This window comes from Nicotiana tomentosiformis, chromosome 1, assembly GCF_000390325.3.
Source record: "Nicotiana tomentosiformis chromosome 1, ASM39032v3, whole genome shotgun sequence".
Lineage (NCBI taxonomy): Eukaryota > Viridiplantae > Streptophyta > Magnoliopsida > Solanales > Solanaceae > Nicotiana > Nicotiana tomentosiformis.
The window spans coordinates 88,713,591-88,785,679 of NC_090812.1; the positions used below are offsets into that span (position 1 = coordinate 88,713,591).

At 38.2% G+C, this 72,089-nt stretch overlaps 3 protein-coding genes and 2 long non-coding RNA genes across 6 annotated transcripts; 4 read left to right on the forward strand and 1 right to left on the reverse strand.

Annotated features, from left to right (window-relative positions):
• The first annotated feature begins 15,270 nt into the window (after window positions 1–15,270).
• Window positions 15,271–16,600, forward strand: LOC104097523 (glyoxylase I 4). Its single transcript, XM_009604091.4, has 2 exons — window positions 15,271–15,785; window positions 16,245–16,600. The coding sequence occupies exons 1-2, from the start codon at window positions 15,441–15,443 to the stop codon at window positions 16,506–16,508; spliced, it is 609 nt and encodes a 202-aa protein (XP_009602386.1). The 5' UTR covers window positions 15,271–15,440; the 3' UTR covers window positions 16,509–16,600.
• Window positions 16,601–20,099: 3,499 nt separating this feature from the next.
• LOC104097521 (protein transport protein SEC31 homolog B) lies at window positions 20,100–33,084 on the forward strand. 2 transcript variants are annotated; one of them, XM_033656469.2, is made up of 22 exons: window positions 20,100–20,707; window positions 21,788–21,851; window positions 21,960–22,082; window positions 24,658–24,754; window positions 24,838–24,874; window positions 25,042–25,147; window positions 25,220–25,277; window positions 26,629–26,726; window positions 26,929–27,048; window positions 27,458–27,500; window positions 28,064–28,176; window positions 28,249–28,376; window positions 28,466–29,015; window positions 29,111–29,203; window positions 29,429–29,614; window positions 29,692–29,905; window positions 30,595–30,710; window positions 30,790–30,972; window positions 31,125–31,256; window positions 31,361–31,640; window positions 32,257–32,495; window positions 32,597–33,084. In XM_033656469.2, exons 1-22 carry the CDS (start codon window positions 20,391–20,393, stop codon window positions 32,684–32,686), a joined length of 3,387 nt encoding a protein of 1,128 aa, XP_033512360.1. In that variant the 5' UTR covers window positions 20,100–20,390; the 3' UTR covers window positions 32,687–33,084. The 2 variants fall into 2 exon arrangements, with proteins under 2 accessions (XP_033512360.1, XP_009602385.1); XM_009604090.4 differs by having other exon boundaries at window positions 21,791–21,851.
• Window positions 33,085–34,192: 1,108 nt separating this feature from the next.
• Window positions 34,193–39,901, forward strand: LOC104097520 (uncharacterized). The gene is made up of 3 exons (XM_009604089.4): window positions 34,193–34,689; window positions 34,918–35,024; window positions 39,570–39,901. Exons 1-3 carry the CDS (start codon window positions 34,304–34,306, stop codon window positions 39,767–39,769), a joined length of 693 nt encoding a protein of 230 aa, XP_009602384.1. The 5' UTR covers window positions 34,193–34,303; the 3' UTR covers window positions 39,770–39,901.
• Window positions 39,902–40,608: 707 nt separating this feature from the next.
• Window positions 40,609–50,443, reverse strand: LOC138900435 (uncharacterized). The gene is made up of 2 exons (XR_011411444.1): window positions 50,310–50,443; window positions 40,609–40,800 (listed from the first exon to the last, which is right to left on the reverse strand). It is a non-coding gene; the product is annotated as an uncharacterized lncRNA (long non-coding RNA).
• Window positions 40,673–50,517, forward strand: LOC117277057 (uncharacterized). The gene is made up of 2 exons (XR_004507325.2): window positions 40,673–40,812; window positions 50,334–50,517. It is a non-coding gene; the product is annotated as an uncharacterized lncRNA (long non-coding RNA).
• The last annotated feature ends 21,572 nt before the right edge of the window (window positions 50,518–72,089 follow it).

Consider the following 72,089-nt stretch of genomic DNA (forward strand, 5'->3'; position numbering starts at 1 on the left):
CGGTCCCAGCCCGTTTACCCCACTTAGCCCGCAATCCCGGGCCCGCCCCGCGTTACTTGCCACCCTTACCTTCATATAACAAATAGTCACATTACAATAGTCGCATTAAATGTAATGACCTGGTTGATCGTTTTGAGAATTTAAGTCCCGTTCGGCAGCATAAGACTGTGAGCAACTTCGTATTATGTGTATAGACTTGCGTGTATGGTTGAATTCAATTACCGGATGATTCAGAGTGATTTGGGATACTTAGTCCCTAAAATGAAAGCTTAAGCCTTAGGATTTTGACCATAGTCGAAACTGTGTGAAGGCGACTCTAGAATGGAGTTTCGTCGGTTCCGTTAGCTCCGTTGGGTGATTTTGGACTTAGGGGCGTGTCCGGATTGTGTTTTGAAGGTTTGTAGCTCATTTAGGCTTGAGATGGAGAAAGTCAAATTATTGGAAATTTTGACCGGTAGTGGACTTTTTGATATCGGGGTCGGAATCTGATTTCGGAATTTGGAGTAAGTCTGCAATGTTGAATATGACTTGCCTGCAAAATTTGATGTCATTCCGAGTTGATTTGATAGGTTTCGGCATCGGTTGTAGAAATTTAATGTTTTAAGTTCATTAAGTTTGAATTGGAGAGTGATTCGCGTTTTTAGCATTGTTTGATGTGAGTTGAGGGCTCGACTAAATCCGTATAGTGATTTAGGACTAGTTGGTATGTTTGGATGAGGTCCCGGGGGTCTCGGGTGTATTTAAGATGTTTAACGAATTGAGACTTGGACTTGTGTAGTTGTTGAAGCTTTCAAGCTTCTGGTGTAATCGCACCTGCGGTGGGGTGGCCGCAGGTGCGGACTCGCATATGCAGAAAGAGGAGCATAAGTGCGGTTTGGTCAGGCTTGGTCTGTTGGCGCAGGTGCGACATTGGCCCACAGAAGCGGAGCCGCATCTGCGGAAGATGTAGCGCAGAAGCGAACGGGGCCTGAAGCGTGAGGATCGCAGAAGCGAAAGATATCTGCTGGAGCGGGCGCGCAGGTGCGGTCCCTTGCTCGCAGATGCGGACCAGTCTCCTTAAGTCATTTTCGCACCTGCGAGGGTAATTTCGCATGTGCGGAGTCGCAGGTACGACCAGAGATCTGCAGATGCGGTAATGCGTGGGCAGAACCCTTTTAAGCGAGGCTTCGAGATTTTTGGCCATTTTCTTCATTTTTGAGCCCGAGTTGGCAATTTCTTGAGATCATTTTCGAGGGATTTCGCGAGCTACGTTCCTTGTGCTTATTTTTAATCAATAATTTTGCTTTCCCAATTATTTTTCCACCTAGCCAGTGTGTATTTAAGGTGCAATTTGGGAGTTTGAGGCTAGGGATTTGAATAGTTTAATTTTGGGTTTTGAGTGGTCATTTGAGGTTGGATTTTGATAAATTTGGTATGGTTGGATTCGTGAGTGAATAGGCTTTCGGATTTTATAATTTTTGCCCGATTCTGAGACGTGGGTCCGGGTCGACTTTTTAGGACGGATTTCAGAATTTTTGTTAAAGTCTTGATTTTATTAATTAGATTAGTCTTTTATAGTTGTATTTATGATATGTAACTATTTTTGGCTAGATTTGGGCCATTCAGAGTCGGATATTCATGGAAAGGCATGGTTACCGATTTATTGAGCTTGGTTCGATGTAAGTATCTTGCCTAACTTCGTGTGGGGGAATTACCCCTTAGGATTTGAGTCTTCTATGCTAATTATAGTTCGTGTACACGAGGTGACGAGTACGTGCTCGGACTTATTTGTGGAAAGTTGGCCTTTCAGGGTTCTTAGGTCCTTGTATTCACTAATTAATAATTATGCAGTTGTTATGTTATAAATACGTCTCTTAATTACTAGTTTCACCTGTACCTGCTTTAATTAGAATTAAATTACGTCATGATCTGCCCTTGATGCTTATTTGACTCATTTGTGCCTTAACTAAAATTGTTATCTCTTCTATTGCCATGTTATCTTTCCACTAACTGTTTATCTTTATTTGAAGTTATAATTATCTCTTCTGTAATTGTCCATCCTTAATTGAGACTATGATTATATTTCTGCTGCTTATCCTTAATTGAATTTGTTGCGTCTCTTTCGTAATTGCCCGACCTTAAAAAGAAATTTAGATATCCTATATCTTAGTTGACTTGTCCTTATTTGGAATCATTCGACTTGTGTTAGCTCCCTTGTTGTTGAACTGTACATTGCGGGCCGTTGTTACATATTACTTCCTTTCTTATTGAGTTGTTCTTATTATGACTAGCATTCTCTATTGTGCCCACTCATTGTGAACTTATTTCCTCTGTTCCCTTGAGTTCTGGAATTTCTGAGTTGATTTATTTATCGTACCCTTGTATTAGTGTTATGGTTTTTGTTGTACTTGTTATTCTTGCATATTTACTTTGGGACTACGAGGCGGTACCTCGGGAGATCCCTCTATCTTGCATATTTACTTTGGGACTAAGAGGCGGTACCTCGGGAGATCCCCTTGTCTTGCATATTTACTTTGGGACTACGAGGCGGTACCTCGGGAGATCCCCATGTCTTGCATATTTACTTTGGGACTACGAGGCGGTATCTCGGAAGATCCCCATGTCTTAGACATTTACTTTTGGGACTACGAGACAGTATCTCGGGAGTGCCCTTTGTTTACATCTCTTTGTTATGGGGTTGCACGAGGTTTCTGCCGTGTTATTATTACTATTGATATTTGCACATGCGGCGTGACAATGCGGAATATATATATGTGGGTTGCGCATGTGCGAGACAAGGTGGAAACATTATTATGCACGTGTAACGACAATCCAGATTTTTACTATAATATTGCACACGTGGCGAGACAAGGTGGGTTATGTGAGAGATTGATTTTTGATGATTTTTGATGGCCTCGGGGCATTCTTGTTGTTGATATTTGTGTAGTGGTACACTTACCTGTGTGAACTTTATCTTATGAAAGTTGTGAGAAACATTCTACATGTTGTCCGTTCTTTTCCTTATGCTCACTAGCTGTATGAACTATGTTATGACACTTGCACAAGCATACACGTAGTTAAGCACTCTTATCGGATAAGATGTTTTCTTGATATTGTTGAGTATAAATGCACACCCTTGCTTACTTACCTTCTATGTGAGAATGGCTCTATTTGGCACGCGAGTCATCAGTGTGGTTATGAGGTGTAATGAGGGCACAAGATGCCAAGTGTTAGGGTTCAGGTATTGAGACCTGTGAGTTGTGATTTGTCCGAGGTTCGGTACCTCGTGGAGTTTGTTGACTAAAACCTGATGTGAAAGCGATCGTTGTTGCTGAGTTATTATTTGTTCTTATTGTACCTGTGATTTCGGATTTAGGTTGTATTTAAGTTCACCCGTCTGTGTCATTATTATGGTATTCTGCTGATACTTGTTGTTGTCCTTTCCTATTGCAATTACTGTATTGTTAGTCGTATCGCGTAGTCTTTATGTAGATATTATACTCTGTTATTGCTATACTTATATTTGGTTCGGGTCATTTAGTCCAGTAGGTATCTTGACTGTTCCTTGTCACTACTCCACTGAGGTTAGTATTGATACTTGTTGGGTACCGCTATGGTGTACTCATACTACACCTCTGCACATTTTTGTGCAGATCCAGGTATTTCGAAGTCAGTTGATCATTAGCTAGTTGTGTGGATTATTGTTGTGGAGACTCAAGGTAAACCTGTTGGTGCGTTCACAGGTTTCGGAGTCACCTTCTGATTTGTATTTATACTGTTACTTTATTCTAAACAATTGTATTTAGAAGAATTGTAGCAAACTCTGTAGAGCTTATGACTTGTACTACCAGTTTTGGGAATTGTAAATTTTTATAAAGAATTCCATTTCAAGTTGTTAGATATTATTTTTTATGGTTGTTATTCAGTAAATGTTAGGCTTACTTAGTCCCTAAGACTAGGTGCCATCACGATACCCAACAGAGGGGAAATTGGGTCGTGACAAGTTGGTATCAGAGCTCTTGATTCATAGGTGCTACGAGTCATAAGCGAGTTTAGTAGAGTCTTGCGGATCGGTACAGAGATGTCTGTACTTATCTTCGAGAGCCTACGGAACTATTAGGACAGTTTCACTTCCTTCATTCCTATCGTGCGAGTTCATTGATCTCAAAGTTTGAACTTTTATCATTTCATTCTCTCACATATGGTGAGGACCCGAGCTGCAGTCACTGATGATGTTACCCCCGAAGCAGATGTCGCTAGGGGCAGAGGCTGGCGAGGAGCACGTGCCGCAGCTAGGGCACCTACCAGAGCATCAGTTGAGGAGCCGCCAGTAGTTCCAGTTGGGGGCAGGTACCGGAGGTGCCTGTTATTACCCCCGGACTTCAAGAGACCTTAGAACAGTTCCTGAGCATGTTTGGTACATTGGCTCAGGCGGGGTTGATTCTGGTTACACCAGTTATTTCACAGACCGGGGAAGGAGCTCAGACTCCCGCCGCCCACACTCTAGAGCAGCGAGTTCATGTTGGTCAGGTTCCAAGTGTCATGGTAACACAGCATGTGGTCCCAGTTCGACCCGTGGTTAGGGCAGCAACATCTGAGGAAGAACAACTTAGACTTGAGAGGTACAAGAAGTACCGCCCTCCTACCTTCAGTGGATTGGCGACAGATGATGCCCAGGGTTATCTGGAGGAGTGTCACCGCATTCTCCATACTATGGGTATTGTGGAGACGAGCAAGGTTGATTTTACTACGTTCTAGCTCAGGGGAGCGGCTTATTAGTGGTGGCGGGCGTATGAGTTGGGTAGCCCGGCCGAGTCAGCTTCACTTATGTGGGTTCAATTTTCAGAGATGTTCCTAAGAGAGTTTGTACCTCAGTCCCTTTGAGATGCATGGCACGCGGAGTTTGAGCAGCTGCGTTAGGGCACTATGTCAGTGTCAGAGTATGCCGTTAGATTCAGTGATTTGGCCAGACATGCACCTCCTTTGGTCGCTACAGTTAGAGAGCGTGTTCGTAGATTCATTGAGGGGCTCAGACATGATATTCGATTCAGCATGGCTCGGGAGTTAGAGTTGGATGTTTCGTTCCAGCAGGTAGTAGGGATCGCTCGCCAAGTAGAGGGCATGTGGGATAAGGAGAGAGGATACATACGAGGTCAGGAGAGAGAGGACAGGAAGGCAAGGAGGCCTCGTAGACCGGAGAGATCTATTGGTCCTTATTTTAAAGGCAGGGTACAATGTGGTAGAGGTTTTATCGGTCAGCCAATTCAGTTTGCACTTTAGGCTTCGCACAGTGTTTCAGTTGCTCAAGGGTCTTAGAGTACCCGTACCGCATAATTCCCACAGCCACGTCAGCAAAGGGGTTGCTTTGAGTGTACCAGCCACAGGGTGAGAGATTGTCCTAGACTCCGGACAGGTGTGTCACAATAGAGTATTCAGGCAAGTAGAGGGCGCCCAAGAAGGGAAGCCCCGACCCGTTGATGTGTTTCGTATAGTAGGCTTGAGGCTACTGCGCCAGATGATGTCATACAAGTATCTTTTGATTTGTTACAGAGGGGCACCATTCGTATTTTTGATTCGGTTCTGTTCATCGGGGCGAGTTCCCCCTATTTGTTGTCCCACCTATGGGTGAGTTCATGACCTAGTATTATGTTTATGTGTTTGCCCCTATTGGGAGATTTTATGAGTGATAGTTGTGTCTATCGTTGTCTTAATTCATTATTGAAAGTTACGAGACTAGAAGTGAATTCATGTTGTCTATTATGGCAGGTTTGATGTCATTCTTGAATAATTTGGTTACGATTTGTGATTTGATACTATATCGGGGTGAGAGTTCAGTAAGTGTTGTGACCTTATTGGCAGAATTGAGTTAGTGGAAGATTTCAATTGGTATGATGTGTATTCGTCTTGTGATTCAGAGTTTAGGGTGAGACCCTCGCGATTCCATGTGATTTGATATGTTTGAGCCGATTTGCGTGCCGCGGTGGAAGTTATATCAGGATGAGATCCTTGTAAATTGTTTATGTACTTTATTTTCTCCTTTAAAATTGATTTGTATGATGGTACTCATAGAGAGTTGTGCATGTCAGGCATTGTTTGATATTTCTCTTAGGTGTTTCTCTTTACATATGCAGTCATTTTCGTCTTGTGCTTATTTGAGTTTTAGCTTACGGGGTGTGTGCCCGATGACGTTAGATGTGACTTGTTGATCCGGGTGTATAGTTATGAGATCTTTATGCTTCTTGCATCATTGTCAGCGTTGTGGGGGTTTGAAACGGGTCTCTAACGGATATGAGGCTAATTGTCGGTGCTGGTTTTGATTACGGGCAGTTATTGCGATAAAAATATTATTATGGGCCTATAAGTGGCATGTCATGTTGAGTGGTCGTACCTTGTGGGTGTAGACATGAGTTGTTGCAGCTGGTTGAGACTGATACCGGGTATGGATTTAGAATCAGGTATTTTGAAGATGAATGGAAGGTGAGAATTTTGACTCTAAGGCTTATCAGTGTTGATAGAAAGTATAAATTACAGTTGAGATGGTTTCGCCAGGCTTATGTGGATTGGGGTGACGTGGGGTCACCCACGGGTGTATGTTGGATATATGCTTTCAGTGATTTGAAGACTTCGAGGCGATTCTTGACATGTTCGAGGACGAACGTTTGTTTAAGAGGGGAGGGATGTAATGACCCGGCCGGTTGTTTTGAGAATTTATGTCCCATTCGGCGGCATAAGGCCCTGATCAGCTTCGTATTATATTTATTGACTTGTGTGCGTGGTTGAATTCAATTACCAGATGATTCGGAGTGATTTGGGACACTTAGTCCCTAAAACGGAAGCTTAAGTCTTAGGATTTTGACCATAGTCGGAACTGTATGAAGGCGACTCCGAAATGGAGCTTTGTCAGTTCCATTAGCCCCGTTGGGTGATTTTGGACTTAGGGGCATGTCCGAATTATGTTTTGGAGGTCTGTAGCTCATTTAGGCTTGAGATGGCGAAAGTCGAATTTTTGGAGATTTTGACCGGTAGTGGACTTTTTTATATCGGGGTCGGAATCTGATTTCAGAAGTTGGAGTAGGTCCGTAATGTTGAATATGACTTGCCTGCAAAATTTGACGTCATTCCGGGTTGATTTGATAGTTTTGGCATCGGTTGTAGAAATTTGAAGTTTCAAGTTCATTAAGTTTGAATTGGAGGGTGATTCGCGTTTTTAGCATTGTTTGATGTGAGTGGAGGGCTTGACTAAGTCCGTATAGTGATTTAGGACTAGTTGGTATGTTTGGATGAGGTCCCGGGGGTCTCGGGTGTATTTCGGATGCTTAACGGATTGAGACTTGGACTTGTGTAGTTGTTGAAGCTTTCAAGCTTCTGGTGTAATCACACCTGCGGTGGGGTGGCCGCAGGTGCGGACTCGCACATGCGAAAAGAAGAGCACATGTGCGGTTTGGTAAAGTTCGGTTTGTGGGCACATGTGCAAGATTGACCCGCAAAAGCGGAGCCGCATCTGCGGAAGATGTAGTGTAGAAGCGGACGGGGCCTGGAGCGTGAGGATTGCTGAAGCGGAAGATATCCGCAGGAGCGGGCGCGCAGGTGCGGCCCCTTGCTCGCAGATGCGGACCAGTCTCCTTAAGTCATTTTTGCACCTGCGAGGGTAATTCCGCAGGTGCGACCGGTGGTCCGCAGATGCGGTAATGCCTGGGCAGAACCCTTTTAACGAGGCTTCGAGATTTTTGGCCATTTTCTTCATTTTTGAGCTCGGGTTGGCTATTTCTTGAGAGCATTTTCGAGGGATTTCGTAAGGTAAGTTCCTTGTGCTTATTTTTGATCAATAATCTTGCTTCCCCAATTATTTTTTCACCTAGCTAGTGTGTATTTAAGGTGAAATTTGGGAGTTTGAGGCTAAGGATTTGAAGAGTTTGATTTTGGGTTTTGATTGGTCATTTGAGGTCGAATTTTGATAAATTTGGTATGGTTGGACTCGTGAGTGAATGGGCTTTCGAATTTTGTATTTTTGCCTGATTCCGAGACGTGGTCCCGTGTCGACTTTTTAGGACGAATTTCGAAATTTTTGTTAAAGTCTGGATTTCATTAATTAAATTAGTCTATTATAGTTATATTTATGATATGTAATTGTTTCTGGCTAGATTTGGGCCATTCGGAGTCGGATATTCGTGGAAAGGCATGGTTACCAATTGATTGAGCTTGGTTCGAGGTAAGTATCTTGCCTAACTTCGTGTGGGGGAACTACCCCTTAGGATTTGAGTCTTCTATGCTAATTGTAGTTCGTGTACGTGAGGTGATGAGTACGTGCTCGGACTTATTTGTGGAAAGTTGGCCTTTTAGGGTTCTTAGGTCCTTGTATTCACTGATTATGCAGTTGTTATGCTATGAATACATCTCTCAATTACTAGTTTCACCTCTACCTGCTTTAATTATAATTAAATTGCTTCATGATTCGCCCTTGATGCTTATTTGAGTCATATGTGTCTTAACTGAAATTGTTATCTCGTCTATTGCCATGTTATCTTTCCCCTAATTGCTTATCTTTATTTGAAGTTATAATTTTCTCTTCTGTAATTGTTCATCCTTAATTGAGACTATGATTATCTTTCTGCTGCTTATCCTTAATTGAATTTGTTGTGTCTCTTTCGTAATTGCCCGACCTTAAAAGAAGTTTAAATATCCTATATATTAGTTGACTTGTCCTTGTTTGGAATCATTCTACTTGTGGTAGCTCCCTTATTGTTGAACTGTATATTACGGGCCATTGTTACATATTACTTCCTTTCTTATTGAGTTGTTCTTATTATGACTAGCATTCTCTATTGTGGCCACTCCTTGTGAACTTATTTCCTCCGTTCCCTTGAGTTCTAGAATTTCTGAGTTGATTTATTTATCGTACCCTTGTATTAGTGTTATTGTTGCTGTTGTACTTGTTGTTCTTGCATATTTACTTTGGGACTACGAGGCGGTACCTCGGGAGATCCCCCTTGTCTTGCATATTTACTTTGGGACTACGAGGCAGTACCTCGGGAGATCCCCATATCTTGTATATTTACTTCGGGACTACGAGGCGGTATCTCGGGAGATCCCCATGTCTTGCATATTTACTTTGGGACTACGAGGTGGTACCTCGGGAGATCCCCCTGTCTCGCACATTTACTTTTGGAACTACGAGACTGTATCTCGGGAGTGCCCTTTGTTGACATCTCTTTGTTATGGGTTTGCACGAGGTTTCTATCGTGCTATTGTTACTATTGATATTTGCACATGCGGCGTGACAAGGCGGGATATATATATGTGGGTTGCGCATGTGGCGAGACAAGGTGGGAACATTATTATGCATGTGTGGCGAGACAAGGCGGGTATTTACTTTACTATTGCACACGTGGCGAGACAAGGTGGACTATGTTAGGGATTGATTTGTGATGATTTGTGATGGCCTGGGGGCATTATTGTTGTTGATATTTGTGTAGTAGTGCACTTACCCGTATGAGCTTTATCTTGTGAAAGTTGTGAGAAAACCATCTACGTATTGTTCGTTCTTTTCCTTATGCTCACTAGTTGTATGAACTATATTAGGACACTTGCACAAGCATACACGTAGTTAAGCACTCTTATCAGATAAGTGGTTTTCTTGATATTGTTGAGTATAAATGCATACCCTTGTTTACTTGCCTTTTATATGAGAATGGCTCTATTTGGCACGCGAGTCGTCAGTGCGGTTATGAGGTGTAATGAGGGTACAAGATGCCAAGTGTTAGGGTTCAGGTATTGAAACTCGTGAGTTGTGATTTGTCTGATGTTCGGTACCTCATGGAGTTTGTTGACTAAAACATGATGTGAAAGCGGTCGTTGTTGCTGAGTTATTATTTGTTCTTGTTGTACCTGTAATTTCGGATTTAGGCTGTGTTTACGTTCACCCTTCTGTGTCATTATTATGGTATTCCGTTGATACTTGTTGTTGTCCTTTCCTATTGCAATTACTGTATCGTTAGTCGTATCGCGTAGTTTTTATGTAGATATTATACTCTGTTGTTTCTATACTTATACTTGGTTCAGGTCATTTAGTCCAGTAGGTGTCTTGACTGTTCCTCGTCACTACTCCACTGAGGTTAGTCTTGATACTTGTTAGGTACCGCTGTGGTATACTCATATTACACTTCTACACATTTTTGTGCAGATCCAAATGTTTCGAAGTCAGTTGACCATTAGTTATATGTGAGAATTATTGCTGTGAAGACTCAAGGTAAACCTATTGTTGCGTTCGCAGGCTTCGGAGTCACCTTCTGATTTGTACTCATACTGTTACTTTATTCCAAACAGTTGTATTTAGAAGAATTGTAGCAAACTTTGTAGAGCTTATGACTTGTACTACCGATTTTAGGAATTGTAAATTTTTATAAATAATTTCATTTCAAGTTGTTAGATGTTATTTATTATGGTTGTTATTCAGTAAATGTTAGGCTTACCTAGTCCCTAAGACTAGGTGCCATCACGATATCCAATGGAGGAAAAATTGGGTCGTGACATTAAAGATCTAATGAAACAGTCTAAACACAATTAACTTCACCTTCACTCTGATATTCTAAAGCATCTTCACAATGGGGTGTTGTCTGACTTCAAGAATCCATGAGTTGAATGACTCTGTGAAGTTATTATCCACCATTGAGTCCTTGCATTGTGTGTCTAAATATGCTCTACACCAGCTAGATGGTAGATACTTCAACAAGTCTTTCACACAATCCTCAGATACTTCACCTAGCTGCCTCAACATATCCTTAAATTCTTCTTCATATGTTTTCCAGGTAGACCACCAAAGTAGTTTTTCATCTCATCTGTATGTCAAATCTTACACCAATTTGCTTCAATGTGCCCCGCACAATATCTATGATGAGCTTCTGGACATACTTTCCTAACAGCATCCAAGAGTCCCTGCATGTCAAATAGTTTTAGATTAAACTAGTTCCAAGTTCTACTATTTTCCCTGTCTACCACAACGCAAGCTAATGGATAAAAATATTTAGCAGAATCTTGAGCCACATCCACCAATAACATGTCTTGACATTTTTCTTTTAAAAATGTGCCATCAAGTCCTATAAAAGGTGTCAAACCTGCTTTGAAGCCATTCTTGAAGGCCTGGAAGCACATATACATCCTCAAGAATCTCCTTTTACCTTTTTCCAATGCATCTTGGATATGATAACCATATCAGAACTAGGATTGTTGTCCCTCGATTCTTAGGCATATGTCTTCAACTTGTTGTACTTATCTAAGTAACTACCTTCTAGCTTCTCTAACACCATCCTTTTCACTCTTTTTAACTTTGACTAACTCATATTTAACTTAAATCTCTCATCCAACTCACCCTTCATTTCTTTCACCTTGTACTTGGGATTATTTTGAACATTTCTCTTAAAATAATGAGCTAAGGTAGCAGGAGTAGCTCTTCTATCCTCAAATGCTTTTCCGCATTCATGTTCAGTATGTGAAGTCTTTATCTTGACCCCTTGGTTATTTTCATCCTTAGAAATAAGGCATTTAAAAGGACAACCAGCAATACACTTATATCTAAGTCATTTCCTATCACTCATAACTACCTCTAAAGCCTTCTTATTTGCAACAAAATAAAAATTAATAACCTCTTTCGCTTCAGCAAATTCCTTAAATGTCATACCCTTTACCAAGATTTTGTACCTATCAAGTTGGTTTGTTACCTCAAGTTTCCTTTGCTTCCTAAATACCCCCAACACAACATCACTATCATAATCACTTTGCACAAGTTCATTATCTATAGCCTCTTCCTCACTATCATAATCAGTGCCAACAGTTATATGTTCACTGTTGGTATCAGTACGTTAAGTTATATTAGGACAACTACAATATCATCAAGGAGGTCAGTAGTAAATAAATTAATAACCCTAAAATTTTTATTAATAAGGGACTGAAGTTTTCTAATTCCTTTATCTCCATCCAACAAATAATATCTACCATATGGAGCAATAAAAATCAGTTGTTGTACCTCGACATACCCTTGTACATCAGTGTATTCTTTACACAAATCAATGTAGGACAAATGGCCTGCTTCATGCTCTCTCAATAGGTACACATTTTTTGTATAATAAGATAAATCAAGTTCCAGTTCCCAATCACCATCACGATTAAAGTACAAATCTATTTTATCAACCATTCTTCTGACATATCCACATGCAATAAAAAAAAAATTACAAAAAAGAGGACCACTTTAGGCATACAGTCTAAAAGATATCAAGCAATAAAGAAAATAAAGGATCGCGGTTATGTCGACTAACACCCACCCAACAACACATAAAAATCGAAAAAGACTAACTTTTTCATGTCGAACAAAGACGAATGGAAAACAAAAATTAAAAATAAATGCATAAAGGAGCAAATAATAATATCATATGACATATATTAAATACAAAAAAGAGACAACATTTACCGATTCTCAAATATTCTCAAACCCTAAAAGTTTACCCAAAGCATCAAATACTTACTTTTATCTTCGATTCTCCCGTCAGATAAACCTAAAAATGAAAAATTCTTCAGTTTTAATCCACCAAATTGGAGCATATGGCAATCATAATTAAACCCTAAAGTGCCATTACTGAGAGACCTAATTTGACGGAAAAGAGGTAATAAAATAAAATGGTGGTAAAAGAAATTAGTAGGTAGAAATATAGTATTTGTACTATGGGTTGGACCGAAAAAATGGGACGGGTCGATATTTGGGGCGAGTTATAATTGATATGGACCAGATAGCCACGTGTCTCAATCAAATCGTGACAACACATTAAAAGATGGGACCACAGATGGTTCCGTTAGTGGCAGGGATAATTTCAAACCACAAGATAACGTTAAATGTATTTTCAGACCAATAGGCGGATGGAGAGTGATAGTAAACCATTTAGAATACTATAGGGGTATTTTAGCTCTTTTCCGTTTAATTAGTTGTACTCCCTCCATTTCAAAAAGATTAGTACTATTTTTTTATTAGATTGTTTCAAAAACATTATCACCTTTTTAATAATTTATAGTGGGAAGTAGGGGTGTTCGTGATTCGGTTTGGATCGTTTTTTTCATAAAAAGAAACCAAACTGAGTAAGTCGGTTTTTCAAATATTAGAACCAAACCAAACCAGTTAATTCGGTTTTTGTCGATTTTTTAATTTTTTATCGATTTTTCCTTAAATATGAGACATACACTACCAAACACATATTCCGGCGACTACATTTTCAACGTAACACTATCAAACCAAATATTCTTTGAGAAATCTATCATTTACCAAGATATATTGATGATAATTGAATCGAATAATGGTGAATAATTTAAGGATTCAATTAAAATTAAAATGAATTATTTTTAACATGAAATATATTATTGTACTTAGCAAAAGAAACTACCAATCAAACTAGAATATAAAGGAAAATAATTGGATTATTATAATAGCAAAGCGCTAGACTAAAAATGCAAACAGTTAACATGTACCATAATATTTTGAGAAAATACATGATTCACCCATTAAACATGTCCGAAAAAATTATTTACGACCCTTAACTTTACGGGTGACCTATGACCCCCTTATTTTTGTTTGTGGTGAATTTAATACCACCCTAAATGGTGAAGTGGCAAAGGCAGTAGTTTCACTTTCCCAAACTCGCGCGTATGAGGGAAAGGATTAAAAATAGACACATATTTTTACTGTGTGCGTCCCTTTTTCTTTTACTTCTTCTTTTCTTATTTTTTTCTCTTTTTGTTTTCTCTCTCTACCTTGTCTTCTTCTCGTCACCATTCCTCTTTTCCCGCCCAAGGTACTATAGTATCTCCATTCTTCGCCATACACCATTATATCTGCCACCATCCCCTCTTCTTTTTTTCTTTTTCTTCTTCTTTTTCTTCTTCTTTTTCTCTTATACTTTTTCTTTACCCAAGTAGAAATACTCTCCACCACCTTTCAGCTGTAGCAATACCACGTGTACTTTTCCCACCCATATATAGCCATATTGATGCCATTCACCAACTTCTACTTGCTAAAACAATCTCGTGTTTCTGATTTATTTTTTGTAATATTTCGTTGAACAAAAATGAATAAATGGTGTAATTTGGCCTCTTTAAAATATTGTTGTGGTTTTTTTCTTAAAGGAGTAATAGTGCAGATGTTGAAATCATTAGCTAACTTCTAAATGTTTGCTTGCACCATGATTCTTGAATTTCACTTTATTTGAGTTGAGTTCTTAGATGATACATATTAGTTTACTTAGTGTCAAATTATGAGCTTGATATTTTTGTAAAATATTTCCCACTAAAGGGTCTTTTGAAAGAGGGAAGAGCATAGAATGGCCTAAGGATCAATAGCTCACTTTGAAGCCATTGATAAGTTACCGTTTATTGAAATTTGAAAGTGCTTTTCCATTTGGACATAAATTTTATCGAAGCTTGACGGATTTTAACTGGCTAAAAAATTTGGGATTCGCCGGCATCATTTTTCCAACGAGGAGTTTTCCCCCTACATTTTAAAGCTGAAAATGATGGATCTTCTATGATGGTGTATGTAGTGATAATGATGACACGAAAACAAAAAAAAAAAACTGAGAAAAGGTAACGAAATAAGTGGAGGAAAAAAAAAATAAAGCAGCTTTTGACACGTACCGAACGGTCATAGGTCGCCCGTAAAGTTAAAGTACGATTTTTCCGGACATGGGCAACTTATGTCTTTTTTCTATTTTTTTTTAGAAATTTTATATAAAAATATATATATATGTATAAGTGTAATAATAATTTTAAAATAGTTACTTGTTTCTTCGATTTTTTTCGGTTATTTTTTTTTTAAAATCAAAATCAAACCAAATTTGATTGATTTTTAAAATTCAAAATCAAATAAAAAAAGTACCGATTTTTTCGATCGATTTGGTTTAATTTTCGGTTCGGTTCGATTCGATTCGATTTTTCGGATTTTTATGAACACCCTTAGTAAAAAATATTTATAATCATATAAATATTATGATTAATTTTACGCCACAAGTTTCAAAATATATACAATCATATAAATACTATGACGTTAAGATCACACAATTCACAAGTTTTTTCTTGTTTATTAGAATTTATGGCAAATCGAAAATCTTTTTTAAAACTGAGGATTACAAAGAATGCCTGGGATGGAGTCGAATATATTTTTTGCCCATGTTGCAATCTCTAGACAACAACAATAACGGCGTTAATAAAATCAACCCTGGTTTTAAGTAACCTCGGCCCAGCAAACACACATCACCCCTGCTGCTTCATTTTCTCACACGTACACCGCTCTCATGCAAAAAAACAGCAACGTGTCACCAGCCAAATATTCTCCTACCGCCATTGTTAAGAGCTCCAGTTAGGAGCTTAATTTCAGCCTACATCTTTCCACTAATTTCCTCATTCTCAGTACTTCTCTTCACCCAACCAAAATGCAGAACCAACCAGAGAGGAAAAATGTCCATGCCAAGTACGAAGAGGAAAAAGAACAAGAACAAGAGCAAGAGAAGAAGAGTACTACTGATAAGCAAAATGAAATTCCATTAATGGCGTTGAACCACGTATCGAGACTTTGCAAGAATGTGAAAGAATCAGTAGATTTCTACACTAAAGTTCTTGGGTTTGTATTGATTGAGAGGCCGCAAGCTTTTGATTTTAATGGAGCTTGGTTGTTTAACTATGGCGTTGGGATTCATCTGGTTCAAGCTAAAGATGAAGATAGATTGCCCAGTGATACTGATACCCTCGACCCTATGGACAACCATATTTCTTTTCAGGTTTCACCCTCTTTCCGTTTCAAGATTTTCATTCCCTTTAATTTTGGTAGTCACTACTTTGGTTATAGTGTCACTTTTTGGCAATATCTTAAGTTAGGGTGCGTTTTATTCCCCATTCCCAAAATACATTTTCCATTTGGAGACTCTTCTTTATGATTTTTATATGGCTTTTAAATATTTGAAGTTATAAATATTTGAAGTTATTAATTACTGTGACTTATATTAGCTTTTAAATATATGAATTTTACTTAATAAAATTTAAAGATTCTACATTTGTATTTACAGTCAATTCAAATGTATTATTCTTTTTCGAGTGAGACGGGCAGTCAATTCAAATGTATCATTCTCTCTTGAGTGAGACGAAGAGAGTAACAAAAAGCCATTTTTCAAACACATAACATACATAACATGTACTTTTTTAAAATATAAAAGATCTATGTTGTTGAATTTTACGCGTAGAGCGAAGACATGGAGGGAATGGTGGAAAGGGTGAAGCAGTTGAACGTAAAATATTTAAAGAGAACGGTAGGAGAGGAAGAAGGAGCAGCTATTGATCAACTCTTCTTCAGAGATCCAGATGGACACATGATTGAGATATGCAATTGTGAGAATGTGAAGTTGGTCCCTCAACGTTCCATTGGCCGCATCAAACTTCCTTTTGATCGTCACATCCCTCCTCTTGAGTTGGGAAAAAAAGATGATGCCAATGCTGCCAAAGCTTAAAGGAAGATGCTTACTGTTATGTTTTTTAATTTGATTTTGGATGTAGCTTCTAATTTATTATATTATTCAAGATTTGAGTAATGTCTTCTCAAGTCTCGATTTGGTTCCTATCGTCTAATCTATTGCTTCTCTTAGACGTGGTTGCTATTGCCAGTATTCAGAACATAAATTAGCGGACAGGAGCACATTTTTATTGTCCTTTATATTTAGGTAAAGTTGTTTCCGGGTTCGAGTTGTGGAGTTATTCGAGCTATAATTATTTTTCGGGTTCGAGTTGTGGAGCCATTCGAGCTATGAAAACAGTCATTAATGCTTGCATTAAGATAAACTGTTTAAGTTAAACTTTACGAGATGACTTGTGCATCAGTTTTTTTTATATATATGCTTTTTTTCATTTTTTCCGTCCCTTTGAGCTCGTCCATTCGTTGGGTGGTCCATGGGTCGACGAGTAAAAAGGGACTGCCTGCGATTGAAGAAAACCAGCATCCAGGGACTGCCTGGGATTGAAGGATTGAAGAAAACCAGCATCCAGTAAAGCAGAATAAAATTTTGCAAATCCATTTCGGTACTTAAAAAAATGATGTCCTATTTGTTATCTTCTATTAAGCAAAACATAAATTGGAATATTACATTGTGTAAGTAAAAAAATAAAACGGCAAATGTGAACTTTTTACTCAAATTCTCATTCTCCATGTTGAAATTTTTTCATTAATAAACGGCAAGTACAGGATGTTATACCAAATTTGTGCTTGAATTTGACCACAATTATTGAAATCGAGTTGAAACACAGCTTTCTTTATGATTATATCAACAACAAATAATATTTGTATTTGAATTTGACCTCAATTAAAATCGAGACGAAACAGAGCTTCTTTATAGTTATATCAACAGTTAAAATATTTTTCACAACTAAAACAAAAATACATGTATAAATATATTGTTATCACGCTATCTATACTTTGAACTTATTATATTACTCATAGCATACGTTCCTATTCAATGTTCGATATTTGTAGCTATATTTGAACTAATTCAGATTTTGTTGTAAGGTCCATTAAAATGAGAAGTGCTCCTTATTACAATATTTTACACATAAATTTTTTGGTTGAGTAAATGCATGCTATCATGCATTAGTAGAGTAATGTGAATGATATTAATGACTTCAAAACACAACACATATAAAATTAGGAGTAATTTTCATGGGTGGTCATTCAATTTTGTGTTTATTTTTCAAAAGTCATCTTTTTTTCTTTTGTTACTTAAAAGTCATTCAATTTTGCATTCATTACCCAAAAGTAATTTTTTTTTTCTTTTGTTACACAAACATTATTTTACTATGCTCTAGTTATCACAATAGTCAATCTAACCACATTTTACAAACCTTTCATCTGAAAAATCTATTATGCTCTTGACATTATGCAACACCTTCTATATTATATACTATATAATATACTTTTACTCAAGTATTTTACTTATAATTAAAATAACTTAATATTATTTTATAATATATTCTTACATTTAATTTTTTCTTAAAATTAATTTTCAAGATATATAAGTAGTATTATTAAATTTGTCGGTAATATTACTGTGAACAAATCTCAAGTTCACGTTCTTAACCATGCTTAATAAAATATTTTTATTGAAAATTATAAAATCAAAGTTCACTGATTTATCGACCAAGCCATACCCATTAATTCAATAAATAAAATACTTACATTTAACACAATGACACGTCGGATTAATACTTTCAAATAAATAATATTAACAGATAAAGCTTTAAAAAATTTAGTTAACACAAATATACTTTGAAACTTTTTCTAAATTTCTTATTAACTATAAAAAAAATTATCATTTGTTAAACAAATCTAATTTTATAATTTCAAAAAAATATTAAAAAAAAATATTTTTATATTTTTTATATTTAAAATATGTTCATGTTTGAATATGGTTAAACATATTGAGTGCCATGAAATATATATTATAAAAATAATAAATAAAATAATATAAAGTTATTTTAATTATAAGTAAAATACCTAGGTAAAAATATATTATATAGTATATAGTATATAGAAGTTGCTACATAAATGAGAGGATATATAATGTCAGTGGCATGATAGACTTTTCAAGTAAAAGTATTATAAAATCTAGCCAATGTGACTTTTGTGATAAATAGAGCAAAGTAAAATAATTTTTGTGTAATAAAAAAAAGAAACATGACTTTTGAACAATGAACACAAAGTTGAATGATTTTTACGTAACAAAAAGAAGAAAAATGACTTTTGCATAATAAACACAAAGTTGAATGATCACTCGTGAAAATTACTCATAAAATTAGATATATATTATAATAAATATATAACTTTGGACCATTTCATTTATAAAAATATAAAATTAGGAAAGATGGACAAATAGTTTTGTGGAACTTTATAAACTTATTTTTAGTTTTTTTTTTTACACATGGGAGTTTTGATTTTACACATAAAAAATTTATCTTTTATCCATAAATCTAAAAAAGGACACTTCCTTAATTTTAACATTGTAAATGGCCACCGTAAATGCCCATTACCCCTCAAGAAAAGGTCGAGTCACATGCTAACGTTTGGTTCAATCACATCAATTCCTATTTCTGATGTTTGTTAAAGAACTTTTTCATAAATTGGCACAAACCAAACACAAACAAATTTAAATAAAGAAGAATTAACCCAAATAGCCATACATTGAAGTTCGTTAAAAACAAACAGAAAATGAAGAATTTCTCTAGAAATAAGCCGTCAGTGTTTAAAACGGTAACGAAATCCTTTTGTGCTCTTTAGTTTAGATTATAGTTTTGTTCTTTTTTTTTTCTTTTTGTTAAATTAATTAACTTTCTAGTGATCACTTCTTGTTTGGCTTTATGGGCCAACCCAATTTTGGACAAAAAATTCGTAGAATATTAGTCCAACCCATTTAATTACCTCACCCATTAAGTGTATTTTGACGTCTTTAATTATGAGCAAGGGAGAAAAGCTGTGGATCATTGGATTGCCAACTGCTGGAAGTTGGAATAAGGTTGTGCGATATGAAGGAGGTCAAATATGTAAAGTTACAAGAATTTCATATGTATTGTTAGAGAAAGTACTAATTAATTTAATAATTTTCTCAACGTTAGGTTAATCATTGCTAAGACAACATTAAGTGAGGTTTTTTGATCTGTTTAAACTTTTAATGAGTCAAATTCTTATACATGTGTTCGTTCTCCTGTTTGATTCATAGGAAGAGGGGAAGATTTAGGGAGAGCATGGAGCTATAGATGTTACAAATATTTTTAGGAAAAGGAGAAGATTAGCTAATTTCTGTAATTTTCAGTTACAGTTCCCGACTTTTAGTTAGGTATATGCAGGGCAGTCTTGTCATTTAACAAAACGTCCACCAACGCATTCCACGTGACAACCTATCATTGGTCGTACGACGAAAGTTGGAGCCCAATTTCCGCGTCTGAATTTCCAATATTAGCCCTTACCTTTCATCAAAAACCCCTTCTCCCTTCTTCTCCAAATGAAATTCGACCTTTATATTATAGTACCGAGTATATATTAAGTAGTAACAGAAGAGATAAAGGAACAAAGCAAAATAAGGAAAATATAGGAACTATATATGCAGAAAAATCTAATCTGAAAAATTCCCAAACAAGAAAAAATAAACAGAGAGAGACTCCACACTCTCTCCTCTCTCTTTCTCCCTCTCGATCTATACTTTCTCTCTGAGAAAAGCTTCGATCCCAAATTTCTCAAACCCTAACCCTAGATCTCTTCATTCCAAATCTACGCACAATTTCTTCACATATATCGATTTGATTTCTGGTTCGGTGTGTGTAGATAGTTTCAATTTCGATTTGCTGATCCGATGGCGAGCATAAAGGTGGTGAACAGATCGGCATCGGCGGCGTTCGCGCCGGAGGCACCGTATCTGGCGGCGGGAACGATGGCGGGAGCGGTGGATCTGTCATTCAGCTCCACTGCGAATCTTGACATTTTCGAGGTCGATTTCGTATCGGATGATCGGCAGCTGATTCTCGCCGGTTCGGTTCCGAGTTCGGAGCGGTTCAATCGGCTATCTTGGGGTAAATGTCAATCGAACTCGGAGGAGTTCTCGCATGGAATCATTGCTGGTGGGCTTGTTGATGGCAACATTGGGCTTTGGAATCCGAAGCCTCTGATCTCGTAATTCCAATCTCTGTTTTCCTTAATTGAATAGTTATATTTCGTTTTCTTTTTCGTGGTTAGTTATCGAGTTCACGTTATTGCTCATTGTGATGATGTACTGTTCATTTGCGCATGTATAGGAAGAATTCTTCATGTAGAAGAGATGAACTAAATGCAGACGTTTAGTGTCTTCAAAATTTGTTCTTTTGGTGAAATGGTGGTGCTGTAAATGAACTAGATCAGCTATTTGAGTTCCAGGTTTCCTTGCATATTTGAAGGACAGGATTCCTTTGATTTTGGTACCTTAAGCGCACTTTCTTTGTGCTGAAATATTAATAAAATTATTTATTATTATCATTAATAAATGCACAGGCTTGGTGATTATTGTGGAGTAATTGAACTGGGATGTTTAGAAGTTGGGTTGGCAGTGAGGAGTGAGGAGTGTTTCTGGTTACTCCTTCTAAGTTAAGGAATCAAAGTGATCATGTCTTTTCAAAAGAATTTATTTATGGTTGAACTATGTTTGCTGACATAACTTGGACAGGAGAATTTTCGAACCAATCATCTCTTATCTCCCTAACCTAGTGGGGCATACTTTTGTCGTTTAATTTTTCTAAAGATTTTTAATGTTCATGTTATGTACAGAATGTACGTGGCAATATATTGATGTGACACACAATATGTGTGACCTGTTATGGGCATGTAGCACTGCTGAATCCAAAGTTGCTGTCTGCATTTTACTCTTACATTTTTCAACCAAAAAAAAATGAAAAAAATAAACCCTCCTGATAAAGGTTGTTCCAACTTCCAATTTAACCTCTTTTGAGAGAAGTTCATTGAGACCCTTTTTGTTGTCTTCTTTAAACCTATGCTTGTAGCCTTGTAGGGAAAGAATTCTTTTTGTTCTTGTTTACTTAGTATTGAGAAAGGTGTAAAAAGGTAGCAAGACTAATTTGTTATAATTTACTGGTGAAAGACAGGGGCAGAATATCACTTTTTATGATGCTATTACGAATTTTTGCTTTGAGTAAATACATGATTCTTTTGATCTTGCAACCTCGACCTTATATAATTTTATTGCCGTCCTTTCTTTGGAAGTAGAAAAGGTTCTGAGGCAATTGAAAGTGCTCTTGTCGGAAATCTGTCGAGGCACAGAGGGCCTGTAAGTTTTACCACTTCGCTATTTTTGCATGCTTCTGTTCTTTTTGTGGACATATTTTGATATTTCCTGTGATTATCTAATATATTTTCTCATAAATCTAATTGTTAGGTTCGTGGATTGGAGTTTAATGGGTTTACTCCAAATCTCCTTGCATCTGGAGCTGATGAAGGTGAAATCTGTATATGGGATATTGCGAAACCTTCAGAACCTAGCCATTTCCCTCCCCTTAAAGTAAGTAATATTTGACATTAAATATTTTTATTAGCATTTCTCATGCAATGCTTGTTTATAAATTCTACTATTCTATTACCCTCCTGGACGTCCTCTAAGTCCAACACAGTACAATGGAGATAACCGAGGAAAAATGATATAGCTTCTTGCATTTTTCTGTAGCTGTTCATTCAAGTCAAATGTAAAGCACGACGCCCCAATCCTTAAAATGCTCCCCTGTATCTTGTTGGTTTTTTAAAATGGATTGGTATTCTGGATTCTAATCGAGTAACAGTAGTTGCTCTTGATAAGTGATAGCCACTGTGAAAAGAGAAAGCAAGAAGAGAAAACTTCTCGGTTGAAATTGGTAATTAACATGCAAGATGACGCTTCAGGGCTTGAGCACAACACGTGATGTGTGGTTAGATTCATGTCACAGGTTCGAATCCTGCCGCATGCAAAAGCGTGGTATTTAAGTGTAGATGTATAGAGGAGTGATCCCATTATCCTCCAAGTTACGAACCTCAGCCCAGTGTTGGTAAAAGCATGCGAAGCGAGGGTCTATCGCTTCTTTAGTATGAGGCAGACGAGGTTGAAGAAGCAATTGCTTCAGTCAACGAAGCGCTGAATCGAAAATAGGAGTGCCGAGACGGAGACTGAAAATAGGAGTGCCGTTCCAGTGGCACCATTTCTTCAGGCAATATTGATCCTCTTTCTTATGGAGCAAGTTATAAGGAACTAGCCAAAGGTTGATGCTCCAGCATATGTTTTTAGACCTGATCAACTCCAGTTTGCTGTTTGGGAGATGAATGTTTTTGGGAACACTATTTAACTTTTGAGAAGTTCCTACATGCCCTCATCTTAAGATAATCTCTGAAGGTTTCATCTCTTTTTGTTGCTCGTTAGGCTTGTCTTTATCATTGATATCTGACATAGTCTGGCCTTTGTTGTGTCCTTAGTCATCTCCCATTTGTTGTTTATGCCATCATGTGTTTGTAAACATCTTGATTGCAACCTTGGAATTTTGAAGTCAAGGATCGCATGAACCTCACTAACATTTATAGGAAGAGGGCAGCGCACAACAAGGAGTGGTTGGGAGGTTGTCGAGGAGGGTTTTGACTCGTGGGGTTTACTGTACTGATGACTTTGTAATAAATACTAATGCGACATAGTATGAGAAGGGCTGTTGCTTCGCACAAATGGTCTTTGTGTTTGGTTAAAACCATGTGGTGTGAAGCCACTTTGAGCCCGGATATTGACTGAACACCTCAAAGTTAGAATCCAGCCTGCTTACAAAAACAAGTCAGATTCCAGCCAGTCTGCGTGCCGATGTAGGGCTTTTGGCCCCAAGGGCATGTGTCGTTAACGAAGTTACTTTTTTAATATTGTCCTACACACGCCCTCTGTCGTTAACTAAGTTACTGCGGTGACCGCCTTGCACATTGTAATGGAGCTAACAAACTCACTTTTGTTCTTTCTTTCTTTTGTACTATATGCATCTACTTGATGCCATTAATGCCACTTACTTCATGTAAAAAAAAAGGATTGTAGTCACCGCCTTGAAATGCGATTTCCACTTAATAGTGGTAGAATCTTTGATAAATGACTTAAATATGCAATGTAGTATTGTAAGTGGCTGAGTGACATTGCTGTCATAATCCACTGAGATTTAACCCTTTTGTAGCTCCAGTTCATGTATTCTATTCTCTTGTTAGGGTCTTCACCTTAGGGTTGAAGCTTTAAGAATATTCTACACAGTAGTCTTAATGATTCTCGACATAAAAATAATTATCTAGAAACAACGAATTGGAGTTAAAGGTTTTTCTTTAATTGTTTTAAAGGGAGATGTTTTGGTGAAAATAGATGACGTCCTTTTTTGGGCTCTGGTGCTTCTCTTTTCAGTGATCGGTTCACCAGCGTCGTGCCTTTTCGGTGACAGTTTTGGGTTTCAAACTATCAAACTTAAATGAAATAAATAGAAGTGTTCATTGTCCAGAAGAATAAACTTTCAGATTAAGTATTCAAGCAAGTGAACATAATATGGAAGTAGGGTGAAGTTCTGAGTTCGAGTCTTATTTCCATCCATTAGCAAAAAAAAGGTATTCCCGCATGTTTTGCCCCCTAAATATGAGGGGGGGGGGGGGGGGTCCCTTTTTTTTTGTTTTTTTTGTTGTAACAAGGGTCGTTGTCGCCCCAACTTGCATGCACCTTGCTATTCCGCCAGGCACGTTGCTACAACCCGTAAGTACAGGTGGTGGGTAAACCTGTCCCACTAAGGTCGGAACAGATGGACTCTCACTGAGTTTTGTAGTTATGCTTCCTTATAAGTGGCATGCAAGTAACTAATTATGGAACTGATGGTTTAAGCAGATAAAGTGTGGCTTTAAATCACAGCAGAAATTTTAGTTTAATTGTGTGTTTCAGTTAATGATGGTTTTGATCTGCTGTTGTTTTCTCTTGCTATCCGCTCTTCCTGGCCTATAAACATGCTATAGTTTATAGGCCTATAAAAAAAACATGCTATAGTTTATTGGAAAGTTCTCGATTTTGACAATCTATTTAAGGTATTTACTTAGATTCTAACTCCTTTTTGCAGGGTAGTGGATCATCAACTCAAGGTGAAATTTCCTATGTATCGTGGAATAGCAAGGTTCAGCATATATTGGCTTCCACTTCGCTTAACGGGACAACTGGTAAGCAAGAAGCGGAGGTTGCCCTGTGTTATTCTTCTATTGAGGGTTGCCGTAATATCCTCTTTTTTCTTTTCTTATTTCAGTTGTGTGGGACTTGAAGAAGCAGAAGCCTGTGATAAGGTAAGCAGTTGTCCATAAGATGTATGCTTTAATTGTTATTATATTCAATTTTACCTTCTAAAAAAATTGTTATTATATTCAAGAGTTACTATAAGTGGAAACATTTCTCCTGCAATTTATGAGTAAAGAAATAATGACATTCAAACCTCCATTGGGCTACTATGCAGTTTCGCAGATTCTGTTAAAAGGCGGTGTTCTGTATTGCAGTGGCATCCTGATGTTGCCACACAGCTCATCGTTGCTTCCGATGAAGATGGTTCACCAGCACTTAGGGTAAGAATTCTACTCTTCTATCTTTCTTGGGCTTGTTGTAATTAGTAGCTGACTAATATATTATTCGTTCAGCTGTGGGATATGCGGAATGTAATGTCTCCTGTGAAAGAGTTTGTGGGTCACACTAAAGGTTAGTGCACCTGAAAGCTTGTCTCTTCCATCTTTGCAAGCTTGTCACGAGTCATATAATTCCATGTTTCAACTGTCTTAGAACATGCAAGTTTGAAGAGACAAATGATGGTGGAATTATATCTTACAGATGGCTGAACTCTATTAAGCACTTGCAAAAACTATTGCTGAGCTAGCCCATATAGATGCAATCAATTCATGATTATAATCACTTTGTTAAAAAAAGAAAAAGTAAAAGAAATGCAACTGTTATAGACCGGCACGGCAATGGTAGTGTATTCCAGTGCACGACAAATGATCTGCAAAATTTCATTGTATGCAAGTGGATATATTTTTCTAAAACACATGACTGGACAGCCTGGGTGCGATGGTGTTTCTTAAGGTGAATCAAGTGTAAAAGTCAAGTGATTTGTTTGTTTCCTGTTCCTTTAACTTGTAGCCCTTTCTTCTTTGCTGCTCTCTCAATGTCTTCCTGTCTTTTGCTGATAAGGCATCCGCCTGAAATGCTTCACCATTTTGAGATATGAGGGTTTTGGTACTGAATAGGCTTGGTCCATTTTGAGTGTTAATTATAGGCTTGGTCCATTTTGAGTGTTAATTATACTACTTTCTCTGGGGGCCTTTGGCCAAAGAAAGAAAACTTTTGCAGCATTTTACTGGTTTCTATATGCTAGTTATCCAACATGATGCCAGTGGGTGCAAGCAGAATCTGATTAGCAATTACACTATGAGGAGAGCAACATCATGATTGGCTGGTAGGATTTGGAAGGAAAAGGAAGGAGATATAACTATAGCAATTTTGTGTTTAAATCATCTTCAGTCCTTTATCCCCCATTCCTTTCATTCTTATGAACGCAGCTAGAATCACTTCATCCTGTACCCAGCATGGAATGCTGAGAATTGAGATATGGCATGGTGGAGGAAGAAGAGAGTAAATGGATAAATGGGAAGGGATGTGAGGTAGAGGGAGCACAAACTACCTTTGGAAGATTTAATGAATATCAAATTCATGCCACTTAGTGCAATAGTCTAAGTTTTGAACCTTGCTTTTAATAGAATTTTAAAAACTTTCGGAGTGAGGAAATAATTTGTTTGACTTTCCTAACCTGTAACAAGGAAAACCAGTACTAAATATAAACCAAGGGCTCAATTCCCATTATCTCGCTCTTCAGATATTCAACAATATCTTATATTCAAAGTCCTTAAGCAACCAATAAAGGCAGCATATTGGTGTGACATACCTCAAAAATTCTGTTATAAGATAATTTGATCTTAAAGGAAAAGATACAGTTTTAGTTTATCTATGAAGTACATTCCATACTATATTTATATGTGCTAAATTTTCCATTCAGGTGTCATTGCAATGTCCTGGTGCCCCCTTGACAGCTCCTACTTGCTTACTTGTGCTAAAGATAACCGCACTATCTGCTGGGATGTCGTGTCTGGAGAGGTGAATGAAATTTTAGCTTGTTCATATCCTCATACTGTCAATTTCTGCTTTTTGTTTCATAACTTTCTTAGTTGTTCTCTGTTGACCTTCTCTTTGTGGTAAAGGTTCTTGAACCAGAGAATTCTTGCTTATTCTTTTGTTATATTATCCATGGAAAGCTCCAAAGAGAAGTAACAATTGGTGTATTGTTTAACTTTGACAGATTGTCTCCGAATTGCCAGCTGGAACCAATTGGAATTTTGATGTACATTGGTATCCGAAGTGTCCAGGGGTTATATCAGCATCATCATTTGATGGAAAAATTGGCATTTACAACATAGAGGTCTGTTCCTCTTAAGTTATAAATATCCTTTATTTATCAGATTGCAATGTACAGCAAATAACTTGAAAAAACATTCTCTGCCTCCTTGTCCTTTAACATTTCTATTATTCCGCTACTATTTTGAGTTGAGATATGCTGTCTAGCTAAAAATACTGTACAAGGACAGGCATGTATGGCAATATCCCTCGTTAGAATGACTTAAGCTGCCAAATACCAGATGTTTCTCGTGTCCCAGATGGCTAATGCTTGGTATTGTGATTGCTCGTCCAATAGGACAAACATATGATATTGTGAAACTGGAAAACTTTTTTTTTCCCTTACACTTTTTGAATTGTTGTTGTTTTCCTCTACCCACTACCTTTTTTGTTTTGATTGGTAAGTGTGGTCCTCAAATTCATATGTTTTATAGGGGTGTGGTCGAGCTGGTGATGGAGATGGTTATTTTGGCGCAGGTATGATGATATTTTATTGATCTTCTTCCTTCCCCTTCTCTAAATTTTTTCTCTCAACATCCTTGGGGTTCGGGACATCAGGCTATATGTTTCAGTTGAATGTAGGAAGTTGTCAACATAGTTGAACCAAGGTGCATGCTTATTGCTTAGAGACATTTACATACTATGGTCAGTCAACTTTTTTAACGTAATATTTGATTTCTTTAAAAAGTATCTTGGCTACTTGGGGACTTGATGTGGATCTCTAGATATCAAGATATGAGAGGGCCCGTAGCTAAAAAGCTAAAAATAGAAAATGAAAAGATCCCTGTAAATTATGCCTATATTTTGAATAAGGAAGATAGACAGGTATTACAAGTGCATCTTCCTGAACTATTATGTAGTACCCATGTGGGGTGGGGTGACGTAATGGGTTTTTATGGGTTTACAGCTTGCCTGGTATTGTTTTTCTGCATTATTTTATGGCACTTCTCTTGGTCTCTCTTCTGCTTTAAATGAAAAACAATTGTGATCCTTGTATTAATCTATTTGGGGTTTTCATTTGCATTACGTGTGCTGATCAGCTCCTTTACGAGCTCCAAAGTGGTGGTCTAAGAAAAAAGCTGGAGTGTCATTTGGCTTTGGTGGAAAGCTTGTTTCATTCCATGCTGCAGATGCTCCAACTGGATCGACAGAGGTATGCCGGTGTATGTCCTGTAATTTCCTCCTTCACTGACATTTGCTTTGCTAAAACTTTACTCCTTTCCAGGTCCATGTGCATAACGTAGTCACTGAAGAAGGTTTGGTGAGTCGGTCTTCTGAATTCGAGACTGCGATTCAGAATGGCGAGAAAACTTCGCTGAGGCTTTTCTGTGAAAAGAAATGTCAAGAGTCAGAGTATGCCTTTTCCTCAAATTGGTGAAATTTCTCTTTCATAAGTTGCATTCATCTGCCGGCTTACACTTGCTTGCCTGCGCTTTCTACAGATCTCCAGGTGAAAAGGAAGTGTGGGGCTTCTTGAAGGTTATGTTTGAAGAGGATGGGGATGCAAGGACAAAATTGCTTTCCCATCTTGGTTTCACTCTGCCTGTTGATGAAAAAGATACTATGCAGAATGATATATCTGAGCAAGTAAATGCCCTTGCCCTTGATGAGGATCTTTCAGGTAAAGAGGCTGTGAACAAAGAGAACTTAATGCATGTGACGGACAATGGGGAAGATTTCTTTAACAATCTTCCGAGTCCCAAAGCTGATACACCAGTGTCAACATCTGTGAGCTCCTTTGCTGTTGACGAGTCAGTTGATGTGAAGGAATCCCAACCAGAAGTGGATGTACAAGAGGAGAATGCGGACACATCATTCGATGAAACTGTTCAACGTGCATTGGTTGTTGGTGACTATAAGGGGGCTGTTGCACAATGCATATCTGCAAATAGAATGGCTGATGCACTGGTTATTGCTCATGTTGGTGGTGCTTCTTTGTGGGAGCAAACTCGTGATCAATACCTTAAAACGAGTCAGTTTTCTTACCTCAGGGTAAGATCTATTTATATCATTGCTGTCATTTTCCAAAATGGAGACAAGTCCATGCTCATGAAAATTTGATATTTCGGTCTAAACAATAACGTCAGGTTGTTGCTGCTATGGTCAACAACGATCTAATGAGCCTTGTAAATACCCGGCCATTGAAATCCTGGAAGGAAACACTTGCACTCCTTTGCACCGTGAGTTGTTCTACCTTACATCCTAATCATTGTTTTCATTTTATGTTAATTGGGTGGGTGTGTAAGGGGCATTATGAAAAGTTCATTGACATAGGGCAGAAATATGAAATTCTGCTCTGATCCAAACAATTAGTGTACACCTTTGGGATGTATACTGAGGACAGTTTTTGTCTTATCCATCTGAAGTGATGTTCACATGTTAATCTGATCATCACTTTCATGCAGTTTGCTCCACAAGATGAATGGACTTCATTGTGCGATACACTTGCTTCAAGACTCTTGGCTGCTGGTGAAACCCTTCCAGCAACACTGTGTTACATATGTGCAGGGAACATTGATAAAACTATAGAAATATGGTCAAGGACTTTAGCAGGAAAGCGTGATGGAAAATCATATGTTGACCTACTTCAGGTATTGCATTCAGATTTTTCTGAGCTTTCTATGTTATGGTTAAGACACTTCACACTATTTTCTGTTCCTTCCTGTAGGATTTAATGGAAAAGACGATAGTCTTTGCATTGGCAACTGGCCAGAAGAGATTTAGTGCTTCTCTTTGCAAGCTTCTTGAGAAGTATGCTGAAATCCTTGCAAGTCAGGGGCTTTTAACTACTGCAATGGAATACTTGAAGCTTATGGGCTCTGAGGAATTGTCACCTGAATTGACTATCTTACGAGATCGTATTGCACTCTCCACTGAACCAGGTCAATATGTTTTGCAATGCTAGAGTTCTCTGTTATAGAATGATACTATTATGCAGCTGGCCGTTGTACCTCTCTTTTTCATGTTGATAACTATCATGTGGTTTGGTTAAGCTTGGCTCTTCTTCAAAAATTTTGGTCCTTCGTGCTTTCATTATAGCACTTGTATGCCTGAGAAATAAGGGAGCAGCTGATTGAAGCTTATTACCGAGATTCATGTCTTGTAGAGAATTTCTTACACCACTTTAGTTATATTTAGGAAGTATAGTATCATTTGCCTTTATCTTACTTGGCTGTTTTAGTGTTTACACTACCGACATGTAAACTTGTTTGCATATAAGCATAAATGTCCTTTTTTAAGCTTTGTAAGGCTAACATGTTTGTCTCTCCCTTCACCTAATAAAAAGAGTTAACTATAGACATGCATGACTATGGTGTAAAGAAGGTAGATATGGCTGTTTGTGATATTTAAAGTAGTAGTATTTATGATTTCCCTCTCCCTGTACCTGTTTTTTTTTTTTAATTTGAATTTTGGGCTGCTTTTTATGGCGTATGTAGTCTGGTTTTTATTTATGCAATGACGGTTTTTCAAGTCTGGTAGTATTCTTTATTTCAAGCCAATCGACTAAGTGCTGATAGTTCAATCCTTTCAAACAGCTAAGCTGATGATTTTTAGCATATGGTCTTTGCAGCTAAAGATGCATCAAAATCTATAGCGTTTGACAACTCACAACTGCACAGTGGATCCGGCTATGTTGCTGATCAATCTAGTTATGGCATGGTTGATCCTTCTCAGCATTATTATCCGGTATTATCTTCTTCCACTCTTAGTGGCCCATTATTTTTGTTTTGTATTATTTATCCCTCTTTAATTTCTCTCTCCCCAGGAGCAACCATCCAAGCCGCAGCCAAGCATTTCGAACAGTCCTTATGCTGAGAATTATCAACAACCATTTGGTTCTTCATACAGTAGCGGCTTTAATGCTCCTGTCCCATACCAACCTGCTCCACAGCAAAACATTCAGCAACCAAACATATTTCTGCCTACTCCAACTCCTCCAGTTCCTCAGGTATACACTTTTTGGTTTCCTTTCTCTTGGATGTAAAGATTTTTTTGCCAAATTAATAGCTGCCGTTGAGTTGAAACAGGTAGCTGCTTCTTGAAGCGCTTTAATCTGGAGTCATCTTTTCCTACTAATATACATTTTTCTCGTGTTTGCAGGGTAACATTCCTCCACCACCTGTTGCTACTCAGCCTGCTAAGACCTCCTTCATCCCATCAAATCCCCCTGCGCTGAGAAATGTGGAGCAATATCAGCAGCCGCCACATACCTTGGGTGCTCAGTTGTATCCCGTATGTTAAAAGATTTCCATTTTTCGCTTCAATCTAAGGGGGAGATTTGGTTTGGGCTAAAATAAATGTGTTGTCTTATGATTTTCATTGCATGTTCATTTCAGGGACCTGCTAATCCTGGTTATCCTGCCGGTCCTAATGTGCCTCCTTCATATGGCCCTAACCCTACTCAAGTCGGCCCAGCTTTTGGACAAAAGATGCCTCAGGTCGTAGCTCCTTCCCAAGCTCCTAGAGGATTTATGCCTGTTAATAATACAGTTCAGAGACCTGGAATGGCTCCAATGCAGCCTCCCAGTCCTACTCAGCCAGCTCAAGCCCAGCCACCAGCAGCTCCTGCTGCTCCTCCACCTACAGTTCAGACGGTGGATACCTCAAATGTTCCTGGTTTGCTTCTCTTCCACTTTAATACCTGTTTAATTCATGTTCATACTATCCTGTAGACTGGGCGGACCATGCAATCCCTTCTTACTAACATGTTACTTCTTTCCGTGCAATTATTGCTACCTATGGGTTGTGAATGTGGTCTTTAAGAAGTGCTCTTGTATTAACTGCACTGCACCATTGACAGACTTTCATGGTTTGTAACTAATGCTATCAAGTTACAGAAAGAATACAGTGTATTTTCTTGTGCAAGTTCTCACACTTGGATACTCCTATGGTACACCTGAAGTTTGTGTCCGGAAAAGCTCCTGTTGCTGCTATATTATAACCATTCTTCATAAGAAGGCCAATAAAGGAATAAACTTAGATAAATTTGCACTTTACCTTCGCGCCATCTTAAACTGTTTTGAATTTCTCCTAGATACTGTGCTTTAAACTACTGTGGTCTATGTTAGCATGTATTTCCTTCTTTCTATAATTCTTTTAATGGCAAGGTTGATGGCTGTGCTTGTAGGATCAACTTTTAAGTCTATAACTGGGAAATGAGGTTCTACTTTTTGTCCTTGCTTTCTTTAAATCACAATATGTGTAATAGAACGAATCTTTTGGTGTGTTGCAGCTCAGCAAAAGCCCGTGATAGCGACTTTGACAAGATTGTTCAATGAAACATCAGAGGCATTGGGTGGAGCACGAGCAAATCCAGCTAAGAAGCGTGAAATCGAGGATAACTCAAAGAAGTTAGGAGCGCTTTTTGCAAAACTAAATAGTGGGGACATATCTAAGAATGCAGCGGAGAAACTTGTGCAACTTTGTCAGTCCTTGGACAATGGTGACTTCAGTACCGCCCTTCAGATACAGGTAGCTCTCTGGATAGATTATAGTTTCAGATCATTTGTTCTAGTATTGCTAGTAGAATATCATATGATCTCTGCTTGCTTCTTATATTTGCATATCCTTAGGTACTTCTCACCACAAGCGACTGGGATGAGTGCAACTTCTGGCTAGCAACACTAAAGCGAATGATTAAGATCAGACAGAGCTTCAGATAAATATGGCAGCCTTAACATTGGCCAGACTTAAGAATTTGAGATTTTGGGTTCAAATCTTCGTCGCCCGTGAGTTCAAATGGAAATATCATTTCTCCTATCTGGAGATGGGCGCCTTTAGATTGTCTTTGTAGTTGGATATTTTCTACCTCTTTTCTCACCCACTCTAGATATTGGTTTTTAGGGGCTTGCAAAATTTTGGGAAGAGGTTAGAGATCTTAGTTCTCTGGACATGGTAACGATGTTTGATTATTTTTTACATTGTTAAAATATAGAGTTGGTTTTTTATTAACATATGCTTTGGTTGTAATCTGTCTGAAAACTAGTCATTCAATCTCGGATTATAGTAAAACTCATTGTTTAGTTTGCATAAATGCAACACTGTTAGTTTTTACTTGTCAGCAATTGATCTTTGGTACCCGATGAGTTTTGAGACTTTTGGTGACCCCCTTTAAATGCCTGTACTGGTGGTAGAATACTTGTTTGATCCTTTTCTCCGTGTTGAACATAGGCACATAGCAGCAAATTCAGTAGCTCTTGTAATAGCTAACAAATGGTTAGAATGTCCATTTTTCAATAAGAAAAGCTGCTAATCGTGTAAAGCGAAAGGTATCAAAGGATAAAAGTGTAGCTCCAAGTTAGGAAGGGTTAAACTTAGAATTATTATTACCGAATGTTCGTTTGTAATCCATTAATTATTATCTTCCTGCTTGTCCCGAAGTTTAAAATCCAAACGGTTAAATTTGTTGCACTTGAAAAATATATGCAGTGCACCTTCTTGAGTATTTCATGCATACGTGACAATGCACATTCAAACTAATGCCTTTATTGAAGTTGGGGGAGGGGGGATGATTTTTGTGTGTGGTTTATCTATGTTTAGGAGTAGGGGGGGCAAACGCGTGGGTTGGGTCGGATAGGGCGAGTCGGAAACGGGTAATGCAAAAATGGATAAATTATCCGACACCGACTCATATTTAATACGGATAAAAAATGGGTTAACCGGCGGATAATATGGATCTGTGGCTTCTTCAATATAATCACTTTTGAGAGAATTCAGTCTCACAAACTAGAGGAATCATCAATTTGAGAATTAAACCCATTAGTTATTCATTGTTTATCTATTTAGAAAATAAATAATATGGTTCTTATCCATATTTGACCTATTTTAAAAAAGTATATTATCCAAGTCATTTCTTAATGAATAATACGGTGGATAACTGTTTTCTTTTAAATATTTTGCCATCACTGAGTAAGATTATCTTCATTTTTATTCAATGACCCAATGAAACAATTTCTGAGATTGCCATAAGTAGGGACTCAGTTAACACGCCACAGATAAATAGATGAGCCATTACCCACTTGCCAAATATATTTTTCCTTGAATGTTTCTACTATCTGGATGGAAAATATCACTTGCGCAGTTGCGCTGTAATGAATCAAGAATTAAAGGCATTAGTTAATCATAATAATAATAATAATAATAGACACAAAAATTATACGAACGACAGATATCATAATCTGTTAGATAGGTGGAAACACCCCGGGTTAAGTTTTTTTTCTAAAAAAAATAAATCTAAATTCATTCTTTGAAGCTAACGGTCAACTGCAGATCACAAAACTATGGCTAGGCCCTTATCAACAATCTTCAAATCAACGAAACCCCATATTCTGAAACCACAAAAACCCACAAATTTTGAATCCTTGAAGCCTGCTAACCTAAAAATTTCCTCTTCTTCAAATTCAATAGCATCTTCCTCAAGTTCCAGCAAATTGAAGAAAACAAGAAAGTGTGTTGCTGCAAACTCACAGCTGCCCTCTTCTTCAAATCCCTTAGGAAATGGGTCGGAATTAGCAACGAGCTGTAAATTGCCAGCTTCAGATTCAACGAAATCCAATAATTCAAGAAAATTCAAAAAAATCAAGTCTTTATGGTGTGTATACCTTATTCTCTCCACAAATTCACCTATTAAGACCTATGTTGGTGTCACCACCAATATCTCTCGTCGGTTAGTTCCATCTTTCTCTCGTTTATTCTAGAAAAGAAAAACAAAAAAAAAGGATAAAAGAAAACTTTTGGTTAATGGGTTTCTATTTTCTGCAAGTAACAGAAATTTAATTGACATTTCTGTTAGCTAAAATCTGCATCATTATATTGTGTCATTTGTTCATATAACTTTTCTCTTTTTTTATACTATCTAAGTTTGCTGACTTCTAATTGGTGATCTCTCTGGTAGACTGAAACAACATAATGGTGAACTAAAAGGGGGGGCAAAGTCATCTCGCTCGGGAAGACCTTGGATTTGTGCCTGCCTCATTCGAGGATTTGAGGGCAGAAGTGAAGGTACAATCTATTGTACCCAATTTTATATACCCTAAAACCCCACCCCTTAAACTATTACATTTTTGTCAGTTTCCTACTTAAACTATTCGGTATCCCAAAACACACCTAAACTATATTGCCCTTCATATTTAAACTCCCTCGTTGTTTACCTGACATAACGGGTGTACGCACTCGCTTGTAAGCGCGTGACAGCTGAAAAATGACATCAAAATGTAATATCATCAAAATGTCACCTGACAAAATGTAATGACTAATTAGCCTAATCCTCTTTCAACTTTGTTTTATTTTTAAATATTCTCCTTATTTCCTTTATATACACCTTTCTTCTTCACTTTCACCATTCTTCGTTATTTTTCCCTTTTTATTTTTTATTTTTTCACCTTTTCTTCTTCATTTTTTTCACCTTTTTTCTTCAGTTCTCCGTAGGGAAAAATTCCTCTCTTGTTTGCTCTAAAATAATTTATTTGCTTTCTTTTTTTAGTCTTCTTTCATTCATGCATTACACATATTGTTGAAAGAACACCCATTTAAATCTTTTTATTAAACCAACACCTTGTTGTAGAGAATGAAGTTGAATATCTAAAACCTTGTTCGTGCAATTTAGAATTAGTGAATGTAGTTGTTGGCCGATTAGTTTCTTATTTGCGAAATTTTATTTTGTGTAATCTTGTTTATGTAGTATAAGATGATTTTTCATAAATGCAACACTATATGCCTTTATTTATTTTCTTATTATGCTGCAAAGTGAATGTAAATAAGGAATTATTCAATTGAAGTCTAGTATAAAGCACAACCACAGTTAAACCTAGAATTAACTCCTTACATTAGATACTGTTTTGGCCAAAACTCCTAAAATTAACCAGTCATCCGAGAGTAATTTAGTACAAACTATAAGTTGATATAGTTAGACAGACACACCTCTAAGAATTTAACATGGGGTTTTAATATACATGGGGATATAGTTCAGGGGGGTTTTGGGGGCACTAGATAGTTTAAGTAGGTAACTGATAAAAAAATTATAGTTTATGGGGGTTTAGGCTGGGTTAAATAGCCACATGTAATGACACATGGCACGTTATTTAGATAATTAGGAGCGTGTACTAGACGCGCCTCTAAGAATGCAGCGAGGGGGTTTTAGTATGAAGGGCAATATAGTTCAGGGGAGTTCTGGAGACACCGAATAGTTTAAGTAGGAAACTGACAAAAAATGTGATAGTTTAGGGGGATTTTAGGGTATTAACTCTATTATATGAGGTGGCTTCTTTACTTCATCAGAAATGCAAAATTGCCCCCAAGTCTAGAATCCCTGTTATGCTAGAACACTACAAAAATTCAGATTATACTTTGGCAGTTTGGATGTTTCTTTTGGTTTCCTTATATTCATGCATTGGAAGGGAACATGTAACATAAGTATAAAAAATCATATTTCTTCAATAATTGAAGGATATTTCAAGTAGAAGAGCTGACGTATTGTTTGCCCAAAATTTACATTGTCCATTTTGAACAAACGCACCCCTTAGAGATCCTTTCCAGTTTTTTGTGGCTTTGTGCATTTTCTGTGTGCATGTAGACACTTGAAAGATGGTGGTGCAGATTCCCCTATCATATAATTCTGTACTTGAATGAACAAGCCATATTATTCTAAGCTCTTTACTACTTTTTTTTGGTTCTGATTCTGTAGTTTTTTATGAGTACAATCACAGCTAGAAAGCGCAAGTTAATAGAAGAGCTGACGTATTGTTTGCCCAAAATTTACATTGTCCATTTTGAACAAACGCACCCCTTAGAGATCCTTTCCAGTTTTTGTGGCTTTGTGCATTTTCTGTGTGCATGTAGACACTTGAAAGATGGTGGTGCAGATTCCCCTATCATATAATTCTGTACTTGAATGAACAAGCCATATTAATCTAAGCTCCTTACTACTTTTTTTTGGTTCTGATTCTGTAGTTTTTTATGAGTACAATCACAGCTAGAAAGCGCAAGTTAATAGAGCTTATAACTAGTGAAGGTGCTAGTGGAAGCAGAGGTGATCAGAAACATAGATTTTGGTTTTAACGTGTAAACTTGCGGATTAAACCAAATACAGAGTCAACGTGGGAACATAATAGATTGTAACCCACTCAGAACTTGGTGCTTATTTAAAGGAGCTACATAGCCAGCACTTATGCTTTGACCAAGCTCATTCTCCTGATCAGCAACTCAAGTAGTTTGTGCAAATTGCTAGTTAAGAGAAGTGGCGCTTGGCACGAATAAGCATTATGAAGAGAGTGGTAAACTAATGTGTCTGTTTTCTTCAAACCTAGTATTCTAGTCGTTTCCAAGGCATGGTTAGGAGTTAACAATGAAGACATTGGCTTGAGGTGTATCATAACAGGATAGTCATAGCTTTTCCCACCAGATCTGACCCAAAATGTTTGTAATCATAGAAGCATACAGATCACAACAACTTCCCAGTAAAATTGGTTATATTTGCAAGGGTCACTTTCTACGGTGTGTGGTGCATTTGCAGTTCTTCTATATGTAAGATCAACAAATAGCCTTACTTTTTTCCTGTCAATTCTTTTAGACTCTCTCCACTTCCTTGTTTTCATAAGAAATGGAAGCATATCCCAAGTTACCCACTGTAGGTGCACAAAGTGACTTGAGAATGCCTAGATCTACTGCTAAACACCTGGATTTTTGTCTATTTCGTTTAGGTAGCTGAATATTGAAGATAAAAACAGTGGTATGATCATTGTTATGGCATAGTACCAATGAACTTAAACAAAAAAACTACACAAGCGGAGCTCTAACTGTTAATGGGACATTCCTCAAACTGATCATCTTGCTCCACTTCTATTTTGTAAGATTCCGTGGCTTGCTTTTCTTCATTTGTGCTACCATTGTGTTATGGATTCGCTTTATGCTTAGGTTGAACTCAATTCAGACTTAATACTGACAATATGTTTTTAACTGTATAATAATCAAGCCTGAGTATCCGGCTTACAAGTTGCAAAACAAATTCCGATTAGGTGTGGTGCAACCTATTCCTGAAACACTATTTTATAGCTAAGTTGAAACTCTAAGTCCATCTTGCTCTCCAGAGTAGACGTATTCCTGCTGGTTGTCGACTCTTAAATGTCCCAAGCCGTCATAACTATCTTGGTCTTGAGTTTGGCGTCATCATTTCTGATAAGAAAAAACCTGTTTGACGTGCCTTTACCAATGCCTGTCATTGCGCTTTAAGTGAATAGACCTACAAGAATTGATTGCTATAATAGTTTAATGGTACTGGAGAAGGATCAGCAGTGATAAGACCTGCCTATACCATTACTAAGACAACCTAATCATCCCAAACATTACTTGTCTTCTAAACCAACAACAGGATTAGCAAAAAATGATTGTCTAGCGTGCAACTACTCTGCTTGTGAGTATCTGAGGAATTAGAGCATCACTATCTTCAGTGACAAAATATTGGTCGCCAAAGACTTTTGGACAAGAATATCAATATTAACCAGTGTGAAATTAGGTGTATCAGTAAAACTTTAGAACATTTCAGAAGTGGATTCTTCTCTCTTTACTATTTTCTTGTCCTTTATCTTCTTCATCTTCATTGACTGCGTCGATCTGTGGCATTATTTACAATTCTTAACTCGATATCATTATCACCAAAATTGGTGCTGAATTTGTTTGGGATCTCCTTGATTATGCTAACCACTTGAGGATCTGTTCTGAGCCTACAGATTAGGTGTAAGGGGTGAGAGGGGGATGCATGGGTGGTGCGGTCCTAGAGAGAGCTGAATAGATTATTGGATGCGGTATTTTAGTCGGAATTTGTTTTTGACTCTTATAGATTGGATCTCTTGCTGAGAGGACATTTCCAGCTTTGTTAATCTGCTTAACAATTGAAAAAGCATTGGGTTGGTTTTTACAATCAAAGGACCCAACTATCTAAAACAAAAACATCTATTCACTGTGAAGCGGAGGGCAGAGTGTTAAAAATAAAACCATCGCTCGAGGATGCATCTTAGGGTCTCAGGGGCTCAGGGCATAAAATTCAGCAGGCTTGAGAAGGCTTATGCTTTTCTCTTAATAAAGTCCCTTTGATTGTCCAAGCAGAGACAGAAAAATGCTAGGTTATTTATTGCCATTTGGCTAAGCCTTTGTGGGTAGACTATCTGTTGCCTATGCTGGTGGGAAGTACTAGGTATCTAGTAAAATAGTTGAGGTGCATGCAAGTTAGTCCGAACACCACCATTATTTTTAAAAAAAATAAGAAAGAAAAAGTTCCTTTTGATTGTTGTCGGGAGGATGTCGTTGTGACTTTTTCTGCTTTGGATTAAACAGGATCTTTATTCAGGAATCATATGGATCATTCTTTCTTATATACTTGCCACCACAACTAATTCTCATTTGCAGAAAAACAAAATTTCTCTTATACTGTAACCTTTTAGCTAATGTTGAATAAAAAATGTTCTCTTCCTAAAGCAGTTAGTTTTCATTTGCTTTCACCTGGAGCTTAGAGATTGAGCAAGTTATTAACTCTATTTCTGTTTGAACTTGTAGCTTGTGCGTTTGAATCAAAATGGAAGCAAGTTTCAAGAAAACTGCCCCGTAAAAGAAAGACTACTGAGGAGCAGAAGCCAGAAGATAATGGATCTTTTGCATTATTGCAGCATAGACATGCAGCTCTGGATTGCGTTCAATGTTTGATGATCGACTGCAGTCACTTAAATATTGATTGGCGTTCTGATTTAATAAATTGAATTTACTCTATAGAAAAATGCTACCACAGTTTTAAAACTTGGTAGGGAATCAAAGATGTCTAGACCATGAATGCATTGATATCTGTATGGCAATTGTATCTTTAAAGTAAAGAGATAACTTATGTTCACTTATTGCTTATTGTTATTTATGTTTTTTTATGGAGAAAAGTATTCACTTATTCCTGTGCAGTTAGTCATATCACACCATCTTAACTGAGTTGCTAAAGTGTAGAATTGCATATAGACAGAAAATAAGTTTAAACTGCTAATGGCTGAGATAAAAACTGAGAGATTTCTAGCATAAAATGCTCCCCCATAATATGCTACTTTCATTTCATTTTTCTTTTGTTTTCATACATCTACAAAACAATTAATGCCAACGTCACTATAGTCAATCAATCAACTAAAGCTTCAATCTAAAATAAGTTGTGTTAATCATCATTTCATTTATTCATGCCAGTTTCGTTCCAATATATAATTTATTAGTTAAATGTAAATATAGCACGCACCCAAAATTACTCAAAGTATAAAAGTTACTATTCAATGTATATATTTTTTTTTAAAGGTGAAGCTTTAGATATCACTCATATTAAGTTTAGTATGATACTATGATAGCAATAAAAGAACATAATAAAGAGCAATTTTGTGATTTTGTCCAAAGAGCATACAAAAAAAACATTATTTAAAAAACATACAGGAAAAAACCCGTATGCACGAGTTAGGGATATGAATCGGGTCGGATCATTTCTAAGCGGATAGTGGATTTGAGAAATAAAATAGGGATCAGATTATCAGAAGGGGGTAGGGGCTGCGAACAATCAGACAGAGGTAGAGTAGAAGAAAACTGGTGTTTGTGATTATTAAGCAAATGGCGTTGATGAAGGGAGAGCCATTGGTGAGGAAGGTAGCGCTGATAGCTAAATATGTAGTTTTTCCTGGAGCTATGGCTGCCGCCGTCATCTATTCTCCTCCCACTTACGCTTCTTATTATTCAAAGTCCCAATCTTCTTCTTCCAAATAAACCCCGTGTCCTTCATTTCTGGGTACGTTCTCTTTTTTTTCTTTTTAATACCTATTCTCGTCGCTTCTAGGGTTTGGAATTTCTTTGCTGATTTTATCCATTCTCTAGATTTCTTATTGATCTAATTTATGTAATGGAAATTTTATATCTCAATATGCCTTATACCAATTTAATTTCCTGCTTGCTTCCCAAGAGTCGAACAAACTGATTTTTGCCTATGTTTTTTGAGTGGACTCTTTCATCATTTTGACATAATAATCAATAATCCAATATAGCTCCAATAAGACCTAATTGACTTGATAAGCTTAAAAGGTAATTAAATTGAGATAGAGAGAGAATTGTTTGCCCTTTTTGGTATGTGACCTTTCTTTGTCTACCAATCTTAGTGATCTCTGCTTGGTTTTGGGTTTTGCGTACAGTGTTTTTTGTGGATATTGCTGCCTTTGATGGTGGATAGTTCCGTTATATTCTCATTGCTTTATTGTTTTGAGAATGAAAGCATGGCGAATTAATTTGTTCAGGGAGGAATTCAAGGGTTGGTTTGTCTGCACTGTGACTTTTTTGGGTTAACTTGTTGACTTGTATATGTTTGTGGGAAAAATGGAATAGCCTCAGTGTCATTATGATTTATGATTAGAATAGGATTGGCTGGTAGAAGTGCTGGAAATTGAGTTATTCTAACTCCTGAAATGCTCCAAGCATATATGATTTTGTCTTGATTTCCTAGAATGTGCTTTTGCATATTCTTCTAGTCTAGTGTAACACCCTTGTCCGCGACAAGAAGTAGGCGGGGTGAAAGTGCTATATAAGCAGTTAACACCTGCTTAAAAGTCAGCAGCGGGATAGCCATTAAAAGTATGTTTTCTGTATGCTCAGTATCTCGTCAAAAACTGGGTTTGGTAGCTTAGTGGCATTCCGTTTGGTGTGAGAGATAACGTCTCTTTGTGTTTGCCTTTTTCTTTTCTTTTCTTATTTTGCATCACAGAACCTCCATTACTTTCTCTACTGTTAACCGACTCTTTAAATATGGTGTTGTCCTCGAGCTTAGGTGTTAATTTTGAAGCTCGTACTTTTGCAACTTTTTTTTTTTTGATAAGGTAAATTGTATTAATCAAAAGGGAGAGAATTCCCGTATACACGAAGTATACCAAAGACGTAGAGAATTTACATCAGAATATGATTCTCTAAAAAAAACGCCCAATCTTCTATACAAGTAGGGGCTAAATGAGTGCACCAAAAAGCGATCAAAGATAAAAGACTATTCTTAAGATGTGAAAAAGGAGACTCAATCTCCTCAAAAGCTCTCCTATTTCTCTCCCCCCATACTACCCACATGAGAGCTAACGGGGCGAACTTCCACGCCTTCTGCTTTCTTCTTCTCCGAAAACCGCCCCAGCTATGTAACATTTCCTTTACAGTGCTTGGCATCACCCATTGAACACAAAAAAGATTCAGGATTGCCCTCCACAGAGCAGAGGACAAAGGGCAATGCAACATAAGGTGATCAACTTCTTCCCCTGAGCTTTTGCACATGTAGCACCAACTAACAAGTGTAATTCCCCTCTTTCGGAGATTTTCAGCAGTCAAGATCACTCCCCTTGCCGCTAGCCATGCAAAAAAGCACACCTTCATGGGCGCCCTAGGAATCCAGATCGAGGAGTATGGAAAAGTGGTCTCCTCTCTCACCAACATACTCTGGTAAAAGGACTTTACGGTGAACAAACCATCGCCACGCAAGCTCCATCTCCAAGAGTCACAGGATGGCTGAAGTCTGTCTTGCCCGTATAGCAGCGCCAACAAAACTTGGAGCTCCGCAATCTCCCAATCTTGCATGTTCCTCCTGAATGAGAGGTCCCATACTACCCCCTTCAAGCTCCTTGGGAATCTGTTGGACCATCAGTTCTTTCTGGTTTGAAACTCTGAAGACGTGGGGGAAGGAGACCTTGAGAGTATCCTCTCCACACCACCTATGATTCCAAAAGCTGATTCTCCTTCCATCTCCCACCCTGTAAGTGATGTTGCCACTGAATGCTTCCCAATTCTTCATGATACTCCTCCACATGCCACACCCGAAAAGTGTTGTGATCGCCTTGGTCCTCCAACCCCCTCCCGTTGAGTCGTACTTTTCCACTATGACCTCCCTCCATAGAGCATGCTCTTCTACCCCGAATCTCCACAACCACTTCCCCATTAAAGCTCTGTTAAAAACCCTAAGATCTTTCACTCCAAGTCCACCCCACTTCTTTGGGGAAGTGACTGTCTGCCAATTCACTAGATGAAACTTTCTAGTTCCATCCGCCGCATCCCACAGAAAGTTTCTTGGAAGTCGCTCCAGTTTTTCTGTGATGCTCACCGGTGCTTGCAACAGTGATAAGTAATAGGTGGGTACTCGATAAAGTGCTTTTGATAAGCACTTCCTTACCTCCTTTTGACAAATACCGTTTCTGCCACCCTGCTTATCTTTTTTCAACCCATTCGATTACTGGATTCCAAACCGTAGTATCCTTATATGAAGCGCCCAAAGGGAGACCCAGGTAAGTAGTGGGAAGGGAACCCACCTTGCATCTGAGAACACCAGACAAGGCATCAATATTAGTAACCACACCTACCGGGAAAATCTCACACTAGCCGATGTTGATTTTGAGTCCTGACACTAACTGAAACCACTGCAGGACCTGCTTCAGGTAGGTCAACTGATTCATGTCGGCATCATAGAAAACCAGTGTGTCATCCGCAAAAAGCAAATGTGAGACTCTTCGAGCACTGAGCACCCCAATCGGAGCTGAGAATCCTCTCAAGAAACCTCCGCCCGCTGCACGATCCATCATCTTGCTCAGAGCATCCATCATTAGAATGAATAACATGGGGGATAGGGGATCACCTTGCCCGAGACCCCTGGAGCTGTCAAAGAAACCACACGGGCTACCATTAACCAGGACAGAGAATCTGATTGAGGAAATGCAGAACTTTATCCATCCCCTCCATCTTTCCCCAAACCCCATCCGCATCATAATGAATTCCAGGAACTCCAAATTGACATAGTCGAAAGCCTTCTCAAGATCCAACTTGCATAGTAAGCCGGGTTCTCTATTTTTCCTTCTGGAGTCTACAAGTTCATTTGCCACCAAGGCAGCATTCAGTATCTGTCTACCTTCCACAAACGCATTCTGGTAGGACGAAACAGTCATGTCAAGTACCTTCTTAAATCTGTTGGAAAGCACTTTAGAAATAATCTTGTAAATGCTCCCCACGAGACTAATAGGCATGTAGTCTCTGATACAAGATGCACCTTCTTTCTTAGGCACAATAGCAATAAAGGAAGCATTGATACTTCTCTCGAAAACACCATTTGCATGGAAGTATTTAATGGCTTCCATCAACTCCCCCTTGATGGTGTCCCTGAAGAACTGAAAGAAAGCCAAGGAGAAACCATCAGGCCCGGGGGCCTTATCACCAGCACAACACGACACAGCCTCGTGCACTTCCTCCTCCTCCTCGAAAGCCATTTCTAGCCACTCGCTGTCTCCCTCCCCTATATGGTTGAACTCTACTCCCCCCAAAGTCGGCCTCCAACTAACTTCCTCTTTATATAAGTTCTCATAAAATCCCGTTATCGCCCCTTTTACCTCCTCCTCTCCCTCAATCCTCACCCCATCCACAACTAAAGACTCTATGAAGTTTCTCCTTCGATTTGCGATCGCCACCCTATGGAAAAACTTGGTATTCGAATCCCCCTCCTTTAACCAGAGCACCCTCGATTTATGCTGCCAACTAGTCTCCTGAGCTATTGCTAACTCGACTATTTCCCTCTTAACCTCCCCCAATCTCTCTTTCTCAGATTCGTCTAACTCCCCGCCCCTTCCCCTCTTTCTAAGTCCCCCAATTCATGCATAAACTCCCTCATTTTAACCTCTACCCTTCCAAAAACCTCCTTATTCCACCTAATAATATCTCCCTTTAGCAATTTGAGTTTCTTCGAAAGACGGTATGAAGGTGACCCTGATACCCCGTAGCCTGTCCACCATTCTTTCACCTTGTCCCCGAATCCTGGCACTTTCAATCACATGTTTTCGAATAGGAAAGGAGCACGTACCCCCTCCCTTTGCATCCATCTAGCAAAATAGGCTAATGATCTGAAGTCAACCTGGGTAAAGAAATCTGCAGCACATTCGGCACCAGCTCATCCCATGAGGGAGATGTCAGGAATCTATCAAGTCTAGACCTTGAGTTGGAATCCTCCGCCCTGGCCCAAGTAAACTTTTCCCCTGACAGAGGAAGGTCAATGAGAAAGTGATCATTGATGAAGTCAGAAAACTCCTCCATGGCCCTCGAAATCACACTGCACCCTAATCTCTCCTCCGGGAATCTAATAGTGTTAAAGTCTTCCCCTAGAACCCATGGAATGTCCCATTCCCCCATAATATTGGCCAGTTCCTCCTAGAAAGACACCTTGGGCCCATACACTTCCCCAAATCCCCACTCCACCCCACTCACTCTATCTTTGACGAGAGCTGCCAAAGAGAAAACTCCTTTACTAATCTCCTTTACCTCCAAGCTTCTATCATCCCACATGAGTAGAATGCCCCTGGCACTTCCCGCTGCTGGGACCCAATCATATTTCACCCAACTACCTCCGCAGACACTTCTCACGATCGCATCCGACAAAACTTCCATTTTGGTCTCCTGAAAACAAACTAGGTTGGCACCCCACTCCCTAACTCCCATTTTGATGATGGCCCTTTTGTTTGGGTCATTCATCCCCCTGACATTCCATGAAAGGATCTTAACTTCCATAAGCAACAATAGCCCCCATTTACCCACCCCCCACCCCCCTAGCCGAGGTCCCTTTCTCCATGTCACACACTCGACCCCTTCTCTGATACACCATTACATCCCCTATTTTATTTTGATTAGCACCTTTACCCAACTTCCTCCCCGCGCCTTCGTAACAAGGTTGTTTCTCAATCTCCCTTAACAGTTCTAGCACCCTATCTTCCTTCCCTTCAAAAGAAACACCTAAGAACTTCCCAAAGTTTAATAGTTTATCCTCCATCCATAAGGACATATCCCTTTCTCCAATCCGTGACGAAATTGGACATGCGTCTTCTGTAATTACCTTTTCCTTGCCCCTACCGGAGGAATGCAAGACCATAGCATTGCTAGTAATAGGAATTCTGGGTGCCGGGTGGATCACGTCGTTTCTTTGAGAGACACCAACCTCAGGAATTAATGCCTCTCTTGGGGGAGATTGTATTGTAACCTCAGCACATCTAAGCACAGTGGGAGAATAGGGGGCGATGGAGCTGGGTCCATCAGAGGCGGTGGGCCATGGAATAACACCGCCAGCTTTAGCCGGTGCTGCCCCTGGAACAGTGGCCGAAGAGGGGCACAAGTCCCTAGTGCTTGGTGAAGAAATAACACTGTGTGAGGCATCATTGACAGAAGAAGGAGGAGCGACTGCTCCCATATGTTTAGGAGCCTTAACGGACGCAGCTTGATATAAATTGGGGCCCTTTGGATCGATTCTAATAGAATTGGAAAAAGTTGTTGGGCCCATGTGTGGAGGCCCAGGACTATGCTTGCTGAAATCTTTCCCGACCCTATGATTGTTAAGAGAGTACCGGCCCATTCTACCTTTCCAGCCCGCATCACTAACCCATTTACGTCTTTTCCTCCTGATAAAATTTTGTCTTCTTCTCCCAAAATCAAACCTCCCGTCACTTCTCGATCTACCGTCTGTTTCCAGCTTAATCGACTGATCCGGTGAGCCCTCCCCTCCCCTCGGAAACTGATTTCCCCTTGCCTCCCTTTTATTTAACCTTTACTTTTCTTCCGCCAAAATCACAGGCATAAAAATAGGGCGAAATTCAGGGCTCAACCAAACCCTGTAGCTCAAGTAGCCATCTTCCACCACAGTGGAGACATGGATTCTGCCCCCTTTCCTCACCACAATCCTTACGCGCGAGAGATTGTGCAAGCTGCAAGTGACATCAATGAAACCCCAACAGATTTCCCCAACCTTCTTGAATAGGTCAAGACACCAGAGATGCACCGGGAGACCCACCATGTTGACCACCAATGTTTCGCCAGCGAAACGAGGGTCGAGACACCCATCGTGCTCTACCCATCTGTCTAACTTTAAGAAATTCCCGTCGAACCACCTGTTTCCTCTGACAAGAATTTTTGGAGCTCGAGACTCGTCGACGAATCGAAAAAGATATTGCGTGTCCCCCAGTTGCGATATTTTCAGCCCGTCCTTGATGTTCCATGTCTCTATTGCCCAGTTCCTAACAGCTTCTGGAGAACCAACCCATTTGGAGAAAGACCCAATCAAACAAGAGTCCAAGAAACCTTTACACCTGAGAGTGTGCTCCTCGGACAGCGAGAAGTGTGGCTCCTGCCCTACGTCAAGCTTTCGCTGGCATCTTCCCCCAAGTTCGAGGGCTGGCCAAGATGCAGCTTTGCTAAAAGACATGCTTTCCAATTTTCTAGATTCTAGGGAGAAGTAGGAGCTTCTCTCTGTAGAGTCCGTCATAGCTAAACCAAGAGCCTCGAGAGGAGACTGACTGAAGAAGAGAAAGTGAGAGGGAGTGAAATCTGGCCGGAAAAAGACACCTCCGTCGCCGGAAAATAGCAAAAGTGGTCGGAAGTTGGAGGTTGATGGATGGGTGAGGTCGGAACAGCCTCGCGAAGAGGCTGTCTGAAGGAAAAAAGTTGGGATCTGGCCCGGAAAGGTGTCACGCGCCGGCGCGTGGGCTAGGGGTGGTCGGAGATCTGCCGCGCGTAACGGCGCGTGGGGTGTCAGATCCCGGCGATTCTTTTTGGGGTAGTGTCGCGACAGGGTTGGCTCTCGGATGGTGGTGGTGAGGTCCTAGGTTTCATGATTCATGGTGGTGGTGAAGGGGTGGGTTGGGGTGTCTGTGTGCTACAGTGTCTTCGGTTCATTTAATATGCAGATGCTAGAATTTATATTTCCTACTAACAAGTGGATAACTAAATTAGATAGCAAATAGAGCACTGCAGATGGTAACAACTAAATGTGTTTCAGTTCTTAGGCTCCTGAAGGAAGATCCTGAAGAAACTGACTTTGTACTATTTTAAGAACTCTTGTACCGTATACAGGATTTGATATTGGCTTTCTTGTAATTGCATATTTTAAGAACTCTTGTACCGTATACAGGATTTGATATTGGCTTTCTTGTAATTGCATTAATATGCAATGTTTCTCCTTTTGCAACTTTCGAGAATCATCTAATAACGTTGTCTCGACATAAAGATTTTATTACTAATTTCAAGAGATTAATTAGGAAATTTCTTATTATGATAAGTCATAAGAGACTTGAATTTCTTTTTAGGGCTAAGTGTGAGATCTGGAGAGCATCTAGTTTCAGAGAACCCCTAATTTATCTAAAAGAGAAATTATTTAGTATTGGGTACTGGGTCTGAGTAGAGCAGAATGGGTATATAGGATTCAAATGGCTGCCTACAACGAGTTTGAGATTAAGGAATAGTTTATTCATATAGATTTATTACTAGCAAAATGGACATAACTATTACATGCGAACTAAGCCTAACATTTAAGGGGAGAAGGGTAGAGGGGCAGACCCATTGTCCCCGAGTTTCGAAGGTTGCGGTTGGGCCTAAGGGTTGACCCCGGACAGATTTCTCGAGCTTTGAAAAAGAGCGAACATAACCCCTTATGGAAGAAGAATAGAAAAACCTGTAGCTACAGAAGAATATTGTTCTCTATTACTGTTAATCAATCATTTTTACAAGTCGGAATTGATATATGCTCCTAAAGATAAGAAAAAGAAGCAAGATATGATGGTCTGCATGAAGGAATGCTTAGTTCCTCTGCAGAAGCTCCTCTAGTCCAGATCATTGCCCGGAAAATGACATCCCATGCTCCTCCCTTCTTTCTTCTTCCTTTCTTCTGGCTTCCTACTAGTCGTCCATAGTTCATGACATAGCTTATTGACACCTCGAAATATCAGATTCCAAGTTCGTTAGTCGACTCTTCCTTGGAATGTATTAACTAGTCTCCAACATTATTCCACCACCTGGAAAAGTTCAGACCAGCTTGTGTGAACTGTCTTCTTTAGACAGTGTATTTGTCGTTCTTTTTGCGCTTTTCTCTTTCAAATAGACTGTCTTAAACACTTCACGGCCGCAGCTTTTTGACTCCAAGCTCTTGGAGAGATGCTAAAGTTGCTGTTTTGAGCATTCTACTCTTAGCACCTGCAATGTTCCCAAATCCCACTCTCTTAGTTCTATCTCAGAATCTACCAATTTGTTTTACTCCTCTCAAATTCATGTCTCCCTCCAGCGAGCTGTCTGGTGTGTTTGTCTTCCGAATCCTCCTGCTTGCCTTCTCCACCCCATAATCCCAATTACTTTCTTCAAACTTGCTCGTACGTGACAAATCTTTCATGCCGTTTCCCTAGTATTGGTTTACTGATGACCCTCATATCCTTGTTCCATTTACATACCTCTATCAGAAATCACTATTTTTCTGACTCACCAAATGGAATTTTCTATCTCTCGTTTGCTTCCCCTAGAGAACTTCTTTCCAACTGCTCCATTTTCTCAATGAATGATACTGGTAGTCTTGGAAATAATTCATGTGCTCATGCTTTATGATACTTCCTACTCTTTTGCTTGTCGCAGAATTGATGGTTGGACTAGATATCAGTTTAACTGTACGTTGTAAAGTTCTTAAAAGTGTTAGCTGTATATAAGCCTTTACTTTTTTCTATTGTACTGTATCTCATTGTTGAAAATGTTGATTGTGATGTTGTTCTGCTTCTTACCATGTCATGTTTAATAGCTTTGCATGACGATAGAAGTAAAGTACAAAGTTGGGTTAGAACTTTGATGAAATGAGCTGATTTATCTAACATATAATTTTAATATTCGATCAAACTGTCATTTTTCCTTAAATCCGCAGAAAGATATACCCAGGAATTTTATATTTATTTATATGAAGCATGAAGGAAAGGGACCGCCTGGTCCTTGAACAGTTCTTTCAAACAAAGGATTTTGTTGAATTATCTTCTTAGAACAATTCATGGTTCATATGCTTATCGTCAGAAGGAATAATGCACTGGAGTTCATGGATTTAACTTGGCAGTTTATGGGCTAGTCACTAAAGGAATTTTTTAAAATCTTTTTCATACATGAGAACAACCACATTACTATGACATCCAAAAGAGAAAGTTACTTTATTTTCTATGTACTCGTATTTGAGTTGTTTGTGTACTATTCCTTTTCATGGTGTTGGTCTGGTTGATCTCAAAGGTAGTAGTTTGGCTTGTTAATCAACTTCTATGTGAGACTTGATAGACTAGTATAGGCACAATTTACGTTTTGCATCTACCCTTGGTTAATAATAACACCAAACTAGTTGCACAAATGAACTATAACTGAATAATGTGATATTTTATTTCAGTTAGATTTCTTCTTTTCTAAATACCACGGTTAATTCAGTTGTATTTTCTTTTAAAGGCCATGTTAACTGACATGTTATATTGTTCTTGATTGCAGGGATCTTTTTGACTTGAAGAATGCTTCTGGTTCCAGTAGTCTACTGATATGTTCTATTTGTCGTAGACGTGGTTTGTAATAATCCAATGGCAGCTTGTTTCTGTACTCAAACTATAAACATTTGACAATCGGAATACTCCTTTATTTTCTAAATATCAGTTGGGCTTGTTCCTATTATGCTTTATTATCATCTTGTGACACTTTCTTCCATTATGCGTGTATCCAGTTTTCCTTTCTAAAACTGAAGTTCAAGACAAATTAATTTATAATACTTTTGACGGATTTTTGAGGACAATCTCTTCTTTTTCAAATCTCTGTTGCATTTTATTATTTATCAAACCTTTAATTAAAATCACCAAGAAAAGAAATTTGTAGTTCTCTTAGGAATTGGATGAAGAATCCAAAAATATTCTGTAATGAAGTGTACGATACGTTAACCAATCCTGATACAAATTTGTTTTTAACCTGTAAACTTGACAAGGTTCTTTTTCCATGAAATCACTTCAGCTCTATACATTTACAAAGTAGTGTTCCCTTTGACTCTGTTAGTATTTTCAATTTCCAGATTTTGATTAATAAACATTTTAAAAGACTTGGTCACAGTTTCAAATGAAGCTTTGATGCTCCCCTTTTTCTAAGCTCAAGAACCACTTTATTGACTCACTTTTGACAGCAAATAATCCATTGAGTTTCAAAAGAAGTCTGTTTACACTATCATATGGTCTATCATGACTAATTTTGCCTAGCACTTTTTAGCAAATATCACGGTTGCATTGTTTATTAAAATAACAAAAACATTGTTTAATAAAATAACACTTAAATTGTTATTAAATTTGAATATTTTAATTTCTTCTTAGCCTCTGTTGGCTTCTCTTAGAGAATTTCTTTCATATAGCCAGTTTGCATCCAGGTGGTAGTGAGATGAATATGATCCCTTCATCCTTAATAAAAGTCTTAGATTCGAGTCATGTGAATAAAAAAAATCCTAATAGGGTATGCTTTCAAATTAATAGTCCTTAGATTGCACGTCTGGACCTCTAAATTTGGAACCCCTAGCTTTATGTAGTGAAAATAGTCTTCTTTTTTGTTGAAAAAAAAACACCCACACCAAAAAAAAAAAAAAAAAAAAAAAAACCTTTTCAATCTTGGAAACTTACCCTCCAAAACTGAACAAATTCCTTGTTACATGAAAGCTGCATTTCACAGTCCTATATTAATTGATCCCAGCTCCTCCTAAGGAGTAAGGACCACCACAGTAGGACATTGTTTAGGTATTTTGGAAGCCATCTCTGGCATTCATATCAAACAATTTACTCTTTTTGGAATACCAATAATAAAGCCAAGATGAGTATCCTATAGTTTTACTATAAGATGGGTCCTCAAATTATTTAATTCTGAACTGGCTTGATATGGACTTGCTATAAACCTTTCTGTTCATTATTCTATAAGGTTATACATCTTGTCATATATCTTCCACAAAAATCTTGGCATTCCATTTTCATAACTTTGGCTTCTTTTTTTTCTTATTCTAAATTATTACAAGTTTATAGAGTGATATAGAAGGAATATTGGAACATGACTAGCTAACTCTCTTGTCCCGTGACAAGAGGTAGGTGGGAACTTGTTTGGAAACTTAGGAAGAAAAGGGAAAGTAAAAGGTTTGCCCTCACTTGTTTGGCTACATTGTAGGGAAAAAGAAATAATTATAGTTAACTACTTTGCTGGAAAAGCTGAATTAAGCTTATTCTTTAACTTTTATATAATGATAATACTATAAATGCCGGTACAATCTGGTCATTTCAAATGTAGTTACAAGAAACTAACCTGAAAATTGAGGCAATCAAAAACTTCTGTAGGAAATTAAATTGCACCTATAAGAGAAAATGAGTACATATTCTGTTGAGGTTTTATTTTTTAAGATGTAATATTCTTAAAATGAGGATGAATGGGAAATGGAGGGAAAATGAAATTTTGAGTAAAATTTTAAGTTTTCCCTCTTAACAATGAGACATTGTCCCATATTGGAAGTGGAAGACATTTTTGGTGGGTATATATATAATTGCTCTTCTTGTAGCTCTTAAAGAGTTAAGAAGAAAGCAAGCCTCGCGCCGTCGTCGTCGTCGCTCGCTCGGCTTCGGCTTCGGCTTCGATCAAATGATCGATTGATTGATTAATTTTTTGGACCAAATTTATTTGTTAATAGTAAATATTAACGTAAGATTATCCGTATTTGTAAACGGATATTTTCCAATCCGTGAATTCAGTGGGCTCGAATTTATTATTATTGTTTCATTACGTTAACTTATATTTTGCAGAACCGGGAATAACAATCTTAAGGAATTTAATATTTATTTCTGTACTTGTGTTATTCTTATTATTCTGCAAACTAAAACCTTTGTGGTTTGTGTACTCCCGTTTTGGAGAGTTAAGCCTTCGTGGCGTTTTGTTGGATATTAAAATCTACGTGATTTTTACTCCAGTTTGAAAACGTGTATTAAACGTTTGTTTGTGTCATTCTTTTCTGAAAAAGATGATGACTGAAAACGAAAACCAAGTTGTTCCGATGGCGACTGCCAACGCAACGACAAGCCGAACACCGGCGTTGGCACCGGCAGAAAAACCCGGAAAATTTTCCGGGATTGATTTCAAACGCTGGCAGCAGAAGATGTTCTTCTACTTAACTACGTTATGTCTACAGAAGTTCATCAAGGAAGATGTTCCTGATCTGCCGGATAAAACTCCAGATAATGAACGCTTTCTCGTGATTGAAGCGTGGAAGCATTCTGATTTTTTATGCAAGAATTATATTCTTAGCGGACTGGATGATAATCTGTATAATGTATACAGTAGCATGGAGACATCCAAAGAATTGTGGAATGCGCTTGAAAAGAAATATAAGACTGAAGATGCCGGGATGAAGAAATTCGTTGCCGCAAAATTTCTGGACTACAAAATGATAGATAGCAAGTCTGTTATTACTCAAGTCCAGGAATTGCAAGTGATTATTCATGATCTACTTGCTGAAGGTCTTGTAATCAACGAAGCATTCCAAGTAGCAGCAATGATTGAGAAGTTGCCTCCGTTGTGGAAGGACTTCAAAAATTATTTGAAACACAAACGAAAGAAAATGTCCCTTGAAGATCTCATTGTTCGGTTGAGAATCGAAGAGGACAATAAAGCTGCTGAAAGGAGAGGCCGTGGAAATTCAACAATAATGGGAGCAAATATTGTTGAAGTTAACAAAAAGAGGAAGAAGGCTTCTGGTCCGAAATACAACCCAAGCAAGAAGCGGTTCAGTGGAAACTGCTACAACTGTGGGAAAACCGGACACAAATCTACGGAGTGTCGTGCTCCGAAGAAAGACAAGAAAAGGGATCAAGCAAACATGGTAGTAAACCATGATGATGTTGATAACTTGTGTGCCATGCTCTCTGAATGTAACTTGGTGGGAAATCCTAAACTGTGGTGGTTTGATTCAGGAGCCACTCGCCATGTTTGTGCAGTTAGAGAGGCTTTTGCTACCTATGCTCTTGCTGAACCCGGAGAGACAGTTTATATGGGAAATGCTTCAACAGCAAAAGTTGAAGGATATGGGAAGGTATTTCTAAAAATGACTTCTGGCAAGGTCATGACTTTGAACAATGTCCTTCATGTTCCCGAAATGAGAAAGAATTTAGTCTCTACTGGACTTCTTGTTAAGCACGGTTTTAAGTGCGTTTTTGTATCCAACAAGGTTGTAATTAGTAAGAATGGAATATTTGTGGGAAAAGGTTACCTCACCGAGGGCCTTTTCAATCTAAATGTAATGGTTGTTGAAAATAATAATAATATTTCAGCTTCTTCTTACTTACTTGAGTCAAATGATTTATGGCATGTACGTTTGGGTCATGTCAATTATAAAACCTTGCGGAAAATGATTAACTTGGAAGTACTGCCCAAGTTTGAATGCGAAAAATCAAAATGTCAAATATGTGTGGAATCTAAGTATGTTAAACATCCTTATAAGTCAGTTGAAAGGAATTCAAATCCTTTAGACTTAATTCACACAGATATTTGTGACATGAAGTCAATACCATCTCGCGGTGGAAAGAAGTATTTCATAACTTTTATTGACGATGGTACTCGATATTGCTATGTTTACTTACTGAATAGTAAAGATGAAGCAATAGACGCATTCAGGCAATACAAAAATGAAGTTGAAACGCAACTTAACAAGAAAGTAAAAATGATAAAAAGTGATAGGGGTGGTGAATATGAATCTCCTTTTGAAGAAATATGTTTAGAATATGGAATTATTCATCAAACAACAGCCCCTTACACGCCCCAATCTAATGGGATTGCGGAAAGAAAGAATCGCACATTAAAGGAGATGATGAATGCGTTGTTGATAAGTTCTGGTTTGCCACAGAACTTGTGGGGGAAGCCATTCTTACGGCTAATCGAATATTAAATCGAGTGCCCCATAGCAAAACACAATCCATTCCTTATGAACAATGGAAAGGAAGGAAGCCCAACTTGAATTATTTTAAAGTGTGGGGGTGTTTGGCAAAAGTGCAAGTTCCTAAACCCAAAAGGGTAAAGATAGGACCGAAAACCGTTGATTGTGTTTTCATAGGATATGCGACAAATAGTAAAGCATATCGATTTCTGGTTCATAAATCAGAAAATCCCGACATTCATAATAATACGGTTATAGAATCAGATAATGCTGAGTTTTTTGAAAATATATATCCGTATAAAAAGGAATGTGAGTCGTTTGGTGAAGGATCTAAACGACCTCGGGAAGAAACAAAAGAAAGTACATGTAATCAGGAGAATCCAAGACGTAGTAAACGTCAAAGAACGTCTACTTCATTTGGACCAGATTTTGTGACTTTCTTATTGGAGAATGAGCCTCAAACATTTAAAGAAGCTATGACTTCTTCGGAATCATTGTTTTGGAAAGAGGCAGTCAATAGTGAAATAGAATCCATATTGAACAACCATACATGGGAATTGGTTGATCTTCCTCCTGGAAATAAACCTTTGGGTTCTAAATGGATTTTTAAGAGAAAAATCAAAGATGATGGCACTATTGATAAATTCAAGGCAAGGCTCGTAGTCAAAGGGTATAGACAACGAGAAGGTCTAGACTACTTTGATACATACTCTCCAGTTACAAGAATTACGTCCATACGGATGTTAGTAGCATTAGCTGCAGTGTATGGTCTTGAAATTCATCAAATGGATGTTAAGACGGCCTTCTTAAATGGAGAGTTGGAGGAAGAAATTTACATGGAACAACCTGAAGGGTTTGTGGTTCCAGGTAAAGAAAAGAAGGTATGTAGACTTGTTAAGTCTCTTTACGGACTAAAACAAGCACCCAAACAATGGCATGCGAAATTTGACCAAACAATGTTGTCAAATGGTTTTAAGATAAATGAATGTGATAAATGCGTGTACATTAAAAATGTTCCAAATCACATAGTCATTGTTTGCCTATATGTGGATGATATGTTGATAATGAGTAATGACATTGCCAACATAAATGCTACTAAGCGTATGCTCAATAGCAAGTTTGATATGAAAGACTTGGGAGTTGCTGATTTAATTCTGGGAATTAAGATCAATAAGACTCCTCAAGGTCTGGCATTGTCACAATCTCATTATATTAAGACAGTACTTGAAAAATTCAAGCACTTGGGCTTTAAAGTTGCAAAGACTCCAATTGACGTGAATCTTGCATTAGCAAAGAACAAAGGCCAAAGCATATCACAATTGGATTATGCTCGTGTATTGGGATGCTTAATGTATATCATGAATTGTACACGACCAGACATAGCTTGTGCTATAAGTAAACTGAGTCGATATACGAGCAATCCAGGCCAATCTCATTGGATGGCAATGAAACGAGTTTTGGGATATTTAGAACATACCCAGAACTTTGAATTGCACTACAGTAATTTCCCTGCGGTGATTGAGGGATACTGTGATGCAAATTGGATCACCGGTTCAACTGATTCTAAGTCCACGAGTGGATATGTATTCACTATTGGTGGAGGAGCGGTATCTTGGAAGTCGTCCAAACAAACATGTATTGTCCGCTCTACAATGGAGGCTGAATTCATAGCCTTAGATAAAGCCGGTGAAGAAGCTGAATGGCTCCGGAATTTCTTGGAAGACATTCCATTTTGGCCCAAACCGTTGGCACCAATATGCATACATTGTGATAGTCAAGCGGCAATTGGAAGGGCTGGGAGCGTCATGTATAACGGTAAATCTCGTCATATACGACGAAGACATAAAACCGTTAGGCAATTACTCTCTAGAGGAATTATCACAATTGACTATGTAAAGTCAAGTGATAATGTGTCGGATCCACTTACAAAAGGCCTAACTAGAGAGGTAGTTGAGAAATCATCAAGGGGAATGGGGCTATGGCCGAGAACAAGTCATTGTGGCGGTAACTCTACCTAGAAGACTGGAGATCCCAAGATCTAGGTTCAAAGAGATCAAACAAAGTCATTAATGACGGTTCAACATTGTCAAATAAAATTTTAGTCCATTCTCGTGATGAGACAATGTTCAGTACCAAGGATAAAGCATTAAGGCTTTTTAATGATTTCTAAATTTGATACGGGGTATATCAAATAGTGTATCTACAGGATGACACGTTTAGGAATCACCTATTTAAGTGTGAAGTGTGAGCCGCTTCAAGGAGAACTTTGTAAGGCCAGTTCTCTACGCACTTATGAAACCAGGCGGTGTTCATGGCTGAAACGAACACAACAATGAGAACCAAAGACGGTTAAGGGTTGATTGTGTGACTTATGGTTGTCTAGGTATACACCAAAGATCGACGGTTCAAAGATATCAAATCTACCGATTGACCGAGTATATCCGACATAAGTTTACTACGGAAAGTTCAAAGGGAAACCTACTTATCCAGATGCAATTAATCCTTGCTTGTAAATCACACAGTTTTTTCATGCATACTTCCGTGATATAGCCATTCCCCATTCATGTGGGGGATTGTTGAGGTTTTATTTTTTAAGATGTAATATTCTTAAAATGAGGGTGAATGGGAAATGGAGGGAAAATAAAATTTTGAGTAAAATTTTAAGTTTCCCCTCTTAACAATGAGACATTGTCCCATATTGGAAGTGGAAGACATTTTTGGTGGGTATATATATAATTGCTCTTCTTGTAGCTCTTAAAGAGTTAAGAAGAAAGCAAGCCTCGCGCCGTCGTCGTCGTCGCTCACTCGGCTCGGCTTCGGCTACGGCTACGGCTTCGGCTTCGGCTTCGGATTTGGATTTGGATTTGGTCAAATGATCGATTGATTGATTAATTTTTTGGACCAAATTTATTTGTTAATAGTAAATATTAACGTAAGATTATCCGTATTTGTAAACGGATATTTTCCAATCCGTGTATTGATAATTTGGCAGCCGGATAATGGTCTTCCCACCATGAAGTGCTTGCTCCACAAATATGAAGTGCTTGCTCCACAAATATGTAATGCTTGATCCACCATGAAGGGTGGACGTTTGGTCTTGCACTCCTTCTTGGCTGCTATATATATATGAGCAGCAAATGTTGAAGAAATACTCAACTCAACATACAATTCGCTCAACAAATTGGCTATACATTGCATTCCTTCCTCTCAGAACTTCCATACGTTTTTCTGAGTATATACTCCTTCGTTCTGCATTGTTTTTAACTTCAAACAAAGCAACTGTAAGTGTGATTTGCTACCGAACTTTGTGTTCGCCGAAACACTGGGGTTTGAAGTACCGCTACACCAGTGTGTTATTCGTTCTATCCTGGGAGGAAATAATCCATTACCTTGGGTACTAGGAGGGGATTAAATTCCTTAAGGAAACACTGTGAATTCAGTGGGCTCGAATTTATTATTATTGTTTCATTACGTTAACTTATATTTTGCAGAATTAATATTTACAAATACAGCAATATTGACCGGGAATAACATATTCTACCTCTTTCTTATGTCTCTTACCCAGTTTAATTTCGAGGATTAGTGATTTTACTTTATTTCAACAATTAAAACAATAATAAATCTAGTGAAATCTCATAACTAGTGTTTGGGAAAGATAGTATGTATGCTACCTCTATCGTAAGAAGGTATAGAAATTATTTTCGATAAATTCTCGGCTCAAAGAAAAAAATGAAGCAGTAGCATTAAGTTTCGCTTTACTTCGTGAAACTTAATTCAATGTCAAAACCACCCCTTAATTTGAACTCCTTTAGCTGTCCTTTAAAGATGCTTGCATCAATGTTTGACCTGTAAACTTTTAAAAAATCTGTTTTTCCATGAAATCTTCTTTATATCATTTCAAAAAAGTAACATTTCCTTTTCCTTCATTTGTCAGTACTAGTAACTCTGTTCATATTTACCATTAATCAATAAATAAAAGATGTGGTCACTGTTTGAAATAAAGCTTCAATATTCCCCTTTCTCCAAATCCAATAACCACCACCACTTTCTTGTTCACTTTTTGTATCCATTGAGTTTCCAAAGAAGAGTATATTTACACTATTATATGGTTTATCATGACTAATTGCCTAGTACTTTATAGCGAATATCACGGTTGGAATTGCGGGGGAAAGAGGAAGTAAAAAATATAATATTTTTGGATGTTAGATAGTATTTACTAAATTAATTTTGGTTACATGTTTGGTCAACTTAGGATCCCAATGTAACCCTTAACCTGACGAAGGACTAGAGTTCAATCTTGCGGTTCTAATTTTTGTTCAGACGCTTAAATGGTTTCTTAGAGTTGAAGAAGGGGAAATGAAGAAAAATATAGTTTAAATAATTTCTTTTAATTGTCTAATTTTTAATCAGATTTTTATTATAATTTTTGAACGTGGGAAACAAATCTCTCTCAAATTCAGTTTCGTAACACCAACTTTCTATGTGTTCTACGATTAAAAGTTATGGAGACGATGATTGAATCAAATCAAACAAAAGATACCTTGAGTTTAAATAACATTAATTTTTCAATATAAATACCCCTAGTCTAAATCATTGTCACCCGAAACTTTGATTTGCTTCATAAAATCAATGCGTTATTGTTGCTTTCATCGATTTTAATCACGTTAGTCTCCTGTACAACAGCCATTGATTGTCATGATTTATTACTTGGCCAAGATTATCTTTTGAGTAAACTTTCCTATTTGGCTATAATTGTAACGACCCAACCGGTCGTTTTGATTTTTAGAACCTTGTTTCTCTAAATAAAACTTTCCGTATGATCACGCCCAACTCTAGTCCTAAAAAGGATAAGTGATCACTGCAAATATAATCCGGTCTAAAAGTCCGGAGTTGTATCCCAGAGAAATTTAAGGCTTAGCTATAGCTTTTTAATATCACTAAGAAGACAAGTTTGAACAATTTTCTAAATTATAAAGATTGAGATTTATATTTCTAACGAATTAACTAGCAAATACTAAAAAGCGGTAAAATTATCAACTAACGAGACAAAGGGTTGGAGACTAAATTAAGGAGGTCTAGAGTTATGATTTTCCTAATTGTCAAAATCCTTCCAGCTATGTTCCCAACAATTTCGCCGATGTATTCTCTACTAGGTGTCGTAATTCTCTCTCGAGCAACTACAATAATTTACTAGACATATTCTCTCGAACTACGCTAGTTAGCTTCATCGAACCGCTCACTATGACCACGTCAAGGCTTTGTTATTTCTAAACCTACCTTTAAACCAGTTGTATTGATTTCTCGCATACGTTAGGAGTGACGTAGTTCAACAACCACCTAAATATGTATCCTTTCTCAAGAAACACATAATAAATAGGCACAGTCAATCGATGGCCATTCAATCAACTGAAATAAATATGTAGTTAAACAAATAGATAAATTCAAGGCTAAATTATATTAAAACATAACAAGAATTCATCCTACAAAAGGTTCCATCTAAACCCTAGATAACAAATTAGCTACTCATAATAGCATGTAAAAACTACAATACTAAAAATCATAACCAATAATGAAAAGTAGGAAGAAGAAGGGAAAAACTCGTGGTTGAAACTTCCTCCTTGCTTCTCGGGTATTCTTGCCTCTTTAGGTCGAATCCTCAGTATCCTTAGCCTCTTTAGGTCTAAATTATGTCAAAAATATGTCAAAAGTATGTCCAAGGTATGTCAAAAGTACCATTTTTCCATGTATATATACCAAGTAGGGTCGAGCCCAAACAATTATTCCTTCTCCTACGCGAAAAAAGACACTTTTCCAGGTCAAGACGTCCGCGGCCGCGGATTTTACCTTGTGTTCTGCCTCACATCCGCGGCCAGATCCGCGGTCGCAGATTCAACCGCATTTTTTACCCTGTTCTGTTTAGAATTTGAAAATACGTAAAACAAGAAAGTTGTAGCCCTTTGAATTAGATTTCCAACCATATATTGTGGATCTCAAGTGGAGTTATGAGCGAAAAGTTATGTGTATTTTACTAGACAGTGCATAATATGCCTGCTCGATTCTTCGTTCGTTCTTAACTATCAAATTTGATCCCCGAACACTATCCCGGCTTAATTCCTTGGGTTTTAACTCAGACTTCAAATATCCAAATCACTTGAATTCATTCTCTAATATCTACATAACTCGAAATCACTCCTACAAGGCATAAAACACACAATTAGTGCAAAACACTAGCGATTAAAGCTCAAACTCAATTAAAGTGCAGTAAATTAGAGTGTAATAAGCGACTAAAATATGTAATTATAGCCGATCATCAGTGCTTTAATGATTTATAACTTGTGGGATGGTTGGTTCGGGATATGAAAGTGTTTGGGTTGAAATCGGAACACTTGGTTCCTTAAGTTGGCTTTAAAAGGCCAAGTTTGACTTTGGTCAACATTTTGAGTAAACGGACTCGGATCAGTATTTTGATAATTTTGGTAGGTCTGTATCATGATTTGGGACTTGCGCGTATGTTCAGAATCAAATTCCGAGGTACCTAGCCCGAGATATGGAATTTTAATGAAAAATTAAAAAATTTAAATTCAAATAGTGATCGGATGTTGAATTATGTGCAAACAACCCCGGAATAGAATTTTAATGATTCCAACAGCTCCGTATGGTAATTTTGGACTTAGGAGCGTGTTAGAAATTTTATTTGAAAGTCCATAGTTAAATTAGGCTGGAAATGGCTAAAAACAAGAATTTAAATTTGAAATTTAACAGGGGAGTTGACTTTTTGATACCGGATTCGGAATCCAGTTCTGAAAATTTTTACAGCTCCGTTATGTCATTTATGACTTGTGTGTGTAAAATCTGAGGTCAATCAAACTTGATTTGATATGTTTCGACATCGAATGTAAAAGTTGGAAATTCTTGAGTTTCATTAAGCTTGAATTGGGGTGTGATTTGTGATTTTAGCGTTATTTGACTTGATTTAAGGTTTCAAATAAGTTCGTATGATGTTTTAGGATTTGTTGGTGTATTGGGTTGAGGTCACGAGAGCCTCGGGTAAGTTTCAGATGGTTAACGAATCAAAAGTGGGACTTAGCTGCTGCAAAACCTGTTGCAATTTTTCTGCTTGAAATGTTGTGGAAATCGGGCTGCCTGTCAAAATCGGGCTCCCAGAAAAATCGAGCTCCCTGACAAATTAGGCTCCCTGATAAATCGAGCTCCCTGATAAATCGGGCTCCCTCACAAATCGAGCTCCCTGACAAATCGGGCTCCCTGACAAATAGAGCTCCCTCGCATATCGAGCTCCCTCACAAATCGAGCTCCCTCACAAATCGGGCTCCCTGACAATCGGGCTCCCTGACAAATCGGGCTCCCTGGCAAATCGGGCTCCCTGACAAATCTGTAAGTTATAAAAATATGGGGCTTCGTCCTATTTGCCATTTTTGACGAATTGGAGCTTGAGGAGAAGCGGTTTTGATATATTTTCAAGGAAAAATATTGGGGTAAGTGATTCCAACTCGGATTTGGTCAATATACACGAATATATCATTGTTTTCACCATTTAATTAGTGTTTTGAGATAAAGATTTGGAAAATTTTTAGAAATCTCATAGAAATGAATTTTTGAGATTTTGGTGTCGATCCGGAGTCAGATTTTAGTGAAACTGGTATGGTTGGACTCGTAATTGAATGTGTTTTCGGATTTTATAACTTTTGTCGGATTCCGAAATGTGGGACACACAGACGAATTTTTAATTAATTTCGAGATTTTAATGAAAATGTAATATTTTCTTGTAGAAGTGATTCCTATAAATTTTAGTGATTGTATCGGATTATTGTTGGTTAGATTCGAGCCAATCAAAGTTGGATAATCGAGGAAAGGTCTTTCTAGTGGAGTAAATTGGAGTAAGTTGAGGTAAGTCTCTTGTCTAATCTTGTGAGGGAGAAATTTACCCCATAGGTGATTAAATTAAATAATTGTTACTAATTGCGGGGGCTACGTACGTACGAGGTGACGAGAGTCCGTGCGTAGCTACTATTAATGCTAAAGTTCGGGTAGTTTAGGACTCAAAGCATGAATTACTTGTGTAAATTGTATTCTTTATTAACTAAAATATTTGATGTATATATTGTGAATTGTTATGAAAGGTAGCAAAAGATAAAATTTTCATATGCATAATTTTTGTTTAGATTAATTAATTATTGAAATAAATTGTTATCCTCTCAAATAAATTTTACAATAAATACTCTCATTCCGGAGATACATAAGAAAATGTCCTCCTTTCTTGTGGAGCGGGTCGAACGTCTCGGTAGGATAGATGCATCTATGGATCGTGCCGCACGTCCCTCGGCAGTGTACACGAAACTCTGAATCGGGTCGTATGACCTCGGCAGAAATCGTGCTTAATAATAATAATAATACACGATACTTGGACAGTTTATTACAGCTTGTAAAGCTATTTGATACGGGCTCTATATTAGGCTGGATGTGTTCATTTCATCATAAAAGCTCCCTATGGAGGAGTATTCATACGTTGGATGTCGTTTTGTCGTCGGTTATTTCATGTAATACTATATTATGCCGTGTGAGTTATGAAACGGCTTGATAAATTTCTATGTGTTGAGGTCCCGCGTAGCGATGGTGTTATGTGAGCAGGATGGCTCTCGAGATTCAGATCATATATCGCACCTTAGTTGTGCTTGAGTTTTGTAGCGTATGGCGCTGTCGGTCCTTCCAGGGATGATATGATGCACTGAGCGTCCTTGTGTCCGATATTCGGATATTTTGTAGTAATGAGCATTCTAGCTCGGTAAGTATTTTCTTATAGATTCTTTTTGTGCGGATCGGCTGGCACGCTGCCACGGGTATGTTGTTTGGATCGGGTTACACGCCGCAACGGTACCATGTGCGGATCAGTTTGCACGCCGCAACAGTGTGATGTTGAGTACAGTCCCCTATATTCTATTTTGTGTATTTGTGTCCCATTTCCTGAGGAAGGTTCATGATACCTTTTCAGTTGTCTAATTAGTCACGTGGGTTGAGTAATCCTTTCCAGAGTTCGTTTTTCTTATGTATCGCAATCGATTCTGTAGCTTATTAGCTCATTGTGGCGTCATATGAGACTTTTTATCGTGTCTGAGGTGGCTTATTGCCTGAGTAGCTCATGCTAGGGGAGACGAAATTATTGGATCCGGGATCAGTGCGATCGGGTTATATGAAGTATAATAAAGAGCAAATACCATTATTTGGTTATAATGAGGCAACTGTTCTTGTCAGAAGGAGAAACTCAATAATTGTTGACTCGACAGTTGGTTATGAATTTCTACACATTTCTTCCATTGTGGAAGCATTTCAAGAGTTGGAACAGGACTTATATATATCATGAGGTGTGTTGTGAACACTAGATTCGTGGAATTTTGGCTATTGTTATCGGAGGATGTTATTATAGTCATGTGAATGATGTGGTGCATGGTCTAAATTAAACAAAGGTATGCAATCCTATATTGGTGCATCGTGTAGTGATTGATACGACATTCATAGGTTAGAAACAAGCATGGTGGAGAATTCTGGATGTTAGAATTGGGCTCTAAGGCTTATTTGCCTAAATAAAAGGGAGAATTTTCAGATTGGCTAGAGTTAATGTGCTCAATTGGGTGTGGTAGCATGGGTAGGTGCACGAGGTGTTAAACAGTGATTTTGGATAACTCTGAAACACTCCTTAGCACATTCAAGGACGAACGTATATTTAAGTGGGAGAGAATGTAACGACCCAACCGATCGTTTTAACTTTTCGAACCCCGTTCCCCTAAATAAAACTTCTCGTATGTTCTTTAATAATTTATGACTTGCAGGGATAGTTGGTTCGGGATTTGAAAGTGTTTGGGTTGAAATCGGAACATTTTGGTTCCTTAAGTTGGCTTTAAAAGGCCAAGTTTTACTTTGGTCAACATTGTAAGCAAACCGATTCGGATCGGTATTTTGACAGTTTTGGTAGATCTGTATCGTGATTTGGGACTTGGGCGTTTGCCCAGAATCAAATTCCGAGGTCCCTAGCCCGAGATATGGAATTTTGATGAAAAATTTAAAAAATTAAGTTCAAATAGTGACCGGATGTCGAATTATGTGCAAACGACCTCGGAATAGAATTAATGATTCCAACAACTCTGTATGATAATTTTGGACTTAGGAGCGTGTTCGGAATTTTATTTGGAAGTCCGTAGTTAAATTAGGTTTGAAATGGCTAAAAACAAGAATTTAAGTTTGAAATTTGACCGGGGAGTTGACTTTTTGATATCGGAATCGGAATATAGTTCTGAAAATTTTTACAGCTCCGTTATGTCATTTATGACTTGTGTGCAAAATTTGAGGTCAATCAGACTTGATTTGATAGGTTTCGACATCGAATGTAAAAGTTGAAAATTCTTGAGTTTCATTAAGCTTGAATTGGGGTGTGATTTGTGATTTTAGCGTTGTTTGACTTGATTTGAGGTTTCAAATAAGTTTGTATGATATTTTAGGACTTGTTGGTATATTGGGTTGAGGTCCCGAGGGCCTCAGGTGAGTTTCGGATGGTTAACGAATCAAAAGTGGGACTTAGCTGCTGCAATTTTTCTGTTGGAAATGCTGTCAAAATCGGGCTCCCTGTCAAAATCGGGCTCCCTCACAAATCGGGCTCCCTCACAAATCGAGCTCCCTGACAAATAGGTCTCCCTGACAAATCGAGCTCCCTGACAAATCGAGCTCCGTGGAAAATCGAGCTCCCTGACAAATCGGGCTCCCTCACAAATCTGGCTCCCTAACGATCGGGCTCCCTAACAAATCACGCTCCCTAGCAAATCGGGCTCTCTGAGAGATCTGTTAGTTATAAAAACATGGGGCTTCGTCCCATTTACCATTTTTGACGAATTGGAGCTTGAGAAAAAGCGATTTTGATATATTTTCAAGGAAAAATATTGGGGTAAGTGATTCTAACTCGGATTTGGTTAATATACACGAATATATCATTGTTTTCACCATTTAGTTAGTGTTTTGAGATAAAGATTTGGGAAAATTTTAGAAATCTCATAGAAACGAATTTTTGAGATTTCGGTGTCGATCCGGAGTCGGATTTGAGTGAAACTAGTATGGTTGGACTCGTAATTGAATGGGTTTTCGGATTTTATAACTTTCGCCGGATTTCGAGTAGTGGGACCCCAGGCGAATATTTAATTAATTTTGGAATTTTAATGAAAATATAGTATTTTCTTATAGAAGTGATTCCTATAAATTTTAATGATTGTAGCGAATTATTGTTGGTTAGATTCGAGCCAATCAAAGTTGGATAATCGAGGAAAGGGCCTTTTAATGGATTAAATTATAGCAAATTAAGGTAAGTCTCTTGTCTAATCTTGTGAGGGGTAAATTTACCCCATATGTAATTAAATTAAATAATTGCTGCTAATTGCGGGGGCTACGTACGCACGAGGTGACGAGAGTTCGTGCGTAGCTACTATTAATGCTAAAGTCCGGTAGTCTAGGACTCAAAGCATGAATTACTTGTGTAAATTGCATTCTTTATTAATTAAAATATTTGATGTATATATTGTGAATTATTATGAAAGGTAGCAAAAGATAAAATTTTCATATGCTTAATTTTTGTTTAGATTAATTAATTGTTAAAATAAATTGTTATCCTCCCGAATAAATTTTACAATAAATACTTTCATTCCGGAGGTACATAAGAAAATATCCTCCTTTCTTGTGGAGCGGCCGAACGCATCGACATGATAGATGCATCTATGGATCGTGCCGCACGTCCCTCGGCAGTGTATACGAAACTCTGAATCGAGCCGTATGACCTCGGCAGAAATCGTGATTAATAATAATAATACTTACACAATACTTGGACAGTTTATTACAGCTTGTAAAGCTATTTGATAAAATGAAAATTTATTAAAATTGAATTGCAGCTTGTAAAGCTATTTGATAAATTGGAATTTTTATTGAAATTGAAGGAATTTAATTAATATACTGAGAATAATTGGAATTGAAGGAATTTAATTACTTTTGCTGGTTCAATAAAATTATTGTTAACTCTATGAATCACGTTGATATAAATATTTCTATTTTCATGACTATTTAATATTATTGACCCATAGTGAGTGTCATAGTCGGCCATCTCGTCTCTACCTCTTCGAGATTAAAGCTTGATACTTACTGAGTACACGTTATTTTCGTACTCATGCTGCACTTGCTGAATATTTTATTGTGCAGGTACATATATGTCTAGCGGCCTTGTGGGCGCAGAGGTGTGGTTAATAGTTGCGGGGATATAGGTGAGCTGCATTCTGTATTACGATCCGCAGCCAACATAGTCTCCTTCAGAGATATTATAATTTCCTGTCTAATTTATATTCTGGACAGATGTTGTATTTTAAATTTTAATTCCCTAATAAATGCTCATGTAATTGTGACACCGGGTTTTGAGATGATTATAGGTTGCACTATATTGGAAATTTTTAAAGATATTATTACGTATTTTGTAAACTTCATCTTCTGCTATTTAATTGAGGGGAACAACTATGACTTCAAAAATATTAAAATGAGAATTTATTTATTATTTATTGTTGGCTTGTTTGACAGCGGTGTCCGGCGCCATCACGACCTTTATGGATTTTGGGTCGTGACAACAAGGTATCAGAGCACTAGGTTCACGTAGGTCTCACGAGTCATGAGCAAGTCTAGTAGAGTCTTGCGGATCGGTACGGAGATGTCAGTACTTATCTTCGAGAGGCTACAGGGCTGTTAGGAATACTTTCCTTTTTGATTCCTCATCGTGCGATTTGATTCCTTTAAGGCTTATGCCTTCATTTCCTTCCTACACAATCTTATGCGACGTGAAGCGCTTGTTATAAATTGGGGATCGAGGAAATTTGTAATAGTACTACAGATGTAGTACATGATGCTTCTCCCTGTGTAATTAATTGGGCTATTGTCGTCGCCTTGCAAAAAGCCGCTTTGTCATTTCAAATTAAGTATCAGTACTACCTAAGGTTTTGAGATTTGGTATTGATTGTTATGACGATTCGTGCGTTGTTATCGCACAATGTTTATGAAATGGTAAAATGCCCGTCTATGTGTCAGGGAAGTAAACGACTTGAAAGAAGGTTTTAACGCAGAGTAATCCAAGCCCCGTTTCATAATCTGCTGCAAAAGCTTGATACTCAACCATACTACGGACTCGAGATCCTTAGGAACCACACTTTAAATTTTTGAACCCACCACGACCGTTATTGAGAGTCACTTGCTCTGACTTGTTCCCAAACATGATCAATGCCAAGGCCCTGCTAGCACATGGACAATTTATCAAGGAAACACCCGACTGTCTCACTTTCCCTGTACATTATATCTACATGAAGCATAAACTTTGAGTCTTCTCAAAGCTTGAATACGAATCGATAAGGCCAAATATGGCACACATTCCTCAAATCCTTTGCTCAGATTACCACTAATGTTTTCTTTTCTTAGTCGTAATGAACCATCAATACACCGATAACCAGAAATCGCACAAGTTGACACTACGCAATCCAATCATAGACGGTGGGGCTCTCCCACTTAGCTTGAAGCTACAATTACAAAATTTCAGAATCCACTGAGATTCTTTCTTCATTGTTGACATGATCCTGCACACGCAACTCGCCAAATTTTCTCGAAATCCTTCTATTAACCTTTAATAAATACTCTGAACCACTAGCTACATTTACATATTAAATCTCTTACCGGGTAGCCAGTAGAATTCTTCGCTGAAGCTTCGTCAACACCACACGACCGTTAACCTGCTCACAGGAGATAACCCACATGTGGAAATTACATGCCGACATATTCCAACGTCGCTACATTGGGTGCAATTACTACGAAATCAGTAGATCATCCTGAGTCTGAGCTCATTCACCAGTTGCACCAGTCCATTCAATCCACAGGGACGTCAACTAAAGGTGCGACAATACATTCTAATCCAAAGTCATGGTGTATCCTTCTTCATATCAAGCAACTCCATCCTGTTGTATCCAATATTCCTCAATATAGTAGCCGATATTCTAAATTAAGTCCGTAGACCTAGTCATTGTCCACCATGAATCCCAAATCACTCAAATTTCCCCCAAGGCGTGTGGCTATCCTACCACAGAACCCGTATGATACCTTGTCACTCTCCCACTTTGGTCAACCATCTCCTTTAAGCAACTACTCTGCTTCTGTTTTCTTACACTTGGCCTTTTCGGAACCTAACCACCACAAGGCACCTTCAATATGTCCTTCCTCATCCTTCGCTTCCCAGTTGTTGCCCTAACTCAAAATCCGTCTCTATAGCACTTGAACTAATAGCTCGTTACCAGCTTTAAACCTTTCTCACGATCATCCTTCTCGAGACATCAATACTACGAACGCTGCTTCGATCCTGAATCACTGCACACCGTGATCTCTAACGACTGCTTCCCCTATACCAATTCCCAACACCCCATCGTGAAGGCTAGTTGAAGAAAACCATAACACCGGCAAACCTTAACGCATTTAACAAGGCGATGACGCCACATCAAAATTGAGAACTCTACCACACCCGAAAATATCAAGCTTCGTTACTCTATCAACCCCAAACCTGAACATTCATAGTACGATTACCTTTTCCTTGATGGGAATAAAATATGGAACCTCTGAATCATCTTTGGGTTGTGGCGTAGCATTTGAGAAATGGAAGAAAATAACTTCAGATTCATAAAAGAAGTATCAGAATGGGTGTACCAGTTGAAGATATAAAAGTGCGCAGAAGGAGGGGTATGAGATGATTCGTGGGTTTTGAAACAACGTGGTTTCGTGAAATAAGGTCACCCGGGATGAGTGCGAATTTGAGTTCGTGATGTAATGAATGGAGCTATTATCATTTCTAAGGCAAGTTGAGAATAAATTGAGAAAAGACAGGTCGGCTAACAATGGTTGAATTGGCATGATGGTGGCAATGATCAGTTCCTTCAGCGCATTGAGTTATGCTTGTAATTTGTGGCAGTACGTGCGAAGCTTGACGACCGCCGTAATTGATTTTATTTAGAGGACTTCAAGTATTATGGCATGTTATGTGTAGAGGGATCCCGGAAGAGATATGGTGGTTTAGACCACTACTTGAGGCCGGTATTTTTTGCGGATATGGGAATTTAGTCATGTGTTGCAATGGTTCTCTTGAAATGAGTTAAGTAGAAGGTTGCTATATGATGAAGTGTTTACCCTATTAGTGGTTCGGGAGTTATGATGGAATTCTTATACTCCTACGTATTTGCGTGATTAAGTGCATTAAGTAGCATGAGATTCGAAAGTTGAGGATTTAAGATTTCGGTTCGGTTTTGACAAGGATGTCACAAGCTCGAATGAGCAGAAAAGGAGTTAGAGGTTTAAAGCAAGCTGGTATTGTCTTCGGTGTCACTTGAGATCGGCGTTAGGTGTAGGAGGCTTTGTGTATTTAATTGCGGATCCTTGATTCTCCTTACAGTATTAGTATGGCCGGTGGTATGGATGTGCAGACTTGTTATCTGTTGCGGAAGGTCGTGGGAGCGTATTCCACGGGAGAATTGTATGAGTATGATAAGTAGTCACCTGATTGATTAAATATTTAACAACCAAGTATGAAGATTGTGGCAATATCGCTAATTCGAGAATTTTTGCCTGGAGGGTGCTCGGTTCATTTGGTTGTGGAATGTGAAAGTTTGTTCAGGTTATGATGGTTGTTCTTGTGTGTTAGGGGGAAAAGGATTATTATGGATCCTTGAAAGGCTATTAGCCTAGTACGGTGCGATCAGAATCGGCTTGAGGTCTTGTGGATGAATTTAAATAAGAATACGGTCTCTATATTAGGCCGGATGTGTTCATTTCAGCATAAAAGCTCCCTATGGAGGAGTATTCATACGTTGGATGTCGTTTTGTCGTCGGTTATTTCATGTAATACTATATTGTATCGTGTGAGTTATGAAACGGCTTGATAAATTTCTATGTGTTGAGGTCCCGCATAGCGATAGTGTTATGTGAGCAGGATGGCTCTCGAGATTCAGATCATATATAGTACCTTAGTTATGCTTGAGTTTTGAAGCGTTTGGCGCTGTCGGTCCTTCCAGGGATGATATTATGCACTGAGCGTGCTTGTGTCCGATATTCGAATATTTTGTAGTAATGATCACTCTAGCTCGGTAAGTATTTTCTTATAGATTCTTTTTGTGCGGATCGGCTGGCACGTCGTCACGGGTATGTTGTTTGGATCGGGTTGCACGCCACAACGGTACCATGTGTGGATCGGGTTGCACGCCGCAACAGTGTGATGTTGAGTACAGTCCTGTCACGACCCAAAATCCCAACCTGTCGTGATGGCGCCTATCTCGATACTTTGCAAGCCTAAAATCTCAATAAACCAAAACTCCTCTTTAAGGTTAAAAATATAATATTTAAATACAATACAAACACTCCCCAAAACGTGGTGTCACTGAGTACATGAGCATCTAATATGAATACAAGTTTGGAAAATATAGTCTATAATAGTCTGAGACCAAATACGGTAAACAAAGAGGTTGAGAAGGAGAGACAAGGTCTGCGGAACACGGCAACTACCTCAAAATCTTCTGAAAATCAACCGCGCGAAAGGATCAACACTCGCTATGTCCGGGAATACCTGGATCTGCACACGAATTACAGGGTGTAGTATGAGTATAACCAACTCAGCAAGTAACAATAATAAATAAGGAACTGAAGATAGTAACGAGCTACACAGTGATGGTTCATTTCGAGTAATTCCAGCAAAGAATAAACATGCTATCAAATCTAGCAGTTTAATGTCAAATCAATTTTTATACAGTTCCTGTTCATGTAATCCGTATATCAGCAATCTTTCATAGATTTCACAATAATGATAGATAACAACTAAGTACAACAACAAATGGAAATCAAGTATAACCTCTTAGGAAAACAATCACTCACTGGGCTCCCAACCCTCATCACTCCCTGGGCTCCCAGCCCTCATCACTCACTCTCAATGGGTACCCGCACTCACTGGGGGTATACAGACTCCGGAGGGGCTCCTACAGCCCAAGCGCTATAATCTGCACGGATAACTCACGTGCCATAATATAACTATCTGGATCCGCACGGTCAATTCATGTGATATAGTATAATATAAGGATCCGCACGGCCAACTCACGTGCTATAGTATAATATAAGGATACGCACGGCCAACTCACGTGATATTGTATAATATAAGGATCCGCACGGCCAACTCACGTGCTATAGTATAATATAAGAATCTACACGGCCAACTCACG

Coding starts and splice junctions, on each gene's coding strand:
- LOC104097523 (XM_009604091.4), top strand. CDS start 15,441: ATGCAGAACCAACCAGAGAGGAAAAATGTCCATGCCAAGTACGAAGAG. Junction 15,786..16,244: donor ACAACCATATTTCTTTTCAG/GTTTCACCCTCT, acceptor TTTTACGCGTAG/AGCGAAGACATGGAGGGAAT.
- LOC104097521 (XM_033656469.2), top strand. CDS start 20,391: ATGGCGAGCATAAAGGTGGTGAACAGATCGGCATCGGCGGCGTTCGCG. Junction 21,852..21,959: donor TGTCGAGGCACAGAGGGCCT/GTAAGTTTTACC, acceptor TCTAATTGTTAG/GTTCGTGGATTGGAGTTTAA. Junction 30,711..30,789: donor CTTCTCAGCATTATTATCCG/GTATTATCTTCT, acceptor CTCTCTCCCCAG/GAGCAACCATCCAAGCCGCA.
- LOC104097520 (XM_009604089.4), top strand. CDS start 34,304: ATGGCTAGGCCCTTATCAACAATCTTCAAATCAACGAAACCCCATATT. Junction 34,690..34,917: donor ACCACCAATATCTCTCGTCG/GTTAGTTCCATC, acceptor TCTCTCTGGTAG/ACTGAAACAACATAATGGTG. Junction 35,025..39,569: donor ATTTGAGGGCAGAAGTGAAG/GTACAATCTATT, acceptor TTGAACTTGTAG/CTTGTGCGTTTGAATCAAAA.